The following is a 72,089-nucleotide window of genomic DNA, read 5'->3' as shown; positions in this document are numbered from 1 at the left end:
AGGTGGTTCCCCAGGTTCTCATTGACAATGGGTCTGCTTTGAATATTCTACCCTTAAGATCAATAAAGAGTATTGGCATTAACCTAGAAGAGATGAGGCCATCAAACCAAACCATACGGGCATATGACAATACCAAGTGGAAAATCCCTGGCATCCTCGCCATTGCCATAATGGTTGGTCCAGTGAAGTTTGATATTGCTTTCTAGATCATTGACATACCGGCATCGTTCAACATGCTCTTGGGAAGGCCTTGGTTACATCATGTGAAGGTAGTGTCCTCTAGTCTCCATCAGAAAATGAAATTCATTTATGAAGAGAAGGTGATTACAGTAGCTAGGGATCCCGAAGTGGTGAACACCTTAGCCAATATTGAAAATGGAGAAGAACAAGACCAAGAAGTTCAACTTAGTGGTTTTGAGATAGTGGAAACTTGTGCAGCACTCGCCAAGGAATTGCTAGATGAAAAGATTCTAGCTAACTATGAAGCTATATGAAGCCCTCTGATGAATCAGATGATAAGAAACAGGCAATACTTTCCAGGGATGGGATTAGGGAAGTATCATCAGGGTGTTTCAAAATTACCTACTCCTATGGTTAGCAAAGGAAGGAGTGGTCTTGGGTACATTCCTCGAAACCTTAGAGTAAGGAGCAAGAATGGTAGCAAATGGCAGGAGGTACTAAGGATGACTAGGAAAATCTCTACCTCTTACTACCCCACTCTCAATGGGTACTTTGTAAGGGGAGGAGAGGATTTTTCCTTTTGCGGAAATTTTAAGCCATTTTTTGATGAAGTCGCCACAAAGATGTAACTAGGATTTGAGGTATTCTTTCAAGATGAGTTTGACTGGATAACTCATGAGGTAGAACAATAGCAAATCCTAGCTAAAGAAATGATCCAGATAGTTGCATCACTGGAATAGTGGAAATAGCATTGATTGGAGATGGGTTCTCCTCTAACGACCCCACAACACTGATCCAATCAAAGGAATTGCCAAGTCCCCGAGTACTCTTGAAGAGGGAATGGGAAAAAAGGATAAGACTCATCTGGAGTCTACAACTTCCCACGAATCTGAAAGGTCACATCTGTTCCTTTCTACAAAAGCCACGAGCTCAGGAGTTACATAAGCTCAAGCCTAGGGCTTTCAAAGGAAGAAGCACTTATGCAAAGCTATGGAGAGCACAAAGAATGATGGTCTGCATGCACTGTGCCTGAATCAACTGCAATGTGAAGATCCATGATGGTGGTCAGAAATGTGACCGAGGAGCAAGGATGGCTTCAATCAGTAGGTTTGAGAAATTGGACTTCATAGAAAGAGGATTGAGCAGTCTCCAGCAATCCTCACCCCTCAAGAAGTTCGGCTTTAGAGAATATGAGTTGGATCAACTCATCTTTGTGAAGAAACAAGTATCTGATGTCAGCACCTATGAAGAGATATCAGTGACTTTTCTAGAAGAAAAAGAAGGTCCCTTGCCATATCTGCTCATCCACCGAGCTGTTGACCCACTCCTAAATTGGACAAGCATTGGAGAAGACTTTAAGTTTATTAATGCTACTAAGTCAACCACCCTGAATACCATTGATAAAAGCATCAAGCCAGTTATCGAGTCTGTAGTCGAGTCAATTGTTGAGTCTTCTGTTTATGATTTCGTGTCAGCCTCCCCTCTTGAGGAGAGCCCAGAGTCTGTGTATGTTGAGTTTGTTACTCCTTTCATGAATGAAATTTATGATTCTAAGTATGACTTGCCTCCTTTTTCTGATGATGATCTTAATAAATATCAAGAGTTAATGAAACAATACTAACCAAGGAAAGCCCAACCCATCTGTGAGGATACTCGAGTTCTTAATCTAGGAACCGACCAATGCCTTCAAGAGGTAAAAATTTGCACTACCCTTAATGATGAAGAAGCAGAATAGATGATTAGTCTTCTGAAGGAATTCGTCGAGGTCTTTGCTTGGTCTTATGAGGATTTACCTGGTATCGACCCCAACATTATACAATACCATTTGCTGACCTACCTAAGTCAAAACTAGTAAAGCAGAAGCTCCGAAGATTGTGGCTAGAATGGAGTGAAAATATCAAGGAAGAAGTAGTAAAACAATGGAATACAGGGTTCCTACAAGTGGTAAAATACCCCCAATGGTTGGCCAATATTGTACCGGTACCAAAGAAAGATGGCAAGGTATGGATGTGCATAGACTTTCGGGATCTTAACAAGGTGAGCCCTAAAGATGACTTCCCATTACCTCACATTGATGTATTGGTGGAAAATACAGTGGGCATGCCTTATTATCATTTATGGATGGATTCTCAGGATATAACTAAGGCAAGGTGATGCCTTTACCACTCCATGGGGAACCTATTGCTACAAGGTGATGCCTTTTGGACTGAAGAATGCTAGGGCAACCTATCAGAGAGCAGTTATGGCCATATTACATAACATGATGAACAAAGATGTGGAAGTCTATGATATGATAGTGAAGTCAAAAGATTGGCAAGGGCATATTCCTACACTAAGGCAATTCTTTGAAAGGATCAAGAAGTATCAACTGAAGTGGAACCCTCAGAAGTGTGTATTCGGGGCGACAACAGGAAAGTTGTTAGGGTTTTTGGTGAGTGAAAGAGGCATCGAAGTTGATCCTATGAAGATCAAGGAAATTAAGGAAATGCCTACACCTCATACTAAGAAGCAGATATGAGGATTTTTGTGTCACATTCAGTATATCAGGCGGTTCATAGCTCAGTTGACTACAATCTATGAAGCAATCTTCAAGTTGCTAAAGAAGGATCAGCCCATAGAATGGAATGACCAATGCCAACAGGTTTTTGATGAGATCAAAGGGTATCTTATGAACCCGCTAGTATTAATGCCACCAGTGGACAGAGAATCACTTCTGTTGTACTTATCAGTAGGAGAACATTCTATGGGCTCATTGCTAGCATAAAAGGAGACAAAGAAGGGGGTAAAGCATGTCATATATTACCTTAGCAAGAAATTCTTAGAATATGAGACGTGGTATACATCTTTGGAAAGAACTTATGTGCACTAATCTAGGCAACAAAAAAGCTGTGACACTACATGATAGCTTATCCGACACATTTGATCTCAAGGATGGACCCAATCAAGTACCTCTTTGAGAAACTAGCTCTAACAGAAATGATGGCTCAATAATTGTTGTTGTTATCAGAGTTTGACATCACCTATGTTGCTCAAAAATCTATCAAGGGGCAAACTATAGCCAACCATTTGGCTGCCACCCCACGGAAGATGGAAGAGCCCTAGATGATACCTTTCCCGATGAAGAAATCATAACAATAGAAGAAGAAGACACGGCTAATGAATAGCAGTTATTCTTTGATGGAGCAGCTAATCAAAAGGTGTGTGGTGCAAGACTATTGCTTATCACTCATGACGGTCTTTATTTGCCTTCATCATTTTGCCTCAATTTCCTCTATACCAACAACATTACTGAATATGAAGCTTGTACCTTAGGACTCGAAACTGCCTTGACCATTAGGGTAAAAAGGATCAAGATATACTGTGATTCATCCATTTTCATCTTTCAAACATAGGGGAAGTGGAAGACCAGAGATGAGAAGCTAAAGTCGTATCAAGAACATCTGGAAGAAGTGATCGGACACTTTGAAAAGATCTTGTTTGAATATTTCCAAAGGGATAACAATCGGTTTGCCGATACCCTTGCAATCTTAGCTTCCATGGTAGAATGCAACCCTATGGCTAGAGTCTGACCATTCTTAGTGGAACAAAGAAGCAGACCCATTTATCATAACTCGGTGAACTCTCTCACCATAGATGGTTGGTTTTGGTTCGCTCATATAGTGGATTTCATCAGAGAAAGGAAGTACCCAAATGAAGCAACTGAAAGAGAAAACAAATTTCTGAGAAGATAGGCCACCTAGTTTATCCTTCAAGAAGACTTTTTGTGCAAGAGGTCCTATGATGGAATACAGTTGCTATGTGTGGATGAAGAACAAGCTAAAACATCATGGAGGAAATTCATCGAGGCCTCTGTGGACCCCATATAAATGCCAAGATGCTTTCTAAGAAGATTCTTAGGCTGAGATACTATTTGAACACAATGGAAGCAGACTGCGTGAGTTTTGTCAAGAAATGTCATAAATGCCAGGTAATCTCCAATATCATACATATCCCTCCAATGGAATTGCACTCGCTCAGTTCTCCTTGGCCATTCTCTACTTAGAGCATTGACATCATTGGGAAGATCAACCTCAACGCATCCAATGGCCACGAGTTCATCTTGGTAGCCATTGATTACTTAACCAAGTGGGTGGAATCTCAGTCATATGTAGTCCTCACATCCACTAAGGTCACAAAATTTATCCAAGAAAAGATCATTTTCAGATTTAGAGTACCTTAAGAGTTGATATCGAATCAGGGATCCCATTTCTGGGGCAAAACCGATAAGATCTGCACTAAGTTCGGTATAAAAGGCATCGCTCTACCATTTACAGGCCATAGACCAATGGGGCTGTAGAAGCAGCTAACAAGAATATCAAGGTGATCTTACAGAAAATGGCTGAGACACACAAGGATTGGGCAGATAAGCTACCATTGGCTTTGTGGGCATATTAGACATTTGTACGGTCCTCGACGAGGGTAACCCCTTTTTCTTTAGTATATGGGGTTGAGGTGGTTTTGCCCATAGAATTCCTAGTACCATCCTTAAGGGTGTTTCTTGATAGTCAGTTACCTGAAGGAGAATGGGTGAAGGCCAGACATGATGAGCTCAACTTTCTTGATGAAAGAAGTATGTAAGCCATGGACAACCTAAAGAAATATCAACTAAGAATGGTAAGGGCCTTCAACAAGAATGTGAAGCCTTGACACATAGAAGAGGGTGAACTTGTCCTTTGAGAACAAAGAGCCCTGATTCATGACCCAAGAGAAAAATTTAGGTCCAACTGGAGTGGCCCATTCACTGTCAAAGAGATTCTACTAGGCAAGGCTACGAAACTCTTAGACCACAATGGTGAAGAAATATCTAGATTGGTCAACATGGATCAACTCAATAAATATTATGTCTAATAGGGTGAATAGCCCGAACTACGCTAGACCTGATTCCTCTCAAGGGATACGTAGGCAACTTGACATGTGTAAGGGTGGTCTCAACCATATCAAGGCAATAAATTGGTTCCTAGATTAACAATCAAAGTATCCAAAAGATCATCATAGTTTGTATCCCCCAAGGATCACCATTTGGCATGCAAGGCCATTAGACATCCATCATCCGTCTATGGTCCTCCAGATTTTTATCCAGAAGTCCATCTCCTAAAAGTCACCACCTGACACCAGTATATCAAGGCCAGTTCATTCCCCATCCTTGATTAGTTAAAGAAAAAGATTTTAATGCAATAGTGGTGAAGGTTTGGTTCTGTCAATAGTTAATGAGTGATACTTGGTAAGTCACCGCCTTCCCTTTTGTTTGTGATAGTTGCAAGAAAAGTTATGGACTCATTAGATGAGATGTTGAGAAATGAACCTTGGACATAAACATGAGGGCACAGGACTACTAGAATCCGGGAATATGTCGATGCTCAGTAGGATCAGGTGCGAAAAACTACATCACCATGTACTCCAACAAGTGCCTCAACATTGGGATACCAATCTTCATGTATTTCAGTTTGGATAAGTTGGGATCTGCCTGACTCTCGAAGAATTTCTCGTTTGTATGCTATCTCCACTCAACCATCTTTGAAGAAAGATTACTCAGAGAATATTTAGGATTTCTTCAGATGGAAGGAGGAAGAAGTGAAGCAATTCATTAGAAATGAGAAGATTGACATTTTGAATGTAGCCAATATCTTCCCTAAGTTTCTTTCATTGGGAGGAATCTATCAACAAAGATTACAGGATGCTTATCTACTTTGCATGATAGCTCGCTATGTTCTCCAAATTCCCAAACATGCTGCACCACTTGTTCTAGTAGAAGTGGTAAAGCAATTGAAGAAAGGAGGTGATATCATCCCTACGGTCCTTGTAGAGACACTCAAGGGATTTGATGACATGAGCCATAGCCACAGATTTGGACTTGATCAATATCGAGGAAGCCCTACAATTTTCTAGTTTTAGCTCCTCGACAAACTAAAGTTGACTAGGCCATTAAAAGAATGCCAAGTCGGAGCTCTTTACTACCAGGAAAGGAGGGAGGCCTCATAATGCAAGCTCATTGTTGATTGGAAAGAGTACCTACAATGAAGAACTACAAAGGATATTTCATGGAGATGTCCAGGGAAGTCACAAGAGGATTTTTTGAAGAAGACCCCTAGATACAACTACGTCAAGTTGATGGGATTGACTCACAAGTTTTTTACTTACCTACGTATATCAGCCAACAGTATGGACTAAAAGCAGATGACCCCAAGGAGTTGGTGAATTTTTACCCACCCCAAGAATTGTCTCCCGTTATTGTTACCTATCTATCCCATTTATGATAGGAAAGTTATTTTCTTTTAATTCACTTGGTAGTAATATGAGAAAATATTTGGATTTTTGTATTCTTTCGATTATTCTAATGAAGACTTGAGTTGTGAAATTAATTATGCCTAAACGTTCCAAACCATAAATAAAAGGAAATTTTCTTTGTGCCAAAGATAAGTTTCCATTCATAAGATGCTAAAATAAAAAAAAATGAACAAATAGGGGAGGGAAAAAGAAAAAATATACATGTGTTTATGCTTGAAAGAACTACAGGAATATATCCCTAAGAGTCAAAGTCCTCATCTAAACCATACTCAGGGTCGCCCTCATGGAATGGCGAGGAGTCTGTGGGTGTCAATCCCGAATCCACCAAACTTTGGGTCAGGTTCTGAATCTGTGCTTGCTATTAGGTGTTCTCCTGTTGATAGGAGCTGAATTGGTTCTAAAGCAACAATCCTTCCATCCTGAGGAATATAAGAGATGGTCAAGAAAAGAGTAATAAAAGAAGAAGAAAAAGAGAGAAGGGGAAAGGTACATTGTCAATCACCACCTCACACAAGCCGTGATGAATCCTCCGGATCTCGGTATAGACCTCCAGAGACACCTAAGAAGGAAATTTCAGCCAAGGGAGGTCAAAAGCCAAGCAAATGGAGTATGATTAAATACTCACATAATCATATGGATTAGGCAGCCCGAGAGAAGCATCTATGTCTATTCTCCGGCTCAAAAGATGGGGGATGCTAGGATTGATTGTGTTGAGATATGACCAACCTGGGAAGCCATGGAAGGGAATCATGGCTATCCTAAGGGATCCACCAGCGCTAGTAGAAGGGCCTTCTTGGGATGGACCAGCAGCACTGACATGTGATTGAATGGTAGAAAGGTCTACCCGTCATGTTCTCCCCTGAAAGAACATTGATCAAGGCTAAAAGGAATTGAAGACTAAAGGTGATACTCAAGGAGGGGTAACATACCACTAGGCCGTCAGGACCAAGAGGGGTGCAAACAGTCCCTTCCTCAAGGAAAGTCTTGTAGTCCCTGTCCCGCTCAAGGAATGAATCATCCCATATTCTGATTGGCAGTCTGTCAATTTGGTATGCAGGAATGTACTTTGGAAAATGCATGGTTGGTGGAGGAAGACAAGGAGAGAAGCATGTATCATCATTAGACCATTGGGGTATAACCCTCTCTCCTAAATACCAGGCATGGCCCCATATACCCCTGAGTAGGACTCGATTCTCTGATAAGTATCTAGCCCAAGTAACTTCATCAAAGTCTGGGAATGTAAGAGTATGGAATGGTCTCCAAATGACCTGCAAACTCAAGAAAAAAATAAGTACGACACAGGACATAAGGAAATTTAATGACAAAGCATGCTTACCTTTGTAAAACCATTCAGGAGGGTACGGGCAATGGTCCCTGGAGGATGGTGTCGGCCCTTGCGTACTCGGCTATCTCCCCAGCTCACAGCTATGGGAAAGGGCGATGCTTGAGGGTCCTTCAGTATGGGAACTATAATCTCCAGATTCTTATAGCACAAGGGCTGATTTGAAAAATCCAAGTGAAGAAATGTAACCAAATGAAAAGAAATGAGTACAAGAACAAGGGATCACCTGGAGGATGTAGCCCACTCCCTTGAGACCTCGGTCTCCATATGATAACAGATCCAGAGATCGCAACAAATATGAATAAGCAACCCCGGCCCAATCCCAGGTGTCCATGTCTCGGACATTCTAGAAGAAGGCAACCATGCAAATGTCTACCCCGCCTCAGAGGTCACCAAAGAGACATTAACCCACAATGAACAAAAGGAAAGAATGGGTCCCATGTGCCATGTTACTAGGGTTTACCCCAGGCCGGCCCTCCACCAATGAGCACTGATTATGCCAAGGCAGATATATGTTTGATCACTCTTGATATCTATGCCTGTCAAGTCCGTGAACTCCCTAGCTATCAGAGTCTCGGGAAAGGTCAATGGCCTCCCCCCAAATGATATGCCTGTCAAGGCATAGAAGCACAGGGGCATGATAGTGATCTCACCAGTATGAAGATGGAAGGAGTGAGTACTCGGCCACCACTGCTCCAATCGACTCAGGTACGATGAGTTAACCAACTCCTCCACTCCATGAGGGAGCATCTTGTACGAATCCCGAGCTGTGTTTGGATGCCCATATCTGGGCAAGGTTGGTGGTACTCCCCCATTATGCTTCTAGAATAAAAAATAATAACAAAAAAATATATATATAAAAAAAAAATTGATAATGAATAAAATGCAAGGAGTTATCCATAAGCCCCATACTGAGTTGGAGACATGATTTTGAGTATTGTGAAGTGTCTGTCTGAACTACTAGTCTGCAAGGCCTTCATCCCTTTGAGAAGAGTTGCTACAACCATCCAACTGGACCTCTCCACAAGTCTTTCTCTTTCTTCTCTCAGCCATATTTCTGAAAACCACAAAGAACCCCAAGAAGTTTCATAATTTACAAAGAAGCGCAAAAAGATGTCAAATTCTCCAAATGACTCCTTCCCCAAGAACTATGAATATCTTCAAAAGGAAGATGAAGAACTTCAAGGTAAACTTAAAGATCTTCGGAAAAAATTTGAAGAAACCCGAAAAAATGAAAAAGCTTCGGATCTTCAAGGAAATTCAAAAACCTGAGCTCACTTGCTCACAAATCATTCCCAACTCAGAAAAATTGGAATGGAGAATGAACAGGAGGGGGACCATTCTATGGGTAAAAAATTCATTTTCAAAAAAAAAAAAAAAAAAAAAAAAAAGAAGAGATTCCAATTCCAAGGTGCAAATTAAAAATTCTTACCAAAAATAAGTTCAAAATTATTTCTTGTGGTAGATGAAAATTATATCACATGAAAGTGGATGGGAAAAATCAAGGGGAAGGTAAAATCCAAATTTATGTGGTAGGTGAAAATTAAATCACATGAAAAGGAAAAGGTAAAAGTCAAAATTCCATTGGTAGGTAAAAAATTATGGTAAAAAAAAAATCAAAAGCAAAGAGCAAGATTCCTAATCAAAAAGCTAAAATTCAAGACTCCAATCTCTTGGTTCAAAATCAAGAATCCCAATCAAGTGGTAAAAGAGAAATAAAAAAAAGAAGCAATTTCATTTAGCTAGCCCCAGGTGGCCCAGTTTCATTGACCCCGCCCCAAGTGGCCCAATTTTATTGACCCGACCCCTCCCAGGTGGCCCAGTTTCATTTACCAGGCCCTAGGTGGCCCAATTTTATAGACTTGGCCCCAGGTGGCCTAGGTGGCAAAATCTCATTTTAACCTGGCCCCAGGGGGCACAATCTCTTTGAGCCAGCTCCGAGTGGCCCGATCTCATTAATGAATTCTCTAGGCTGGCACATGGAAGCTCGACTAAGGAAAATTCAGGAATCCAAATATTTTCTTTTACAAGATTGAAAGAGTAGCGAATTTCTTTCTTGTAATCGACGGTCCCAGATAACCCAGATTAGATCGAAAGACCATAGAAGCCTAGCATAGGAAAAGACAAAGATCAAGTACTAACGTCTTTTGTAGGATTGGAAGAGCAGTGAATTTCTTTCCTACAATCAGCAGCGCAAGTAAGATTCTAAAAAACTTCAAAATAGTTAAGAGATATTACCTGTTGCATTTTTCAACTCCGTCATTTATGAGCAAGATAACGCTCCGAGTGACAAAATGTGGTTGTTCTTTTCTTTTCCCTTCCGTTGTTGGCACAGGCTTTGGTCAAAGAGGGCCATTTTGTAAACACCCAATTTTGTCACCCTCCTCCATCTATAATGAATTACAGATTGTGGACATAACCCCTCACTTCCGATTAATAGAGGTGACGATTGACTATGGTAACCCTATCCATTAACACTTCATACCTACCCAAACCAAAAATCCTGTGAGGGAGAAAAGAGGGTCCAATTATGACTTTTATATATAAGAATGAATCTGGTCAGAATGACTATATGGATGGATAGTACTCAAAATTACAATTCCAACGATATATGGTATGTTAAAATCTGACCGTTGGATCGCCCGCAATCGCTCCTGAAAATTTACACCTAGTTGCGCATATCCCTACACAGGACAGCCAACCAGCCAGAAGGCTTGCCCCCCATGCATGCTGCGCACGCTGGCCAGCCAGCCTTAGCATGCTAGTATAGCACCTGCCACACCTATTGCATGCCCTCACGTGCCAGCCAATGTGCCCCCTCGTGCCAGTCCGCCTGCCCCTATGTGCCAACCTGCGTGCCCCCGCGAGCCAGCCTATGAGCCCCTGCGTGCTACCCTACACACCCTTGTATACCAGCCTGCATGCACCCATGAGCCAGCCCATGCACCCCTGTCTACTAGCTGTGCACACCTCCATGCTCCCTCGCTTGCCAACACGCGCACCCTCATGTACAAACCTTCATGCCCCTACGAGCTAGCCCTACGCGCCAGCTGCCTTCCAACCCTGTGCGTGCGCCCAGCCTGCCTTATGCACCCATGCATGCCCCGTACACCCCTGCCCAACCTCGTGTGCCACTGTCAATGGCCAAAATTTGTGTTCCACTGACCCAATGGGTGAAGGAATTTTCTCTTCACCTACTTATGCATTTTACATTACCCCGCTAGCATACCCTACACCGCAACCTCCCATTGGCCCAAAAAGGAATCTTTTTACCTTCTTGGCCAAAAAAATTTTCTTTTTCCCTATTAGTCCAAGAAAATTATCTTCCATCCTATTGGTCTAAATTTTCATATTTTCATCTAATTAGCTTAGAAAAACCACTTTTTTTCCTCTATTGGCCAAGGGAATTCCATTTTCCTCCCCATTGGTACATGAATCCTATAAATACTCCCCTCCCTTTGGTTTTACACAAGACAACACCACAACATCCAAGTCTCCAAGAGAGCATCCTTGGTAGAGAAGCTCTGCCCTCTCTCCTCCCCTTTCCCCCTTTGAGGTTTTTCAATTCTTTGGAGAGATCTTCATAAGATCCGAAATGTTCTTTGGATCTTCGAAGTATTCTTCGGGCCTTTGAAACTCTTCAACGCTTTGCCTTCTTTGAGTGAGATTTTACATAGAAGAAATTTTCCCTTAGTCTCTCATCCCCTCTTAAGGTTCTTCCAGTCTTCGGAGAGACTTCATAAGATCCGAAGTAGTCTTTGGATCTTCAAAGTGTTCTCAGGCTTTCAAAGTTCCTCAATCCCTAGGATTAGCCTATCCCCACTGAAAGTTCTGCCAGAGTGCCACAATAGCCAAAACTCAGAAGTAGCCCATCCCTAGCAAAATCTCTGTGGAATCAATACCACAGTCAAAATTTGAAAGTAACCGTTCTTAGTCAGAACTCTGTCCAAGCCAAGAGAATCCAAAAGACAGTCCATACCAATGCTAATCAGGGGTCCACCCCTCTTGACCCAAAATAGGGGTCAAGCTCAGGTATAATTTCTCAACAGAATTAACACAATGTAGACTTTATATTAACCTTGTTTTAGTGTACATAGTTATTTAAATTCAGTCAATTTATATATGTGTAAAATCTTAGCCATGCATGTGGAATAGGAATAATTACAGAAAATATTCATTCTGAAGCATCTAGTAGGAAGATCAGTTGAGCTGGGTAGATTGGGTGCCTAACACTTTCCCAACTCTACAACCTGACACTTACCCTAAATCTCTGGACCAAACCAATTCTCAAGCCCTTTTCTTAGAAATTGGGCCCACCCTTAGGTCCTAGGCCCATAATCCTAGGTGGTGACTCCAAACCCTTTTACATGATCCCAATCCCCATATTGGACCATCATCAAATCCTTGTCTCAAATGATAAACTTTACACTCCTATAGGCCCCCACATATCTCCAAGTGACGATACGGTGGTGCGGGGCCCGTAGGTAAGCACACATGACACACCCCTTCCTCATGAAAGAGAAAGAGAGGAGAGAGGATGGATTATAGGCAGGTCCTTTTTTCTCCCTTCCCACCGGAAAGGGGGAAGAGAGATCTCATCTTCCTGCCGCTACCCTCACAGAGAGCACAACTAAGAACCTAGAAGAAGAGAGGAAAAGAGGGACACCCCTTTAGGGTTTTGTCGACTCCCTTTTATAGGGAGAGGGGAGGGAGTAGAGGAGGATGCCCAAGGGAGATCCTTATGGATGATTTTGATGACGTGGAGGGGGGATTGGGAGATAAAATAGGAAGTAGGGGATTTTTTTATTTCTTGCCTTTTTTCCTATATTTTTTTCTTCTCTTTTGTGTGCAACCACTTGGCCGATTTGTGTGATGAGGTGGAGGAGAGAGAAGAGAGGGAGAGAGAGAGAGTCATTGGAGAGGAGATCTCCCACGATTTTGGTTTCCTCTGTTTCTATTTTTTTTGTTTTTTTCTCTCTTAAACTTACGCACAAACTCCCCCCTTTGGACAATTTTTCTTGCTTGGATTTGGAATATATTCTATTTTAATAAAAAATTCCATCCATGCCCCTTGCCTTTATGTAAGTGGAAATTAGGAGAGAGAAAATCTTTACAAATCTCCAAAAAAGTAGGAAAGAGAGTGTGTCGAACAAGGTGGAGGAGAGAGAGGAGAAGGATGCCCAAGGTGGGTCCCTCCTACTTTGTTGGCATCTAGACTATTCTTTTGTTCCTTTGGCATAGCTGCATATGGGTTGGTTTTGCATCTTGGTTCAGTTCTGGTCCATTATTCTTTTTCTGGCCTAAAAAGAATAATCACATGTACGGGTGTCAAAACAAATGTGTACTCAACACATCCATCTTGCTCAGAATTTCATCCTCTTCGCAACCTTAAAAAGAAACGGGACCTCTTTATATGTAAAATTGGAGATATGTTGCCCGATAGTCCTTAAAGCCTTGAAAATACAAAACCTGTAAAAAGAGAGTAAAACCCAAGGTAGCTCTATTCTAAATATGTAAAATGCATGCTTTTATACCCTAGATTTCACACATAAATGTGCTCATCAGATACCAACATTTGCCTTAGCTCCTTGAAGCTCTTATCACAAGCAAAGAACCACTCAAATTCACACCCTTATGTGTGAGTCGGATCATTGGTGCAGAAATGTGGGAGAAGTTCTCAATAAACCTCCCATAGTATCCAACCAATCCTAGAAAAATACGAATTTTTACCACATTTTTTGGGGCGTCCACTCTAAACTGACTTTACTTTGCCTGGGTCAACCTCTATCCCCTTATCTGAGATAATGTGGCCTAGGAATGCCACTTGTGAAAGCCAAAACTCACACTTGCAGAATTTGGTGTAGAGTTGCTTTTCTCTCAGACATTGCAATATTAGCCTCAAGTGAATAGCATGTTTCTCTACACTCTTGGAATATACCAAGATGTCATTAATGAACACAATTACAAACTTGTCCAAGACATCCCGAAATGCCCAGTTCATCAAGTCCATAAAAGCAGCCGATGCATTGGTCAGTCCAAATGACATCACCAAGAACTCATAATGTCCATACCGAGATCTAAAAGTTGTTTTACTGACATCACTATCCTTGATTTTGAGCTGGTGGTAGCCTGATCTAAAGTCAATCTTGGAGATTACCTTTGTCACACCCCACTCCCAGTAGACCCAATTTATCATTAGGAATACCGACGGTGTGAGTAAGACACGTACCTGTCTTACAACCTACCAGGATCTCTGATAGCAGTACCTTAACATTTTCACAATCTCACAACACAAGCCAACATAAGAAGTAGAATCAGAGTATAGTAGCGGAGTTATAAATAAAATGGGGAAACATCTAATGGTAATATAATAGCAATAGCCGAATTGTTTTGTTACATTCATCCATGACATATAATATAATCTCAAGAAAATATACAATCCATAACTATATCCAAAAGTATCAAAAGATGATGTACAATCTCATGGTGTAGCATAAGCACAGTGATTACAAGCACAATCCTGATCGTGCTCCTCCGCTTCTGGCATCCACCAGTCACTCACACCATACTTTGACCCAGAAGATACTGGGTGACCCACCATTGGTACCACAATACCTGTATCATCATCTAAAAAGGGGTGTATATGTGGGGTGGGCTTTCCAACTCGCTCAGTAAGGGGTGGGATCAAACACATCCAAGCAAGACGATAGCAGTAATAATTTATGATGCATGATTGTAGAAATTAAACACATAGTCCATGATGCTTGTGATGCAATTCATTTATTTATTATCCACCTAACAATACAAACTAAGTATGGTAAATGCTACTACAAGGCATTAGGTTGTATCCCTCATCTCGGAAACGACATCGACTACGCAGCGATACAAACCCTAGAGGTGATTAGAAGCCTGTCGGTCCCCGTATGCGTCCATGGGTCACCTAGCAGATCCTTGATAAGCCCCTCCTGGCAGTCACGACACCAGTAACACATCGGCCATGCCGGATAGGTTCCCACCTCCAACAACAATCACATCGTACAGTGGGAGTGGGACTTTGGAAAGACACATCAAACATACAACAATGGGTTATCCAACACCTCAACCCCTGTTGGCAAGGGTGCCTAGCATAGGGAGTGATACTCAGCCATATGTATACTATATGCCTTCATAATGATACAATTAGTATGGATTACATGACACCGGAAAGACCTCAGCCACAAAGTGTAATCTATCTCCAAATACAGTCCCGGTACATGATACCAGAGATACCTTGGCCACAAAGTGTAACCCAAGACCGTTTACCTAATCTAGCATACATATCACAGTTGAGTATGGACTATGCAAAACCGGCAAGACCTCAGCCCTGAAGCGTATCCATTTTCAAATGTAGTCCCGGGGAACACAATACCAGCGAGACCTTGGCCACAAAGTGTAACCCGCGACTACAACTAACTCTAATGCACATAATAAATCATGAATGCAACATACATATGGCAATCACGACATTGGTACCACCTCGGCCATATCAAATTCCTTCTCACACACACACACACACACATTCAAACACACGGTGATCATGATACCGGTACCACCTCGGCCACACTGGATCCCATCATACATTTCCATACAATTCATATCAAAATCGTAAAATGACAATATAGCATATCATAATTGTATTTGAATAATTACATTTAAACATATAATTCTAAACATATGAGCAATTTAATGATAATAAAAATTTTAAAAATAAACACAGTCCATCCCTCACCTACTTTATGATCGAGTGTGTTTGGGTTCAAGTACGGCCACTGATCGATCAAATCAATTCTGGCTTCGGGGCACGTGTGCATCATTGTCCTAGACACAAATGGAATCGTACATCAGTGCGCATCGAAAACATCGAGAGGGGCCCACACAGGTCACCCCCAAAGGGTATAGACACAGTTCTTAGGTGACAGTACTGTCACCAGAAACACCCACCAGAAACAGTGCGTTTCCACCAAAAATGTCAGTCCTGTTTCTGGTGGAGGTGATAGAGAGCACTTAAGGCTCCATTCCCACTGGAAATATGCTACCAGAAATAGACCCAGTGGATCTAGTGGGTTGTTTCTGATGCTGATTCAGGGTAATCCAACTATTTTGGGGTTTTTCAGCTCGGGCCCGATTACCGAGATTTATTCCATAGAGTTTGTAGGGGATGTTCCTAGCATCATTCTATGCCAAGAAAATTCTAATTCCACCAAGCCATTTGGGAGATATGTCAATTGAACGATCAAAACCCTAGTTGGTCTTTTGGTATTACATATTGTCGGAGTTCACCGGGCTTGGTTCGAGCTCGACAACAATACCGGGAGGGTAGAACACGCATCCTACAACCTTAACATGGTGTGTACACCAAGATCCTATCCATACCTAGCTTTGTCTAGGTCAAAATGAAGAGAGAGAGAGAGAGGCATGGGAGGTTATACTTACCTCCGACAGTTATTCTGGTAACAAGGTAGTAGCCGGCACCAAGGTAGGCCTCCAACCTTCTCCTTCTTCCTCTTCTTCTTCCTTCTTCTCCTCTTTCTCTCCTCTCCTACATTGGGAACAAGGGAAATGAGGAAATGAATCCTCATTTCCCAACTTATAACTTAAGTGGGCCTTAAGGGTCTATTTGGTTTGGACCTCTTTTGAACCAATCAGGTTAAATTGAAATTTGAGGCATGAGAACCTGTACATTTTGGTCCATAAGGTGCCCACATCAAGAGGAAAATGTGGAGGACAATTTGGGATCATATGGAACCATTTATGATGCGAGTGCCAGGAACCACGGGCATTGGAACCTCAACAGTAGCCTATCAACCCATTGGAAACAGGCACTAGATTCAGGCCCAGGCTACTTCTGGTGGCATGTTTTTGGTGGCCAAGATAACTTGTTATCCTATGGTTGGCCTTGCATGGGTGGCTGCCCTTGGACATACATAAGGCCTTTCGACAATTATGATGCATGTCAGAAATTAAGTGTGGGGAGTCGGGTCACTTAATGCCTGGGATTGGAAGGTATGAATCCCCTCCAGTTAGATAGGCATGTAATGCACGAATATGTGGAGTCATCTATACCCTTTCGGTAATGAGTAGCCGTGAGCCAAAACTCGATTGTACTTTTGATCTCCGATCCGAGGCCTGTCACACAAATTTCAAATTAGATCGGATTAGGGCATAGGTGTAACAACCTTAGTACCCTACAATTGATCAAATAGGTCATCAATCCTTGGTAAAGGATATGGATTCTTGATGGTTAGCTTGTTAAGCTCCCGATAATCAATGCACAATCTCTTGCTTCCGTCCTTCTTCTTGACAAACAATACCATGGCTCCCTATGGAGACACACTAAGTCTAATGAATCCCTTCTTCAGAAGGTCCTAAAGTTGCACCTATAAATCCTTTAGTTCTGTGGGGGCCACGTGGTAAGGAGCCTTTGACACTGGTGTCGAGCCAGGGGAGTAGCTCAATAACAAACTTTGTCTCTCGATCTGGGGGCAATCCTGTTAAATCATCCAAAAATATATTGGGAAATTCCCTTATCAAATCTAGTTTAGTCAATGGTCTGACCTCTATATTAGTATCCATCACAGATGCCAGGTATCCTTGACACCCTTGGTCTAGTAGCTTCTTCATCCGAAGTGCTGACACAATAATCTTCTTGTGTTTCTTTAGCTTATCCCCTACAAAGATAACTTCTCCCTCATCATGGGGTCTGAATACTATCACCTTTGCATATAGCACATTGGCTCTATAAGCGGAGAACCAATCTATCCCTCGAACTACATCAAAATTGATCATATCCAACTCGTTCAAGTGTGCATTCAAGTTATGTCCATTTATGGTCATCGGACATGGTTCGTAAACATAACTCAAACCCACCACACTCCCTGTGGGTGTACTCACTGCCAAGCTCTTGGGTGGAATTCCCATCTTCTTCGTAAATGTCAGTGACACAAATGAATGGGAGGCTCCTGAGTCAAGTAACACATGTGTAAGTAAAAATGATATCAATAATATACCTGTCACCACTCCCGATGTAGCTTCTACATCCACTGTGGTCATAGTAAATACCGTCCCTTGTGGTCTCTGGCCCTGGGATGGTTGGGCTGGCCGGTAGGCTATATAAGCATGCTGGGGCCTAGGTGGTAGGGTATAAGGTACAACAGTTGATCTCTGGTGGGGGCATCTCCGGGCTAGGTGATCTGGCTGGTCACAATGGAAACACCTAGGGCTTGATCCCATAGATTGAGACACACCACTGGAGCGGGAGGACCGGGAGGATTGACTTACTTCTGCCTTCTTGACTGGATTGGAGTTGGTTTGATATAAGGGCCTCTCGAGTGCTTGTTGGCTCCCTTAGAATCAGAGGACACCATGGGCCTCTTCCCCATTCCTTGTTGAGCCATGAAATTGTCCCTATGCCGGTCCTCAATAGATTTGGCCACTTAGACCACCTCAGCATATGTCTGCAATTTCAACCCGACCATAGCAAAACTGATGCTTGGCCTCAACCCCTTTTCAAACTTCCTTGCCTTGGACCTATCATTTTGAATGTGGTCGAGAGAAAATTAGTATAGCTCCTCATACCTCTGTTGGTACTCTAGCATGGATCGGGATCTTCTAATCATATTGGAGAACTCACTCTCTCTCCTATCTTGAAAGCTCTCGGGGAAGTAGTTCCCAAAGAAGGTCTCCTTGAAGTCTTCCCAAGTGGGAGTGGGATTGGTTGCTTTCATAATGGGCTCAATATCCCTCCACAAAGCATCAGCCTCATTTTGCAATCGCTAATTGGCACATAATATTTTCTACTCATCACTGCAGCCCATCAACTTGAAGACTTTCTCCATACCCCGAGTGTTCAATTCAATTCTGGCCTCAGGGTATGTGCACGTCTCTGTCCTAGACACAAAGGTAATCAGATGTTAATGGGTGTCAGAAACACCAGAGGGGAACCCACAAGGTCTATCTCCAAGGGTACAAGCACTATCAAATTTGACAATATTGGGAGGGTCACCGGATTCAGTCACCGAAAATAGGTTTAGAACCCATCGGATTCATCAGATGTGAATTCGGTGGCCCTGGAAGAGAGCTCCTAAAGCTTAGACACTTCACCAGAAACAGCCATCGGATCCTATCCCCATGTTTTTGATGGGGTGTTTTCGGTGGAAACATAGAAACTGCCTGTGGGTTTTGAGGCTTTCCAGCTCGGGTCCAATCGCTGGGATTTATTTCATGGAGTTTGTATGGGGTGTTCCTAGCATCATTTTAAGCTAAAAAAATCTCGATTCCATCAGGATATTTAGGAGATACATCGATTGAATGATTGAAACCTTAGATGGTCATTTGGTCATAAGCGTTGAGGGAGCTCACCGGAGTTGGTATGAGCTTGGTATTCACACCGGGGAGGTGGAATATGCACTCCCCAAGCTTGGGGTGTGTGAAGGTCAAGGTTCATGTCCATACACACCCTAACCTAGCTCAAAATGAAGAGAGAGATTGGTAGGAGAGGTGGCTCTTACCTCCGGCAGGGATTTCGGCAACTAGGCAAGCAACTGGCACCAAGGTGAGCTTCCTTCCCCCTTCTTCCGCTTCTTGTTCTTCATTTCTCTTCCCTTTTCTCCTCTTCTTTCCCTCTCCACGTTCTTGTAAAATGAGAAATGAGGAAATGATTCCTCATTTCCACTTATATAGTAAGTTAAGTCCTTAGGGCCTGTTTGGCTGGTCCTAGTCTGGTCTAAGTATGTTAATCTGACTTTTGGGACATGGGCCGGTCTCCTTGGACTCACAAGAAACACAAGTCATGGGGAAATGTGTGGGAGGGTGCGTGTGTTCATCCGTGGATGCTCCTAATGCGGGAGGTGGTGTCCACGGGTATTAAAACTAGTTCAGCAGCACAGATGATGACCAGATTCAGCCCATCGAACTCAAGCCCATGTGCTTTCGGTGGCATATTTTTGGTGGTCAAGACAGTTTGTTGTCTTGACTGCTTGCTATCCACCAGGTGGTCTCACACAGGTAGTTACCCTAGGCAGTGCTCATTATCTTTCGACAGTTTTGGTGCATGTCAGGATTTGGGTGCAGGGTGTCGGGTCACTTACGGTCTATGATCAGAAGGTTTGAATCCCCTCTAGTTGGATTAGCAAGCAATACATAAGCATATGGGGTCATCTCTCCCCTTCTGTAATGGGCAGCTGCGAGCTAAAAACCCACCGGTCCGAGACCTATCACAACAATTCAAATTAGGTCGAGTCAGGGCATAGGTGTAACAGTTAAGACTCACAATCCTTGGTGCTACACTCCTTGCCAGTAGGGGTTAGGTATTGGCTAATCCCAAAGGGGGGTATGTTATTGAGAGTACGACGTACTGTACTCCGAGATGGAAATAGCACGGGTGACCAATGTGTAGGATTCTGAGACTATAGTAGTCACAGCATGGGTGACCAATGTGTAGGATTCTAGGACCTGCAGACTTTTTCTTGCAACAAGCTTGTATTCCAGTGGCTAATATACAGGGTAGGGAATGCCACATACATTGCATAGCACCTATACCATTAGATGGACCTAGTAATGGAAATAAGAAAATAAATAAATGGATTCATTTGTATCATATGGAACTTACATTGCATCTTATGTTGTGTGTGCTTGCTCTTAATGGATTCATATGCATCATATGTTTGTGTGGCACTTACACTGCATCTTATATTGTGTGTGCTTACTCTTAATGGATTCATATGCATCATATGTCTATGTGGAACCAACATTGCATCTTATGTGTTGTGTACTTGCTCTTAATGGATTCATATGTATCATATGTCTATGTAGATTTTACACTGCATCTTATGTTGTGTGTACTTGCTTGCCTCCATCCCTCACTGAGCATTCCTGTGCTCACCCCTCTCCTTTATCCTTCCAAATGCTGAGGTAGAATGAATTCTAGTAGCGGATGTGAGGTTTGTATCTATGAGACACCATGATGCTGATGGACATCACTCCTACTATTTCATTTATTCCTCTTGATGTAAATATTGATGAAATATGTAAGATATAAATATTACACCTATGGGTTGTTAACAGATAAATCTTGTATATATGTAATTTATCACTTTAGTACATCACCAGTGATATTTGTATGAATTATTTAGCATACTCTAATTTTAGTTGTGGTCTTGATGGCATTTTTAAAATTAAGATACTGCATCTGTGATTCTAGAGGGTTAGGTTGACTGGATGTGGGTATCCAGTGCCGCATACCTTGGCCAATTTTGGCAGGGTATGAGATCTTGCTCATCATAATGTATCTACTCCAGGAGTGTTTCCACCACCTCCCCCAAGGACTATGGGGACTACTGTTGCTTCTTCCTCTAGGGGCTCAAGATGTTATAACTGAACAATATGATGGCTCATATGGATGCCACCAATAATATTTTGAGGATGGATAAACGTCTGGAGAGTATGGACCAAAGCTATTGTCTCCTAGATGGTCGGGTTGCAAGAGTGGAGAAGCAGATAAAAGAGATGGTCCTATACTTTGGGGTTCTTATGCCAAGGTCTAGAGCACAGGATCAGAACCAGAACCAGAACCAGAACCAGAGCCAAGACCAGTACTAGACATATCAGTAGCAGTAATGGCATCAACATGCCTCCAGTAGTCTTTAGGATTTCCCTTCTATGCTTTCTGGCACAGCCGGCTTTATATTCTAGTTGAAATGTTTTAGACTTAGTGATGCACTTTTATTTCTTGTTCTGCTTATGTCAGTTATGAGTTCCTAGAGATTTAAGCTAGATTATGATTTCCTGCTTTTAGTACCTTTTGTTTAGAATATTGGTGTAAGCTTATGTATTCACATTATTTATGCAATGAAATGGATTTTACACCTATATTTGTCTCCAAAGTTATGTATTGCTATTTTTTATTATTTTGAGATTTTTATTTTAAGTCCTAATCCCCAAAAATTAAAGGTTCGGTTAGACTGTGAATTAATGCAAAACATCTCACTCTGATACCTAGCTATCACACCCCACTCCCCGTACTTAGATACCAGTGGTGTGTGTAAGACACTTACCCATTTTACACCTCTACTAGGATCTTTGATAGCAGTACCTTAACATTCGCAATCACACAACACTAAATCACAAGAATAATTGCAGCAGAATCAGAGTATCATATAGCAGAACATATCTTAAATGGGGTAACATCTAGTGATAACATATAATCATAACCATGTTATTAAATTACATTTGTTGAATGACTTACACATAATAAGCTCAGAAGAATACCAATCTATAATTCGGTAAAGATGACCAAGTCTCTCAAGGCACTAAGTAGGGATAGGTGTCACAAGCACAATCCGGGTTATGCTTCTCAACCTCTAGCATCCAGCAGTCACTAACTCCGTACTCAGGTTTGGAGGAAGTAAATTCATAGCCCAACGACACTATAGTACCTTCATCTTCATCTAAAAAGCAACATATAAGTGGGGTGAGCTCCAACTAGCTCAGTGAAGGTGGGGTTCATCACACACATACACATATATATTTCATGATGTCATGAGTATAGAAATAAACACATATAGTCCCTGATGCGAATGATGCAATCCATTTATTATTAAACCACCTAATATACAACTACGTTGGGTTCATGCTACTACAACATATTAGGTTGTATCCTTGGTCCAGAAACTCACATATTTGTCACCTAGCGATACAAACCCTAGTCGTGATTAGGAGCTTGTCGGTCCCATAATGCAACCATTAATCACCCACCAAACCTTGATAAACCCCTCCTGGTAGTCACGACACTGGAATTACCATCGGCCACACCAGACTATTTCTCACCTCTGGCAACAATCATATAGTACCACGATAGTGGCATTCCAAAAAGGTTCATCGAAGATACCACAATTAGGTTATCTAACACCTTACCCTCTGTTGGCAAGGGGACGTAGCATAGGGAATGTCACCTAACCACAATATAGTACATGCCTTGCATAATGATACAGTTAGTATGGAATATGATACCGGATTCAACCATCGACTACATCACATATGGTGTTTTCAGTGGAAATACAACAAGTGCCACAAGGTGCGATACTAGAATTACCATCGGCCACAAAGCGTACCCATTTGCAAGTATAGTCTCTGAGTTCATGATACCGGAATCACCATCGGCCACAAGGTGCAATCCACAATTATATCTAAATCTAATGCACATACTCAATTCATGAATGCAACATCCACACAACAATCATGGTACTAGAACCACCTCGGCAACACCGGATCCCGTAACATATCTCAACATACATCACATCATAATTTCCAATTTCATAAACATAATGATTCAACGTATATAACATGGCATGAGATCAATATAATCATTTCAACAATTAAATATTCATTTGAAATTTCTATATAATCATTTCAATAATTAAATATTCATTTGAAATTTCTAATACATGTGAGCAATTTATAAATATCAAACACTCCCAAAAATAAAAGTCAACCATCCCTCACCTTGGTTGTACTTGGATAGATGTAGTTCCAAGTGCGTCAGCCAGTTATCCACTCACGTTCAATCTCATTATATGTGATTGACTTTGTCTTATGTACAAGGGTAATATGGTGTTAACGAGTGTTAGAAACACCAAAGAGGCACCCACATGGGCTACCCCGAAGACTAAAACTTTTGCCAAATTTAGGATAGACCAGTGAGGTCACCGAAAATATGCCACCAAAAATATAAAAATTCCACCAGAAATATCAGTGGTGTTTCTGGTGGCCTTGGCAGAGGCTTCCCAAAGGCTAGGACTTCACCAAAAATATGCCACCAATCCAACCTAGGTGTTTTCGTTGGAAATACAGCAAGTGCCCACCCAATTTGGGTTTCTCCAACTCGGGCCCGATTGCCAAGATTTGTTCTATGGAGTTTGTAAGGGGTCTTCCCACCTCCTTTTTAAGCCCAAGAAGTTTCAATTCCATTGAGCCATTTGGGAGATATAGAAATCGAACGGTTGAAACCCTACCTACACATTTGGTCAAAAGTGGTGCAAGAGCTCACCCGGCCTGATTTGAGCTTGGAAAACACACAAGAGAGTGAAATGCACACTCACTTGACCTTCAAGAGGTTCTAGAGTCAAGGCTTACCTCTCCAACCCTATGGTTCACTCCCTTGCTCAAAGGCACAAGTTCAAAATGAAGAAAAGAGGCAGTAGGGGAGGATGGCACCTACCTCTAATAAGAATCCGGCAACAAGGTGCAAGGCCGAGAGCTAGGTCGAGCTCCTTTCTTATCCTTCTTCTTCTTCTCCTTCCTTTTCTTTCTTTCTTTCTCTCCTCTTTTCTCTCCTTCATATGTTTTGGACAAGTGAGAAGTGCGAAATGATCTCATTTCTCCTATTTATAGTCGGTGGAATACTTAGGGTCTATTTGGTTGGCCCTTGACCGATTCAAGTAGGTTAATCCACCATTCGGGACATGCAGGTCCAACTCCTTAGACTCATAGGGTGTACAAGTCATGGGGAAGGTGTGGGAGATTGTGTGAGGTCATTCGGGGCTAGCCACGATGTGGGTGGTGGGGCCGATGGGCATCGAGACCCATCCAACAACACACTAGGCCACCCACTTCAGGGTCACCGAATCCAACCCAAGTATTTTCGGTGGCCTTGTTTTGGGTGGTCAAGGTAGTGCTCTGCCTTGACAGCTTGCTGTCCTCATTTACTCATCCCATAGGGGTTTGCAATAGGCTATGGACATGGGCCTCCAACAACTTTAGTGTGTGTCGAGACTCAGGTGTAGGAGTGAGAATTCACATACCATCTGGGGTCAAAAAGTTTGAATCCCCTCCAGTTGGACTAGCATGAAATGCACAAGCAAGTGGGATCATCCTTTCCCCTTTTACAATAAGCTTCCGCAAGACAAACCCCATTAGTGCTTTGTATCTCTGGTCTAAGATCTATAACAAAAGTCCAAATTTGACTGAGTTAGGGCACGGGTGTAACACATGATAGTGGAGTCTATGGATTGGTAAGGGCATGTCTTTGCCTTTAGAAGATTCTTTGAGAGGATAAAGAAGTATCAGCTAAGGTTACAGAAATGTGTATTTGTTGCAACGACCGAAAAGCTACTGGGATTCCTGCTAAGTGAAAGAGTCATTGAAGTTGACCCTATTAAGATCAAGGCAATCAATGACATGCCGGCACCTCGGACAGAGAAGGAAATATGAGGATTCCTCCGTCACATCCAGTACATCAGTCGGTTCATATCTCAGCTGACTACTATATGTGAACCAATCTTTAAGTTGTTAAAGAAAGCCCAACCCAAGGAGTGGAATGATCAATGTCAGCAGGCAATCGATAAAATAAAAGAGAATCCACTAGTGTCGGTCCCACCATTGTTGGAGAACCTCTCTTGTTATACTTATCAGTTGGAGTAAATTTCATGAGGTCATTATTGGCTCAAAAGGAGAAAGAAAACGGAGCAAAGCAATCTATCTATTATTTGAGAAAAAAGCTCCTGGAATATGAGATGTGATACACACCTCTGGAGAAGATTGGTATCGCACTAGTCTGGGCAAGGAGAAGGATGAGGCATTATATGGTGGCATGTTCAAGGATGGATCCGATCAAGTAGCTCTTTGAGAAGCTGACTTTGACAAGGATGGCTCAATGGTTATTGTTGTTGTCTGAGTTTGACATCACTTATATCACTCAAAAGTCCATTAAGGGGTGGGCGGTAGTAGATCACTTGGCTGCTCAACCCACAGAAGATGAAAGAGTTTTAGATGATGCTTTTTCAGACGAAGAATTACCACTTCTGAAGAAGAAGCAGTCAATGAATAGCAATTATATTTTGATGGGGCATCCAATAAAAAGGATGCGGTGCAAGGATACTCTTGGTGACTCCCGATGGGCTATACTTGTCCTCATCCTTCTGCTTTGACTGGCCCTGCACCAACAACATTGTTGAGTATGAGGTATTTGCATTAGGACTGGAAATAGCATTAACCATTGGGGTAAAGAAGATCAAGGTATATGGTGACTCAGCAATTTCTATTTACCAAAGTCAGGGAAAGTGGAAAACTAAATATGAAAAGTTGAAGCCATACCAGGAACACTTGGAGGAAGTGGTCAAACATTTTGAGAAGATCTATTTTAAATATTTTTAAAGAGATAATAACCAGTTTGTAGATGCCCTCGCCACATTGGTGTCCATGGTGGAGTGCAATCCCGTGGCAAGAGTCTAACCATTCATGGTAGAAGGAAGAAATAAGCCCATATATCACGATGCTGTGAATGTCCTTACTATAGATGGAAGGTCATGGTTTGCACCCATAATTGACTATGTTAGGGAACGAAAGTACTTGGATGAAGCCACAGAAGGGGAAAAGAAGTTCTTGAGCAAATATGCTACCAAATCATTCTGTAAAGATATTTCCTATACAAGAGATCGTATGATAGGATACAATTGCTCTATGTAGATGAAGAACAGGCAAGAACCATCATGGAAGAAATTCTTCAAGGCCTTTGTGGACCCCACATGAATGGAAGGATGTTAGCAAAGAAGATTCTGAGATTGGGGTATTATTGGGACATAATGGAGGAAGACTGTGTGGATTTCATCAAGTGCCACAAATGCCAAATCTTTACCAATGTTATACACATCCCGCCAATGGAGGTACACTCGCTCAGCTCTCCTTAGCCATTTTCTACTTGAGGCATCGATGTTATAGGAAAAATCCACCCCAGGGCATCCAATGGGCATGAGTTCATCCTGGTAGCAATTGACTACTTCACCAAATGCGTAGAAGCGCAATCATATTCAGTACTTATAGCCGTCAAAGTAGTGAAATTCATCTGGGAAAGCATCATTTGCTGATATGGAGTACCATAAGAGCTGATATTAGATCAAGGGTCACATTTTAGGGTAAGGCCGACAAGATTTGTGCAAAATTCAGCATTAGAAGGCAAAGGTCCACTACTTATAGAACATAGACCAATGGCAGTTGAGGCGGCCAACAAGAAGATAAAGTTGATCATTTAGAAGATGGTAGAAACCCATAAGGACTGGGCAGACAAGCTGACGTACACCCTATGGGTATATCGGACCTCCATAAGATCCTCAATAAGGGCAACTCCATTCTCATTGGTGCATGGAATGGAAGTAATGTTACCTATAAAGTCTAGGTGCCATCGCTTAGAGTACTCCTTAATGTTAGTTTCTTGAAGAAGAATGGGTAAGAGCCCGACATGATGGGCGTAATTTCCTAGATGAGAAGCGGATGAAAGCCATGGACAACTTGAAGAAGTATCAGTAGAGGTTGGCTAGGGCCTTCAAAAAACATACGAAGCCTTGCCACATAGAGAAGGGTGAATGTTCTCTGAGAACAAAGGGCACCTATTCATGACCCAAGAGGGAAGTTTAGGCCAAATTGGAGTTGCCCATTCACAGTAAAAAAGATATTATCTGGGAAGGCTATAATACTCAATGATCTTAATGGAGAAGAAGTGCTATGACTGGTCAATATGGACCAACTTAAGAAATATCATGTTTAGGGTGATGCACTTGAACTACATCAGACCTGATTCCTCACAAGGGATATGTAGGCAACTCAATATATGCGACTATGGTCTCAATAACTTAAAAAAAAAAAAGAGAAAAAAGAGAAGGGGCGATTGATTCCTGAATTAATGGCCAGAGTATATATAAGATCATCTTTGCTTCAGTCCCCTAAGAATCACCATCTGACAATTGATAATCAGAACACTTTCTTCCACCTATAATCCTTCAAATCCACTCCTGATTTCAACGTTGTTAAGAATCGTCACCCGGCATCAATTATCAAGGCCAACTCATTTCACCCTTGATTAGATAGTCTCAGTGCAATAAATGAAGTGACGAAAGTCTAGTTGAGTCTTGGATGTGTGAGTATTGCTAAAGTTGTTTCTAACCCTTTGGGAAAATTGCAGAAAAAATTAACATGGGCTCCCTGGATGAGACATTGTGGAAGTGGACTTTGAAGATAGATAGTGAAGAGCCAGATCTAAAATAGTCTATAAATATGCATGTGTTGAGTAGAGTCCGATGTATGAAGTTACACTACGGATTGCTGCGACAGATACCATAGTTTAGGATACAAAGCTTTATATATTTAGGTTTGGCACGGTAGAGGTGTGCCCCACCATATAGGAGTTAAGGGCTTGCCTACTTTCCCCTCCAGCAGGAAGGTTATTCTGGCCCTCACTAAAGACAGACCACTTGAAGGGAATCCAAGAATTTTTGGATGGAGCAAGTAAGAGATGGTACAGTTTGTGAGTTATGGAATGGTCGACATTCTAAAGGTGTCAAGACATAACCCCACGACAACATGGAGTTCACAGCTAGCATTGGGTCATTGCTTATCCTTTCTGCATGATAGCACGGTACCTCTTACGCACACCTAGGTAAGGGGCACGTCCTGTCATTATGAAAGTTATGAAGCAGTTGAAGGAAGGATGTGACTTAGTAGTCCCTATGATCTAGGCAGAACTCTTCCAGGGATTTGATGAGTTGATCTATAAAGGCAAGTTTGGGTTAGATTATTACATGGGATGTCTAGCTATATTCCAGCTTTGGTTGATGGAGCGCTTGCATCTATTGAAGGCCTTGTGAAGTGATCGACTAAAGGTGATGCACTACCAAGACAAAAGAGAAATTTTGGGGTATGAAGACATTACTAATTGGGCAAAGTACCTATATGGAAAGACCAAGGAAACCATAAATTGGAATTTTTGCTGGTGGCCACAAGCCAACTTTTTGATGAAGACCCCTGGTTGCAGCAATATCAGATTGATGGGTCTATCCCACACCTCATTATATCTCCCTTCATACATTATATAGCAGTATCAGCTTCTCCAAGGAGAACCTGAGAAGATTAAGAATTTCTACCTACCGCAGGAGTTGAGGTCACACCCTGCCCTCCATATGGCCCAAGTATGCGGCACTGAAATTTCCAATCCAGTCAGCCTACAAATTCCCAGGATCCTGGATGCAGTATATAGTAAACAAACCCACCTTTCAACTAAATAACTAAATTAGAGTATGCATATAAGATTATAAGAATCATAGAGTATGAGTGGTGACCTTCTAAGAATGATATATGTAATATTACCGGCCCACATGAATGAATCCACATTTTACAATAAATATAAGATAGATTTGACATTCAATTTTGTAATACATAACTTACAGTGTAAATTAACTGTAAATTAATGAATCTTCCCTTGCAAGTGTCCAACAATTACGTCTTTGCACCTGAACAAGTCACCAGCTTATCATAGCTCCAACTCCAACATCTGAGAATGGATATCAATGGGGGGGTGAGCACATCATGCTCAATGAGCGGTGGAGGCATGCAAGCACATGCACACAAGTCATGAATGATAACACCATCTCATATACATGCTTCAGATGTAACATTCACATGATTCATTTAATTATCTATATCCATCCTAATTACTAAGTCTTAGTCTATGGGCATAACTGCTATAAGCAACGTAGGTGGCATTCTCTACCCTATACGTTGGGTCTCAGGAATATAAGCTCATTGCAGGCAGGAGCCAGCTAGTCTCGATCAGAGCCTCGGTCCCCTGGCTAACCCCTAAATAGTAACCCCTAACATTATGGTCCCGGTCAGAGCTTCAGTCCCCCCATGTGTCTGACAGTCATTCGTACAGTACATCATACTATGCTGTGCACTCTCAAGATACAGTACGTTATATCTGGGTGTAGTAGTCCTACACGAAATACCACTGTAGACACCCAATTTTGTCACCCTCCCTTAACTATGATGACTTACAGATCTTGGACGTGACCTCTCACTTCCAATCGACAGAGATGACAATTGGCTGAGGTAACCCAACCCAGAAACATTCCATACTCCCCAAAATTCTTAGAAATCCCATATGGGAGAAAAGAATGGTCCAAATATGTCTTGCCCTTTATAAATAAATCTAGTCCAAAGTGATCATATAGATGGATAGTACTCGGAATCACGATTCTAGCGATATATGGTACGACGAAGTCGGACCATCGGATCTCCCATAATTATTCCCAAAATTTATTCCATGAGTGTCCAAACCTCTGCCATACAAGCCCCGACACCTTCCCTTGAGTGCCCAAACCCTGCCCATGTAAGCCCCCACACCTTGCCTTGAGTGCCCAAACCCCACCCACACATGCACCAACGTTGCACGTCCCTGCACACCTTTCGACTTTGCAAGTCCCAACACCCTCTCCTGAGCACTGGCTCCCCCTTTCTCAAAACCCTATATACATGGTCCTGATGCCCCTTGCTAGAGCCCTGGCACCCCCACTGAGCCTCGGTGGGGACCTGGCACCCCCGTCAAAGCCCCGACAGCCCTGTCGGTGATCAAATCCTCATTCCGAAGACTAGATTCTTGAAGAGATTCCTTCTTCACCCGATTATGTACTCCGTATTGCCTTGCTAGTGTACCCTACACCATGACCTCCCATTGGCCTAAAAATGCATGTTTTCATCTCATTGGCCCAATAAAGTATCTCTATACCTCATTGGCCAAAGAAATTCCCTCTGTCGGAGTGCCACCTCAGCCTAGCCCTCCCATAGCCTATTCCTAGCGGAACCTCTGCTGGAGTGCCACCTCTGCTTAGCCCTCCTGTAGCCTATCCCAAATAAAAGCTCTATCAGACTGCTACCTTAGCCAAAATCCTAAAGTAACCCATCCCTAGTGGAAGCTTTGGCGAATTGACACCTCAGTCTAAGCCCAAAAGAAACCATTCCTAGCCAGAACTCTGTTTGAATATTACCACAGTAACCATCTCTCAAAAAAGGAAGTTGGAGATCAAGACCATCTTCCCCTGAGCTGGGAGAATTCACAAGAAAGTTTGTACTGGCACTAATCGAGGCTCCACCCCTCTTGACTCGAAATAGGGATCAAATTAAGGTATAATTTCTCACCTGAATCAACGTAATGTAGACTTTATATTGATCTTGTTTTATTGTACATAATTATTTAAATTCAGTCCATGTATATATATATGTTATAACTTATCCATGCGTGCAAAATAGTAATAATTGTGAAAATTGTTCGTTCTTAAGCATCTTGTAGAAAGACCGGTTGAACAGCGTAGATTGGGTGCCTAACACCTTACCAACTCTATAACTTGACATGTACCCTAAATCTCTAGACCAGACTAACTTTCGGGCCCTTTTCTCAGGAATTTAGCCCACCCCTGGGTCCTATAATCCTAGGTGTTGACTCCAAACCCTTTTGTATGATTCCAATCCCCCATATTGGAACATCATCAAATTCCCATCTCAATAATGACCTTTACACTCCCGTAAAATAGGCCTCCACGTATCTTTGAGCGGTGATACAGTGGTGTGGAGCCTGCAGTTAAGTACATGCGACACACCCCTCCCTAAGAAAGAAAGAAAGGAGAGAGGGCCAAATGCAAGTCTTTTTCCCCCCCAAGGGAAGAGAATCTCTGGCTGCTACCCTCACAGTGGAGACTCTGCTGGGGACATATCAAGCTTCCGATACTAGATGCTACCATTAAATGTAAGAACATTTTTCACCACATCTATTTGAAAACATATTGGGCTAACCCCATGTATGTAATTGTATTCACTAACCACATCATGCATCGTACTGGAAGTGAAACCATTTGGCGAGGGACACCCTGTCATCCCCATACCCTCAGGGAAGTCAATGCATGCCATGGAGAGTACTCTGAGAGCAAATAGTAGTTGCTTCATGTACAAGTGTGTGGGGTAATGTTAAACAGCGAGGATATTCATATTTGTGCCAGCACCCTTAGGGAGGTCTGCACACTTTATGACATTCTGAGATCGAATAATGATATTCTCACATTACACTTTTTCACACAATCACTTACGGTCCCACCACCTCGTGACCAGTTGCTTAACCTCGTGTGTAGTCACGAGTAATGGGCAAGGAAGTCACCCCCTTAATCTCGTACCTTTGGGTGTATCAAAAGGATCACATACCTTACGTATATAGATCCTTTCAAGGAAGCCTTGTAGATCCTATTGCATTCACTACATACTCACATGATGTAGGAAATAGATGGAGAACGCTAGGAACGCCACAAGTTGATCTGTAGAATTTGTTTGAGGTCTTGAAAGGAATCTTCCTATGATGCATTCTAGTCATAAAGAAATGCTCTCCTAAGTGGGTTTCAGATAAAAGGTGTCATTTCTCCTTAGAAATTAGATATATATGACTTGGTATATACGATTTTGAGGTGATTCCCATCAATGCCCCGTAGAATACCAAATTATCTAAAAGACCCGAGGAAACTAGGAGAAAGGTCACCTGGTGGGATAAGATTAAGGAAATCATGCATTTATTGGTAAAGAATGTCTTAATAGGAGTATTCTGATCAAGTCATTTGTGAGTACCTCCCACTTATGACATTGAGTGGACAAAGGGCATCAACCCTATCCACTTCTTATTATGGAGTGGACTAACTTTGGATGAATCATTGATTGCCAATTGAATAGATGAATGAACAAAGGGTTGGGAATACAAGAATCCTAAAATAAGCCACTTTAGTTTAGGCACAATTTCACACCTCAAGTATTCTTCGTAGTCCATTTTTCATCTCATCGTCGTCATCATCATCCTCTTCTTTGTTGATTTCTCCTTTACTTAGTTCTTCATCAGATCCCTCCTACCCATCAAATTCTCCCGTATCCAAACGTTCATAATATTCAGAGTGTATGGACTGGAAGATTTCTATAGGGCCAGACTTGACCTCATTGGCTCGAAGATGGATTAGACTAGACTCATCATCTTCTGTATCACTCCCGATGTGGATTAGGAAGGTGCGTTTTTTTATTTGTTCCCCTATTTCCAATGTTGTTACTACTCTAATAAGGTCATCTATAATCTCTACAATTATCTCCAGATTGTCCTCTAGAGATATGGTTGTTTGAATTAAGGAAGTGGGATCAACATCTTGATTTTCTCCTAAGACATTCATTGAACCTGTTGATGAGGACATCTTTGGAGAATTTGGCAAGATAAGCATATCTTTCCAACTATATCTGCCAATCCATCCTTCCTTTGGGTTATCTATCGATCCTTGAGAGTGGGACTGATATGAAAGTGATGAGGGATGTGAAGCGAGGTGGTATGAAAGTGATGTGATGTGAGAGGTAGGATCTGATGGTTGGGGGTGATAAGATGAGGAAGTTCCTTCTCCTTGATGGGGGTGGTGAAGGTTGGTGATATAGAGGAGGTTGATGGTATGACAAATATTAATGGTGTGGTAAAGGTTGGTAATATGGCAGAGGTTGAAGGCATGGTACAGTGGATCCCCTTATTGATGTGGAAGGAGGAATGGCAAATGTTTGATCTTTTGATTCTTCTTCTAATGACTCTTCTCTTTTGGGAGCCTTCATGGCCTTGGCCCTTTGACTCATGACCTTCTTATAAGTGCAAGCATTCATGTGATTCTTCCATGCTCTAGGTGTGATAAGTTGAGTGGGGTCACTCTCTATTGACTCTTCGTTTAATTATTCACATGATCATAGAACGTGGGATGAGAAAAGTGCTTATCTGACTGATATATGTAAACGGCCCTTTGGAAGGAGTCACACTCCTTTTGACAAGCATCCTTAATGAAACCATTGATTCGCCTTACTAACTCCGAAGGAAGGGACAATCTCTGCACAAGCAGGAACTTCTTTCTCCACTCATCATGCCTTTCCTCATGGTACTTCTTAGAATCTCTAATAAAATGCGTTGGATCGAAGAATCGAGGATCCCAACTCTGCCAATCATCCATTGTTGCTATTATGTTGACAGTTCCATGGTCTGGGAGTGGATTGGTATTGACATTAGGAGATTGCTTAACCTTGACTTCAATAGTCCCATTGTCTGCCAAATCCTGGATTGCATGTTGTAGACCCAAGCATCTTTTAGTGTTGTGCCCCTTCTAAGTGTGGTGAGCACAATATTCATGGTCCCTAAACCAAGCTGGAGGAGGGTTGCTGATTACTCTTGGAGCCACTGTCCCTAGTAATCCCTATTTCTTTAGCTTTCCATACACTATTTTCATGGGCATTCCCAAATCAGTGAACTGTCTCCTTGGGCGAGAAGCCTTCTAAGCAGGGGCATCTACTTGTATCACAAATGGTGATGAAGAGGTGACGGGTGAGATTGACTGTTGGACCACGCCTACCACATTGGTCTCGGGATAGTTTTTGCATCCAACTCTAGTGTTCTTTCCTACATATTGGGAGGATCTTTGATATTGGGCCTCTCTTAGGATTCAGTTCTCCACACGTATACCAATGGCTATCAAGGCATCAAAAGTTTACAAATGTTGGTAGTAAATAACATCATAATAAGGTTTAGACAAGTTTTCAATCAAAATTTCTACTTGCTCTGCTTTTGAAGGCCAATTTGCCATCTTGGCAGCCTTATCCCTAAATCTCATCAAGAAGATGGTGAATCCTTCTTTGGGCTGTTGTCTCAACGTCTCAATCTTCCGACGCTTTACATCTACTTCGGTGATATATGAATACTGTTTGGTGAAGGCTTTCACCACTGTTGTCCAATTCTGGGTTTAGGATGACTCCAATTGTGTGAGCCACCTTAGTGCTAGTCCTGATAAGGTTAACATAAAGGCCTATCTCATCTGGTTTTCTGTAAGTTTCCATGATTTGGCGATGCTAGGAAGGACTTTAAGATGAGCCTTATGGTCTCTTGGCCCATTAAATCTATCAGTCTACCATTTGAACTGCTCGGGAATCCTTACCCCGGAAAAGAAACTCATTTCATCAAAATCCACTATTTGACTTTTCGAACTCTTTCCCATTCGGAGCATATTTTCCAACTTTCCCCAACTGTGATTTTTCTTTCTCTCTCCATCTCTAGAGGTTCCATTCGGACATGCGGTGCAAACTCCTCTTCCTTATCTTCAATCACTACCCTAGGAGGAGGGACTATGGAATAGGCCTCCCGTTGACCATTTAGATGGGTAGGTGAAACTCCTCTCTGACTAGTTGGCCAAACTTGTTCTGGTTCTCCTAAGTCAACTTGGGAAGAATTCCCCTGATGACCTGTAGGTCCGTTCTGATCCATGGATCCTGTAGCTTGTGCTGGTTCAGCCCTGGGAGGGTTTCAGAGTGTGTGTAATATCTGAGCTAAACCACTCTTGACCTCAGCCATCTCTATCTGCAAGGTCCCTACAGGGTGGACCCAGGCTTGCTCGGGTGATTCAGAGTCAGGTGGATCCATGTGAACTGAGTCGTAATCACTTGGTGGTAGACAATCTTAGAGAGACGATGGAGGTGACACTAGACTTAAGTAAGTCAACCAATTACCTTGACGTGTCCAAATGGACTGCGGGGACTACTTGAGATGTGGAATTGTGCCTGAACCAAAAGTGACTTATTTTAGGATTCTTGTATTCCCAAACCTTTGTTCATTCATCCAATCAATTATCAACCAATGATCCATCCAAAGTTAGTCCACTTAATGATAGGGAGTGGGTAGGAGTTGATGCCCCTAGTCCACTTAATGTCATAAGTGGGAGATTCACACAAATGGCTTGACCAGAATATTCCTATTAAGACATTCTTTGTCGATCAAGTCATGCTTTCCTCAATCTTACCCCACTAGGTGACCTTCCTCCTAGTTTCCTAAGGTTTTTTAGATAATTTGACATTTTGTGGGACTTTCACGTGTATCACCCCGAAGTTGTGCATACCAAAATATCCATATTTCATTTCTAAGGAAGGACACATTTTATCCAAAACCCACTTAGGAGAGCATATCTTTATGACTAGAATGTATTATAGAAAAATTCATTTTCAAGACCGCAAACAAATTCTACAGATCAGCTTGTGGCATTCCTAGCGTTCTTTATCTATTTCCTACATAATGCGAGCATCCGGTGGATGCAATATGACCAACAAGGCTTCTTTGACAGGATCTATATACACAAGTTTTGTGATCCTTTTGATATACCCAGAGGTACTAGATCAAGGGGTTGACTTCCTTGCCCATTACTCATGACTACACACGAGGTTAAGCAACTAGCCACAGGGTGGTGGAACCGTTAGTGCTTTTGTGCAAAAGTGTAATACAGAAATATCACTATTCGATCTCAGAATGTCATAAGGTGCATGGACCTCCCCAAGGGTGCTAGCACAATTATAAACATCCTCGCCATTTAACAATACCCCACACCCTTCTATAAGAAGTGGCTACCATTTGCTCTTAAAGTACTCTCCATGACATGCACTGACCTCCCTGAGAGTGCGGGCATGACAGGGAGTACCTCACCAAATGATTTCACTTCAAGCATGATGCATAATGCGGTTAGCGAGTACAATTACAAACATGGGGTTAGGCAAACATGTTTTCAAACAAATGTGGTGGAAAATGTTCTTGCATTTAATAGTAGCATCTAATGTAGGAAGCTTGACAGTCCCCAGTGGAGTCACCACTATGAGGGTAGCAGTCGGAGAAAGACCTTGTTCCCCTTTTGGGGGGGAAAAGACTTTAAGCATTCAGCCCTCTCTCCTCTCTTTCTCTTTCTCTTTCTTGGGGATGGGTGTGTCGTGTGTGCTTACCTGCGGGCCCCGTACCGCTGTACCGCCACTCAGAGATACTTGGAGGCCTATTTCACAGGAGTGTAAAGGTCATCATTGAGGCAGAGGTTTAATGATGGTCCAATACAGGGGATTGGGATCATACAAAAGGGTTTGGAGGCACCACCTAGGATTATGGGCCTAGGACTCCAGGGTGGGTCCGATTCCTGAGAAAAGGACCCGAAAGTTGGTTTGGTCTAGAGATTTAGGGTACGTGTCAGGTTACAGGATTGGGAAGGTGTTAGGCACCCAATCTACTCGGTTCAACCGGCCTTCCTACTCGATACTTAAGAACGAACATTTTTCATGCTTATTCCTATTCCACATGTATGGCTAAATTATCACACATATATACATTAACTGAATCTAAATGATTATGGACACTACAATAAGGTCAATATAAAGTCTACATTATGCTAATTTGGGTGAGAAATTATACCTGAGCTTGACCCCTGTTTTGGGTCAGGAGGGGTGGGACCCATTTAATGCCGGCAGGAACTGTCTTTTGGATTCTCCTAGCTTAGGGGAAGATGGTCTTGACCTCTAACTTCTTTTTTTGAGAGATGATGATTGCGGTAATGTTCGGACAGAGTTTTGACTAAGAACAATTACTTTTGGATTTTGACTACGGTATTGATTTAGCAAAGCTTCTACTAGGGATTGGCTATTATTGGATTTTGGCTGAGGTGGCACTCTGACAGAGCTTCCGCTGGGGATATATTATGGGAGGGCTAGGCTGAGGTGGTACTCCGGCAGAGCTTCTGTTAGGAATAGGATATGGGAGGTCTAGGCTGAGGTGGCACTCTGACAGAGCTTCCACTGGGAATAGGCTATGGGAGGGCTAGGCTGAGGTGGCACTCCGATAGAGCTTCCTCTGACTCCGATAGAGCTTCCACTGGGAATAGGCTATGGGAGGGCTAGGTTGAGGTGGCACTCTTACAGAGCTTCCACTGGGAATGAACTGAGACCTAAATGGTTGAAGGACTTCAAAGGCTTGAAGAACACGTCGAATCTTATAAAGATCTCTCAAACATTTGAAGAACCTCAAGAGGGGGTGGGAGACTAAGAGTAAACTTTTCCTACACAAAATCTCATTTAAAGAAGGGAAAGGAATGAAGAATTTCGAAGGCCTGAAGAACACTTCGGATCTTATGAAGATCTCTCCGAAGACTTAAAAAACCTCAAGGGGAGAAGAGGATGAGAGAGGGTAGAGTTTCCCTACTAAGGATGCTCCTAGGAGACTTGAGTGTTTATAGTGTGATAAACCAAAGAGAGGGCGTATTTATAGAAGTTTTGAGCCAATGGGGAGGAAAGGGGAATTTTCATAGACAATGGGCTTAAAAAGTGATTTTTCTAAACCAATGAGGTGAAAATATGAATTTTTGGACCAATGGGGTGGAGGGTATATTTCTTTTGCTAATAATGGGTGAAAAGTAATTTTTTTAGGCTAATGAGGTAAAAAGATGCCTTTTTTGGCCAATAGGAGCTCACGGTGTAAGGTACACTAGTGTAACAGTGTAGAGTGCAAAAGCAGGTGAAGAGAAAATCTCTTCAGCAATCTGATCATGGAAACACAAATTTTGGTCATCGATGGTGAAAAATGAGGTTGGGCACGGGTGCAAGGAGGCTGGCATAGGCGTTGGAGGTTGGCATGGGCGTTGGAGGCTTGCAGGGGCATTAGAGGTTGGCATGGATGCTGGAGGTTGGCATGGATGCTAGAGGCTGGCAAGGGTGCTGGAGGTTGGCATGGATGTTGGAGGCTGGCAGGGGTGTGGGAGATTGGTAGGGGTATGGGAAAGGTAGGCCATGGTCATGCGAGGCGGGCAGCATGCATGCTAGCCAAACCATGGGCCCACGGGGTAGGCGGGGTACGTACGAGGCAGGCCATGAGCACATAGGGTAGGTGGGGTGTGTGTGAGGTAAGCCATGGGCAAGTGAGGCAGGTGGGGTGCATGCGAGGCAAGCCATGGGCGTACAGGGCAGGTGGGGTGTGTGCAAGGCAAGCCATGGGTGTGCAAGGTAGGTGGGGTGATTGCGAGGCAAGCCATTGGCACGCGGGGTAAGTGAGGTGCATGGGAGGCAAGCCATGGGCACGCGGGGCAAGCTTGGTGCCTGCGTCTAGGATGTAATTTTCTAGGAGTGTTTGCAGGAGATCCGACGGTCCGATTTTGACGCACCATATATCGTTAGAATCATAATTTTGAGTACTATACATTCGTATGGTCACCCAAGACTTAATTCCTTCGTATATAGAATGTCATAATTGGACCCTTCCTTTCTCTCACATAGGGTTTTTGGGATTTTTGGTGGGTATGGAATGTTTTCAGGATGGATTACCTTAATCAATTATCATCTCTGTCGATCGGGGAGTAAAAAGTTGTGTCCAAAATCCGTAGCTCATCATAGCCGAAGGAGGGTGACAAAATTGGGTGTCTATAAGACTATGGGAGTGCTAGGCTGAGGTGGCACTCCAGCAGAGCTTCCACTAGGAATAGGCTATAGGAGGGTTATGCTAAGGCCTGAAGAAATCGAATGATTGAAGAACTTCGTAGCCCCGAAAAATACTTCAAAGATTCGAAGAACACATCGAATCTATGAAGACCGCTTCAAAGACTTGAAGAACCTCAAAAGGGGGGGAATGAAGGCAAAGTTTCTCCTACAAGGGATACTCACTTGGAAAATTTTTTATGATTGAAGAACTTCGAAGGCCCGAAGAATACTTCGAATCTTATGAAGATCTCTTTGAAGACTTGTAGAACTTCAAAGGGGGGAGGAGAGAGGGCAGAGCTTCTCTACAAAGGGTACTCACTTGGTGGCTTGAGTGTGAAAAACCAAAGAGAGGGGGATATTTATAGATTTTTGGGCCAATGGGGTGTAAATGGGGATTTCCTGAGCCAATGGGGTAAAAAAGTAGATTATCTTTGCCAATGGGGTAAATAAGTAGGTGGCTTGAGTGTGAAAAACCAAAGGGAGGGGTATTTGTAAATTTTTTGGCCAATGGGGTGTAAATGGGGTAAAAAAGTAGATTTCTTTACTAATGGGGTAAATAAATTGATTTTTAGGCGGATGGGGAGAAAGATGAATTTCCTTAGCCAATTGGTGAAAAAGATGATTTTTTGGCCAATAGAGTGAAAATGATGCTTTTTTTGGCCAATGGGAGGTCGTGGTATAGGGTATGATAGTGGGGGAGTGCGGAGTACACAAGCAAGTGAAGAGGGAATCTCATCCAAAATCTAGTCATTGGAGTGACGGAGTCGGTTGTCGGAGGGAATGCAAGGGTGAGTGTGGCGCCACATGCGGGATAGGCAGGGGTGCCTACCTGTGGCCTGTCACACCCTACCAAAATTTGGCCAAGGTATGAGGCATTGGACACCCATATCCAGATAGCCAAACCCTCCAAGATCACAGATGTAGTATCTTAATTTCACAAATTCCCATAAGACCACAATTAAAATCAGAATTATGCTAATAAAATCTCATAAATATCAATGGTGATGTACTAAAGTGATAAATTACATTATACAATTTGCATGTCTGAAAACAACCACATACTACTTACTACACATCCATAAATATATACATCAAGAAGAAGGAACTGAAAAATAGTGAAGCCCATCAAAATCTCGACATCTCACCGACATAAGCTTCACAACCACTGCTAAGTCTAGTCCCGCCTCCGCACCTGTTTCTATCATCTGAAAATAGTATGCCACAGGATGTGGCCTCGACATCTAGAAATGAAAATATGAGGGGTGAGCATGGATATGCTCACTGAGGGGCGGAGGCAGGCAAACACACACAAACAAATAATGCAAGCACAAGCTGATGAATAATGCAGGCACAAGCTGATGAAAAATGCCATGCATACTCAAGCAACTAGAATAAATGCAACAATACATGCTCAACCATTCATATAATGCTCATGATCCAGTTTTATTATACATTACCTAGTAACAATTACTAAGTCCAAGGTACTGTTGCTATATAGCAACGTAGATCGAATCAATGGTCCCAACAATCCCATTGGTCACCTCGCAAACCCCTAATGAGCAATCCCAGCCCTACAACCTCAGTCTTCGAAATCCCATCGGCCACTCACATTATGAAGGTATGTAGCTACGGTCCCAGAAAACCCATTGGTCACCCGCACTGCATCACCCCTTGGGATTAGCCAGTACCTAACCACCTACTAGCAAGGGTGTAGCACCAGGGTCTATGAATCCTAACCATGCATTCTACATGCATCCAATCATACATTAGTGGCCATCACTGTAATACCAATTTCTAAAGCCACGGTTGGCCAAGCCGTGTCTCAGACTGTCAATGTTACAATCATTACCACCCATCATACATCACACATCCTCTGACCTCTAGGCCCACAGTACCGGAATCACACCTTGGCCACCTGTGCCCTAGACCGTCAATATCATAATTACAACTATGAATCTTATCCATAAAACCACAATCACATAATCGCAATGGAATACCTCACTTACCTCTGTAGTCCAGAAACCTGTCCATAGTCTTACCAATCCATATTCACAAGGTAACAGATACTAATAGCAATAACATGCATAACAGCAACATAACAAATCATGCATACACATAATTCATGCAAAAATAGAAAATAAGGTAAAACACTCAGTAAAATAAAGTCAAGTACCCCTCACCTTTGTAGTCAAGGTCAGACAAGTCACTTCTCTGAGTGGGGTAAATCTCCTCACTGCAATTCAGTTTCCTTATTCCATAACATACTTAGGTTATCAGATATATAACTAAATTCCTTTCGTTAATATAATTTAATTGGTTGTCCCATTCCCTTTATAAATTTTCTATTCAAGTAGGAATCCTATTCAATTTCATAATTTTTAAGACTGAAGCCCATTGATAAACCATCAATTAAGGGCCATATTGTTCTTATTTCATGTCTGTAGTAGGTTTAGTAGGGTATAGGGCAATACAGTGGCCTTTCTAGCCTCTGAAAGCTCAATCGGATGGAGACCCTGGACCAATTCTACCAAGTCCTCTCTTGTTCCAACTGCATTTTAACTTGGGGTCCTTCTAGCTCCTAACATCCGAAGTCCACCGGGAAGGTATATTTTCCAATTCTTTCTTCAATTGACCATTTAAACTAGATTTTTGGAATCTCATAAATTTTGTTTACATGGGTAAACTCCAATTTTCAGCCGAATTACAAAAGAGGAATGAAATAACTTCTATGTCACTCTTAAACTTTCAAATTTCTGTTCAAGGGTTTCAGAACTTCCATTAATCTTTGCAATATAGCAATAGGGAACTTTAATTACAACTATAAATAAATTAGAAAGGAAAATACCCTTCTCTTGGTTAGGGTTTTTATGAAATTCTGCTCATGCAACGGTTTCCCATTTGTATTTTAACCAAACCAGCAGGTACCTAGACCAATTCAGCCAATTAGGTCTTCATCCAAGTTAGGATTTATGAAAAACTTAGGTCCTCTAATACTACTGGCCATGCATGGTACATGAAGCCCTAATTACTCCCATTTGATAAAAGCCCCTTCTTCTTCTCATGTAAATTTATCCTTTCTAACCCTATCATTGTAAGAAAACTGAACAACTACTATAATTAATTACTTCATTAGAGATGGGATACCAAGGTTTGACCTACTAAGTTGGTGTTCCATCTCCAATTCATCTTGCATGCATCAAAACTAATTTTGTCTACCCAGCCCTATTTTAATTTTTCTGCTATACTAACATTGATTCTAGCAGTAATTGAAGATTGCACATACCTGTGGGTACACTCAATCCAAGGTATGTTAACTCTCTTCCTTAATTTTTCTTTCTTCTTTTTCTCCCCTTCTTCTCCTCCTCTTCTTGCTGGGTTTTTAAGATGGCATTCGGTCTCTTCTCTTTTCTCCTCTTTTTTCTTTCTCTTCTTTTCTTCCTCTTCATCGTATTATCTTCTTCTTCTTTCTTTTCTTCCTTCTTTTCTTTTCTGGTTTCGTTATGTTCTCAGCAGTGAAGAGAAAGGCTGAACTGACCTTCCCTCTATTTATATCCCCTCCACTAACTTGACTATTAGTGAATATATATATATATATATATGCTACAATAGGTTATTTTGAATCCTTTCTTACATTTAGTCCTTACTATAATATTATTAAAGTGTAATAATAATAGGCATACAACAGGGAAATGTGTGGGGCCCACAATAGAAAACCATTTTCTAGGCATTCTGTTACCCAAATAGGCAGGCTGGTTGGGCAGAGACTCTCCCACTGGTTTGCTCATTTTTGGTCCTCTACTGTCCAGTCTTCTGGCCAAGTTTTACCCACTTTATGTAGGACCCTTTTTATCATTATGGGCACTCCCAAGCCCCTTCAAAACTATCATTTAGATCCCCAACTCATTATCGTTCACCTATATTATAAATTTTAATTTCTTTCCACTAAGTACCCTTCTCTTACAAAATTCCATTTCTATGACTGGGGGATATGAAATCAGGCTATTACAGCACCTGCCTATGGGCTGGGACGCTTGCTTGCCGATGGGGATGTACACAAGTGGATCGGGCTGTGTGGGCAGGGCTACAGGATGTGAGGCACGTATGAGCGGGGTTTGGTTGCTCATGGCAAGTTGTGGGTGTTTGCATGGGCAGGGTTTGGGTGCTCATGACAAGGTGTGAGCGCTTGCATGGGTGGGGTTTGGGTGCTTGTATGGGCGGGGTTTGGGTGCTTATGGTAAGGTGTGGGTGTGCCTGGTGTATCTTCTGGGAATGACTGGAGGAGATCTGACGGTCCGATTTTGACTCACCATATATCGTTGGAATCATGATTCTAAGTACTATCCATCTGTATGACCACTTTGGATAAGACTCCTTTGTATATGAGAAGTCATAATTGGACCCGTCTTTTCTCTCGTACTGGATTTCTAGGATTTTTGGGTGAGTATGGAATGCTTCTAGGTTGGGTTACCTCAGTCAGTTGTCATCTCTATCGATCAAAAGCTAGAGGTCACGTCCATGATCCGTAAGTCATCATAGCCTAGGGAGGGTGACAAAATTAGGTGTCTACAGTTAGACATGACCGACTTCGACGAGATTTTAAGAATGGACTAGTTGTCCTCTTACAGAGCCAGTGTGCTATGTGCAGAGAAGGTGATAATGTTCAAACCATGTAATAAGGAAGAATTCACCTTCAAGGGAGATAAACCCATGTAACCCAATAAGGTTATTATATCAACCCTCTAGATAAAGAAACTATTGGATCAAGGATGCCATGGCTACTTATCATCTGTGATGGATACTAAGGTGGAGATCAATCCATTGACCGAATTGGATGTTGTAAGGGAATTTTTTGAATTTTTTTTGGATGATTTGATGAGATTGCCACCGGACTGAGAGACGGAGTTTGTGATAGACTTACTCCTAGGGTTGGCACCCATGTCAAAGGCTCCTTACTGCATGGCCCCCACAAAATTAAGGGAATTACAAGTATAGCTTCAAGATCTTTTAAAGAAGGGATTCATTAGACCTAGTGTGTCTTCGTGGGGATTACCGGTACTATTCGTAAAAAAGGATTGATGTATGAGATTGAGCATTGATTACCGAGAGCTTAATAAGATAACAATCAAGAACCGGTATCCTTTGCCAAGAATTGAAAATCTATTTGATCAACTGTAGGGTGCTAAGGTATTTTTCAAGATTGACCTAAGATCGGGCTACCACCAGCTCAGGATCAAGGATAGTGATGTCAGCAAAATAGCTTTTAGATCATGGTATGGACATTTCGAGTTCTTTTGTTGTCATTTGGGTTGACTAACACGTTGGCTACATTTATGGATTTAATGAACTGGGTATTCCAAGATGTTTTAGATAAGTTTGTCTTTGTGTTCATCGATGACATCTTGGTATACTTCTAGAGTGCAAAAGAACATGTTGTCCACCTATGATTCGTACTGCAATATCTGAGACAGAAGCAACTCTATGCCAAGTTCAGCAAGTGTGAGTTCTGGCTTTCTTAAGTGGCATTCCTTGGCCACATTGTCTCAGATAAGAGTATAGAGGTTGACCCAGGAAAGGTGAAGGACATTTTAGAGTGGGATACTCCCAAAAATGTGGTAAACAATCGTAGTTTTCTGGGATTAGCTGGATACTATAGGAGATTTACTGAGAACTCCTCCCGTATTTCTGCACTAATGACCCGACTCACACGTAGGGGTGTGAAATTTGAGTGGTCCGATGCTTGTGAGAAGAGCTTCAGAGAACTAAGGCAAAAGTTGCTATCAGCTATGGTATTGACTATTCCAGTCGGTACGGGTGGTATGGTTGTGTACAGTGATGCTTCAAAGCTAAGATTGGGCTATGTATTGATGCAGCATGGGGAGGTCATTGCCTATCACACCACACTTCTAGTAAATCCAAATTCTCATTTGGGAATACTAGTGGTGTGAGTAAGACGCTTACCCATCTTACCAACCTACCAAGTTCTCTGATAGAAGTATTTTAATATACACAATCTCATAACACAAACTAAACTAATTGTAGTGGAATCAGAGTACAATAGCGGATCATAAATTACAATGGGAAAATTATCTAATGATATTACATAATAATAACCAAGTTTATCCCATTCACACATATTCACAACTTATACATAATAAGCCCAAAAGAATACCAGTGAATAGTTCGGTATCAAGATCACCAAAAATATGTTGTGCCACTCAAGGTGCCGTGTATGCACAGTGATCACAAGCATAGTTCTGGTCGTGCTCCTTAGCTTCTGGTATCCACAAACCACTTGCTCCGTACTCGAGTCCGAAGGGGAGAGAGTCACATCCCATTGGCACTACTGTACCTGCATCATCATCTAAAAGGGGGCATATACGGGGAGTGATCTTTCAACTGACTCAATGAGGGGTGGGGTTCTTGTGCAACCAAGCACAAGCATTCACAATATAATATTCCATGATGACATTAATACAGAAATTAAACACATTGTCCATGATGTGAATGAGGCAATCCATTTAATTATTAAATCACCTAACAATACAACTAAGTCGGGTAATGCTACTATAGCACATTAGGCTATATCCTTGGTCTCGGAACTCGCACATCAACTACAAAGTGATACAAGCCCTAGCTGTGATTAGGAGCTTGCCGATCTCGGGATGCATCCATCGGTCACCCAGCAAATCCTTAATAACCTCCTCCTTGCAGTGATGGTACTAGGATTACCATCGGCCACATCGGACTAGTTCCCAGCTCTGGCAACAATCACATTCTACCACAAGTGTGGCATTTCAAAAAAGTTGTTCATTGAAAGACCACCATTAGGTTATCCAAAACCTTCCTCCTATTGGCAAGGGAACATAGCATGGGGAGTGTCATCTAACCACAATTCCTACATGCCTTGCATAATGATACAGTTAGTATGGACCACGCGACACCAGGATTACGATCGGCCACAAAGTGTAACCCACGAATATATGCCTATTCTGCCATAAAAAATAGTTGAGTATGGACTATGTAGCACCGGGATTACCATCGGCCACGAAGCATATCCATTTCCAAATGCAATCCTAGTGTACACGGTACCGGGACTACCATCAGCCACAAAGTGTAACCCGTGAATACATCTAATCTAATGCATATAATTAATGCATGAATGCAACAAACATACGACAATCATGGTACCAGAACCACCTCGGCCACACCAGATTCCGTATCACAACATACATCTCATATCAATATCCATGTTCCAACAACAATATACTATAAAGTAATATAACATGGTATGAAGCAACATAATCATGTCAACAATTAACTAACCATTTAAATTTCCTAACACATGTGAGCAGTTCTAAATAATTAAACAATCTGAAAACAAAACGCCAGCCATCCCTCACCTTAGTTATGTTTTATCAAATTGGTTCGAAATGTGTCAACCAGTTGTTCAACTCACTATCGACCTTAGGGTACATGTGCATCTTTGTCCTAGGCACAAAGGTAACCAAACATCAATGCTTGTTGGGAATATCGAAAGGGGCCCACAGGGGTTACCCCCAAAGGGTAAATGTACGGTCAAACTTTGACAGTCCAAGGTGTTACCGGATTCACTTCATCGAAAATAGGTGAATTCCACTGAATTCATCAGATGTGAATCCGGTGGCACTGGTAGAGAGCTCATAAGAGCTACCTATTCACCGAAAACAACCCACTAGATTCAGGCCCAGGTGTTTCCAATGGAAACACAGAAAGTGCCCATATCATTTGGAGCTTCTCGGCTTGGGTCCGATCATCAGGATTTGTTCCATAGAGTTTGTAGAGGGTGTTCCTAACTTTATTTTAAGGTAAAAAAATCCCAATTCCATTGGGCCATTTGGAAGATACATCTATCGAGAGATCAAAATGCTAGATGGTCATTTGGTCACAAGTGTTGCCACAGCTCACTAGACTTGGTTTGAACTCGACAATCACACCGGGGAGGTGAAATGATCATTCCACGAGCTCCGAGACTTGTCGGGTTCATGACTCACCTCTTGCCCAACTTAGTTAGGTTAAAATGAAGAGAACGAGAGTGGTAGGAGATGTAGGACCTACCTCAGGAAAGATTCCGGCAAGAGTGCGCAAAGCCTGGAGTAAAGGTGAGCGTCCCTCTTCTTCTTCTTCTTCTTCTTCTCCTCCCTTTCCTTTCTTTCTCTCCTCTCTTTTCCCTCTCCCATGATTTGGACAATGAGATGTGAGAAATGAAACTCATTTCTCACTTATATAGTAAGTCACTCACTATAGTCCATTTGGTTGGTCCCTATTCGGTCAAAGTGAGTTTAAACCAGTATTCAGAGCATGCGAGCCCACCTCCTTAGACTTATATGGAGTACAAGTCACGAGGAAGGTGTGGGAGAGTATACAGGATCATTTGGGATTGTTCACAGTGCAGGTGGTGGGACCCATGGGCATTGGAGCCTATTGGATAGTATAAGTGGCCACTATATCCTTGCCCAGGTGTTTTCGGTGGTCAAGGCAGTTAGGTGTCTTGACTGCTTGTTGTCCTCTAGTTGGTCTCCCTTAGGTGGTTGCCCTAGGTGTTAAGTATTGTCTTCTCGTAGTTTTGGTGGGTGCTAGGATTTAAGTGTAGGAGTGTCGGGTCACTTACCATCTGGGATCAAAGGTTTTGAATCCCCTCCAGTTGGATAAGTAGGAGATGCATTGGTAAGTGGGGTTATCCTTCCCCCTTTGGCAATGAGCTGCCATGAGCCAAAACTCGGTGGTGCTTTCCACTCCTGGTCCAAGACCTATCACAACAGTTCAATTTGGACTGGGTTGGGGCATGGGTGTAACATTTCCCCCACCTTACAAGAATTTCATCCTCAAAATTGGACGTACATGGTAAGTCGAATAATCTGGGGTACTGTTTCTTCATTTCATCTTCCTGCTCCCAGGATGCTTCCTATTTTAGGTGATTCATCCATTTCACCTTGACGAAGGAAACTGTACGGTTGCGGAGAACATGGTCCTTTCGGTCAAAAATCTTCTCTAGATACTCCACGTAGGCAAGATTCTCATCCTACTCATGTGGTATGTAAGTCAAGATGTAAGTGGGGTTGGGAATGTACTTCCTCAGCTGGATACATGGAAGACATCATGTGTACCCTCAAACTCTGGTGGTAAATCTATCATGTAGGCCGCCAGTCCAATACTCCTTTGACTGGGGAGATCTATAAGAGCATCTTGTCTCCTACCCCAAATTCCAGATGCTTCCTTCTGACATCTGCATAACCCTTTTGTCTAGACTGAGCTATCTTGATCCTTTCTTTGATCACATTCACCTTCTTACTAGTGGCCTATATCAAGTCCAGACACAAAGGAGTCTGTCATTTCTTACCATATTGTGCCTCGAAGGAGACATGCCGATGGTGGCCTGGTAACTGTTGTTGTAGGAGAACTCAATAAGAGAGATGTGCTCATCCCAATTGTAACTCTTATCCAAGGCACGTGCTCGAAGTAGGTCCTCCAAGGTTTGGATAGTCCTCTCCGACTATCCATCTATCTGTGGGTGAAATGTCATGTTAAAGTTCAATTGTGTGTCCATAGCTTTCTACAACATGTCTAGAACTTGGAAGTGAATCTGGGATCTCGATCGAGATGATGCTAATGGGTACACCATGCAACCAAATGATGTTGTCAATATACAGCTTGATTAACTTATCCATGAAGAAAGTGACCATCATTGGGATGAAGTGAGGAACCTTGGTCAAGCGGTCCATAACTACCCAAATGACATCCATACTCTTGTTGGTGCGGGGTAACCTCATGGCAAAGTCCATGGTAATATTCTCTCATTTTCACTCTGGAATAGGTAGTGACTGTAGTAGACCACGGGGCCTTTGTCTTCCAGCCTTGACCTGCTGGCATTTGAGGCACCTTGCCACATGTGCGGCCACATTATTCTTCATTCCCTTCCACAAGTAGGAACCCTTTAGGTCCTTATACATTTTAGTGCTGCCAGGGTGAATGGAATATGGGGAGTTGTGTGCAACCTTTAAAACAGTATCTCTTAAGTCACTATCACTAGGCACGTAGAACCATCCCTTGAACTTAAGAATTCCCCTATCAGTCAAGGAGAAATTCGGGTCCTTTTGGTTTCCCTCCTTACAGCCCACTATCAATTTTGTTAATTCTGCATCAGTATCCTTAGCTGCAGTAATTCTATCCACTAGATTAGGTTGTACCACCATTGCCGATAGTGACAAGGTGACACCTTCCACTAGTAGCCCAAATTCAGTTTCCTGGCCTCTTCTTTGAGATGCTCATTGGTGGTCAGTGATGTAAGAGTAAGTGACTGAGATTTTTGGCTAAGTGCATTAACTACCACATTGGCCTTCCATGTGTGGTAGTGGATAGTATAGTCACAATCCTTCATCAATTCTAGCCAATGCCTCTATCTTATGTTGAGCTCCTTTTGGGTGAAGAAATACTTGAGGCTCTTGTGGTCACTATATATCTCACTCTTCTCACCATACAAGTAAAGCCTCCAGATTTTCAAAGTAAAAATCACCGCTACCAATTCCAAGTCATAGATGGGGTACTTCTTCTCATAGTCTTTCAACTGACAGGATGCATATGCAATGACCTTCCCATGCTGCATCAACACATAGCCCAATCCCAGCTTGGAAGCATCACTATACACAACCATACCACTTGTACCGGTCAGAATAGTCAAGACCTAAGCTGATACCAACTTTTGCCTTAGCTCCTTAAAACTCTTCTCATAAGCATCGAACCACTCAAATTTCAAACCCTTAAATGTGAGTTGAGTCATTAGTGCAGAAATGTGGGAGAAGTCCTTAATAAACCTCCTGTAGTATTCGGCCAATCCTAGAAAACTATGAATATCGGCCACATTCATGGGGGTGTCCTGCTCTAGAACTACCTTCGCCTTGCCTGGGTTAACCTCTATACCCTTATCTGAGACAATGTGGCCTAAAAATGCTACTTGTGAAAGCTAGAACTCACACTTGCTGAATTTAGCATAGAGTTGCTTCTCTCTTAGACATTGCAGTACTAGACTCAGGAGAATAGCATCTTCTTTTACACTCTTAGAGTACACCAAGATGTCATCAATGAAGACAATCACAAACTTGTCTAACACATCCTGAAATACCCGATTCATCACATCCATGAATGCTGCCAGTGCATTGGTCAGTCCAAATGGCATCACTAAGAACTCGTAATGTCTATACAGAGATCTGAAAGTTGTTTTGCTGACATCACTATCCTTGATTCTGAGCTGGTGGTAGCCCGGTCTAAGGTCAATCTTGGAGTATACCTTAGCACCTTGTAGTTGATCGAACAAGTCATCAATCCTTGGCAAAGGATACCGGTTCTTGATGTTAGCTTGTTAAGCTCCCAATAATCAATGCACAACCTCATGCTTCCATCCTTCTTTTTTAGGAATAGTACCAGTGCTCCCCATGAAGACACATTAGGTCTAATGAATCCCATCTTCAGAAAGTCCTAAAGTTGCACTTGTAATTCCTTCAATTCTATGGGGGCCATGTAGTAAGGAGCCTTTGACACTGGTGTCGAGCCAGGGAGTAGGTCTATAACAAACTCTGTCTCTCGGTTCGGGGGCAATCTTTTCAAATCATCCAAAAATACATAAAAAAATTCCCTTACCACATCCAGTTCATTCAATAGTCTAACCCCTATCTCAGTATCTATCACAGATGCCAAGTAACCTTGACGTCCCTGGTCGAGTAGCTTCTTCATCCGAAGTGCTAACACAATAATCCTCTTGTGTTTCTTTGGCTAACCCCTACAAAGGTAAATTCTCTCTCATCATGGGGTCTAAATACTATCACCTTCTCTGCACATAGCACACTGGCTCTGTAGGCGAACAACCAATCCATCCCTAAATCACATCAAAATCGGTTATATCCAACTCAATTAAGTGTGCATTCAAGTTATATCCATTTATGGTCACCAGACATGGTTCATACTCATAATTCAATCCAACCACACTTCTTGTGGGCGTACTAACAGCCAACCACTGAGTTAAGCTCTTGGTTGGGATTCCCATCTTCTTCGCAAATGTTAGTGACACAAATGAATGCCATCTTTTGAGTCAAATAACATATGTGCAGGTAAAAGTGATATCAATAATGTACTTGTCACCACACTTGATGTAGCTTCTGCATCCTCTATGGTCATAGTAAACACCATTCCTTGTGGTTTCTAGCCCTGTGATAGTTGTGCCAACCGATTGGCTGCATAAGTCTGCTAGGGCCTAGGTGGTAGGGTATAAGGTGCATCACCTGGCTTCCGGTGGGGTAATATCTAGGCTAGGTGACTTAGCTAGTCACAATGGAAGGACCTAGGGTTTGAACCCACAGATTGAGACATACGACTAGAGTGGGAGGACTGGGAGGCTTGACTTGCTTCTGGCTTTCTTGACTGGACTAGAGTTGGGTTGACATAAGGGCCTCTTGAGAGCTTGTTGGATCCCTTGGAATCAAAGGACACCATGGGCCTCTTCCCCATTCCTTAGTTGGTCAAGAAATTGTCCCTGTGCCGGTCTTCAATGGACTTGGCTAATTGGACTACTTCAGCATATGTCTGCAGCTTCATAGTAGAATTAATGCTTGGCCTCAACCCTTTTTTGAACTTCCTGACCTTGGCCCTATCATTTTTAATGTGCCCAGGAGCAAAGTAGTATAGCTCCTCGCACCTCTGTTGGTACTGTAGCACTGATCGGGACCCCAGTACCAAATTGGAGAACTCACTCTCTCTCCTATTCCAAAAGCTCTTAGGGAAGTAATTCCCAAAGAAGATCTCCTTGAAGTCTTCCCAAGTGGGGGTGAGGTTGGTTACCCTCATAATGGGATCAGTAGCCATCCCCAAGCATCGGCTTCATTTTGTAATTGGTAGCCAGCACACAGTATTTTTTGCTCATCATTGCAGCCCATCAACTTAAAGACTTTCTCCATACCCCCAATCCATCTTGAGGGAAGCAACTGATCATGGCTTACATTGGAGAAGTATGGGGGCCTTAGCCTTTGGAACTTTTCCATCATCTTGGTTAGGGCTGTCCAACCCTCTACATGCACTTGGCCTTGCCCTCGCACTTGTCCAGGTACTTGTCCTTGAAATTGCCCTTGTACCTATCCTTGCACCTTTCTGTGCATTTGCCCTTGCATCCCATTGGATGTTTGAAGGGTGGCTGAGCCAGGTGGCACTGGGGCTGGTGCCGGTGGAGTAAGAGGTGTGGGAGGTGCATTCTGGGCCTCAATAACAACCTGGATCCGGGTATTGATCCCGGCCATAAATTGAGTTTGCCTCTCTTCTACCTCACGTATCATGTTGCCCATTATGTTGGCAACACCTTATGCTGTGAGAATGGGTGGGATCGGTGTCACATTACATGGTATACCCCAATTCCACTTAGGGGAAGCAGGAGGTGACACATTAAATTATGATCGGGTATTCCTGCACCACATGATTCCTGTTAAGGAGTCTCATTACTCTCACATGCATGTTCATAGTGCATGTTATACTTACACATGCATCATGGGCCCCACATGCATACATAAGGAGTATTTTAGGATTGGAGTATGCATAGGTGGGGTCCACATGGTATTAAAATCCGATCACATACATATTGAGGAGGAAATCCTCTAAACAAGGAAGCAAATTATAAAATTTAAAATAAAATAAAAATAAAATTTTGTACCCAAATTAGTCCAACGGAAACAGGGTATAAAGTCATAGGAAACAAGGCTATATCCACTAGATTCATCAAGTTTGTTTCAAGTGGCCTTGGCAGAAAGCAGTTTCAAAATTTTTCTTCATCAAAAATAGCTCACTGGATCTAGGTCCAGTGTTTCTAGTGGGGTGTTTTTAGTGGGCATTTTGGGTGTAATAAATAGGCTCGAGTTTGGTGTTTTCTTCAGAAAACCCTAACCTACTTGTTGGAGAAAGAGAGGAACTGACAAAGGAAGGTCTCCCCAGCCTCTCCCTACCTTTTACTCATGATTTTGTGCCCGATTACCGCCGTTCATGCATCCATGGTGAGTTATTCTTCTTCTCTGACCTAGATTTTGAAATCTTCTCTGTGGTTTTTGGTATTCTCTCCTAACTTAGGTTTGTTCTTCCCAAACCTAGGTACCTTTGTTGCAACCATGTCAGGTTGCTATATTCATCCCCACCGTGTTGCCACCCATCAACAACTGGCTATTCCCGCTAAGGAATAGTCTGATCATCAATTGTTTCGCTATGTGGAGGAGCAAGATCGCTGGGAGAAATTTGAGTATATGAATGTTGATCTTGGAAAGTATGTGAGGACAAGGGACTTTCGACAGTTCTGCCTCCATCAATGCTTCGAAGCCCTAGGGTGGTATTGTATCTTAAAGCCGAACATGAAGTATTACCCTCGGCTCATGAGGTTTTTCTACTACAATCTACAATGTGAGAACTGCAACACTGAGGAGATAAGGATCACCCTGTGGTGAAGGGGGTCAACATCTCCTTTGGTATGATCGAGTTAACCAACATATTGATGATCTCCAATAAGGGAGAGCTGGCCTACTGCCCTCTCAGGACTCTCTCTTATGAGTTCTAGAACTTTGATGTCCAGGCAGAGATGGACAACATGGTCACAAAGGAGGCTTCTGGATGGCACCTAATTGCCAATTATCGGGCTACACCAAAGGTGGTGTGCCAAATTAATCAACTGAATGTCCTTCCCAACAGTGGCCACTTTGATGAGGTGTCCATTCTACATGCCTATGTCACTTGCTATGTCTACATAGAGCTGTCGGTTTGCCTCCCTTATGATGTGGACTATGGTGACAAGGTTTGAGGGAGGGGCACATGAGGCTAGAAACCTCTACTACGGATGGATCCTAATTGAGGTCTTCCTATGCTTTGATGTGGAATTGGAGGATGAGGAAAGCTTGGGGGATGATGTCTTAGACTTCAACAAAGACTCACTGAAAAAGATGTAGCTAAACATGGATGTGATCACTGAGGATGAGGCTGAGGGGGAACAACCAATGGAGGTAGAGGATTAGCTGGTAGGTTGTGACGGGGATGGTCATGACGGTGACCATGAGGGTCATGGAGGTTCCGATCCTATTTACCCTCCACATATGCCTCCTGCTAAGGTGGTTCCACCACCTAACCCATAAACTATGGGCACTACTATTGCCTCCTCCTCTAGGGGCTCTAGAGGTTTGAAGCCCTATCGACTCAACGACGTGATGGCCCACCTAGATACCACCACCAATCTACCGAGGAGGATGGATAATCAGCTGGAGAGTATGGGCAGGAGCGACTACCTTTTGGACAACCGAGTGGCCTCACTAGAGACACATTTGTAGGCAATGGTCTTCCACCTTGCCATTCCAGTGTCGGGTCCAAGAGCATAGAGTCAGGCTCAGAACCAGGGTCAGGTCCAAGAGCAAGATCCCAACAACCCTTAAGAGTACCAATACATGGGTGCCTTAATAGTTTAGGATTTACTTGTTTTATGCTTTCTAGCACAACCAGCCTCGTTTCAGTTTTAATTTTTTAGTTGTTAGTTGCATTCTATTTCCTATCATTTTCCTTTTTTATTTGAAAGAATAGGAGTTAGGCTAGTTAGGATTTCCTGCTTCATTAATTTTTTTCTTTTAAAACTTTGGTGTAAGTCAATGTATTCAAGTTCTTTATTATAATGAAACAGCTTTAACACCTATATTTGTCTCTTATTTGTGTATTTCTAAAAATTATTGTGTTTGAGATTCATATTTAAATCCTAATCCCTAACTCATGGTTCTGTTGAGATTATGAGTTAAGGCAGAGCATCGCACTCTAATACTAGTGGTGTGAGTAATCCCCAACTCATGGTTCGGTTCTGTTACACCCATGCCCTGATCCGATCTAATTTGAAACTATTGTGATAGGCCTCGGATCAAAGATCGAAAGTACGATCAGGTTTTGGCTTGTGGTTGTGCATTGCCGAAGGGGTAGAGATGACCCCACATGTTCGTGCATTGCATACCTATCTAACTGGAGGGGATTCATACCTTCCAATCCCAGACGGTAAGTGACCCAACTCCCCACACTTGATTTCCAGCACACATCATAATTACCGAAAAGCCTTGGTTATGTCCAAGGGAAACCACCCATGTGAGACCAACCCCGGGATAGCAAGCTGTGGGCATGAATCCAGTGCTTGTTTCCAATGGGTCCACAGGCTGTTATGGAGGTTTTGATGCCTGTGGGTCCCACTACTCGCATCGTAAATGGTTATGAATGATCCCAAATCATCCTCCATAGCTTCCTCTTGATGTGAACACCTTATGGACCTAAATGTGCGGGTCTTCATGCCCCAAAACTCATTTTAACTCAATTAGTTCAAAAGAGGCCCAAACCAAATAGACCCTCAGGCCCAACTTAAGTTATAAGTTGGGAAATGAGGATTCATTTCCTTATTTCCCTTGTGTCCAACGTAGGAGAGGAGGGAAAGTGGGGAGGAAGGAAGAAGAAGAGGAAGAAGGAGGGAATTGAAGGCCTACCTTAGTGCCAACTGTCACCTTATTGTCGGAATCTCCGCCGAAGGTAAGTGCAACCTCCCATACCACTCTCTCTCTTCAATTTGACCTAGAAAAAGCTAGGTATGGATGGGATCTTGGTGTACACACTATGTTATGGCTGTAGGATGGGTGTTCTACCCTCCCGATGTTGTTGTCGAGCTTGAACCAAGCCCAGTGAGCTCTGCCAACATGTAATGTCAAAAGACCAACTAGGGTTTCTATCGTTCGATTGATGTATCTCCCAAATGGCTCAATGGGAAGGGAATTTTATTGGCTTAGAATGATGCTAGAGGAATCCCTTACAAACTCCATGGAACAAATCCCGATAATCGGGCCTGAGCCAAAAAGCCTCAAATTATTAGATTGCCCTATACCTCCACTGTAATTAGTCCACCAGATCCACTAGGTTTGTTTTCAATGACATATTTCCAGTAGACTTGGAGCCTTATGTGCTCTCTGTCACCTCCACCAGAAACAGGTCTGATATTTCCAGTGGAAATGCCCTGTTTTTAGTGGTTGTTTCTAGTGATAGTACTGTCACTTTGGAACAGTGTCTGTACATTTTGGGGGGTGACCTATGTGGGTCCCTCTCAATGTTTTGATGTGTACTGATGTACGATCCCCTCGTGTCTAGGATAGTGACGTGCACATGCCCCGAAGCCAGAATTGAATTGATCGATCGGTGGCCGTACTTGAACCTGAACATGATCGATTGTAAAATAGGTGAGGGATGGACTGTGTTTATTTTTTTTTAATTTTTATTAATTATTTAATTGTTCACATTCTTAAAATTATATGTTTAATTGAAATTATCATTTTACAATCATGATATGAATTGTATGGAAATGTATGACGAGATCCGATGTGGCTGAGGTGGTACCGGTACCATGATCTCCGTGTGTTTGGGTGGGTGTGTGTGTGGGATGGAATCCGACATGGCTGAGGTGGTATCAGTGCCATGATTTCTGTATGCATGTTGCATTCATGCATTGATTATGTGCATTAAAGTTAGTTGTAGTCACGGGTTACACTTTGTGGCCAAGATCTCACTGGTATCGTGTACCCTGGGACTACATTTGGAAATGGATAGTCCATACTCAATTGTTATTGCATGCTGATTAGGTAAACGGTCTCGGGTTTCACTTTGTGACCAAGGTCTCTCTGGTATCGTGTACCCAGGATTGTATTTGGATATGGGTTACACTTTATGGCTAAGGTCTCTCTAGTATTGTGTAATCCATACTAACTGCATCATTATGAAGGCATGTAGTATATATGTAGTTTGGTATCACTCCCTATGCTACGCACCCTTGCCAACAGGGGTTGAGGTGTTTGAAAACCCATTGTGGTATGTTTGATGAGCCTTCCCGAAGTGCCACTCCCGCAGTACAATGTGATTGTTGCCAGTGGTGGGAACCTATCCGGCATGGCCGATGTGTTACTAGTGCCGTGACTGCCAGGAGGGGGTTATCAGGGGTTTGCTGGGTGACCCATGGATGCATACGGGGACCGGCAGGCTTCTAATCATAGCTAGAGTTTGTATCACTGATTAGTCAATATCATTTTTGAGACGAGAGATACAGCTTAATGCGTCGTAGTAGCATTTACCAGACTTAGTTTGTATTGTTAGGTGGATAATAAATAAATAAACTACATCACGAGCATCATGGACTATGTGTTTAATTTCCGCAATCATGCATCATAAATATTACTATTATTGACTTTCTTGTATGTGCTTGACCCCACCCCTCACTGAGTGAGTTAGAAAGCTCACTCCATGTATATACTCCTTTTTAGATGATGATGTAGGTATTGTGGTACCGATGGTGGGTGATCCAGTATCTTCTGGGTCGGAGTATGGTGTGAGCGACTGGTGGATGTCAGAAGTGGGGGGCAGAAGTAAAGGAGCACGATCAAGACTGTGCTTGCAACCACTGTGCTTACGCTGCACTGTGAGATTGTACATCATATTATGATACTTTTAGATATAGTTGTGGATTGTATATTTTCTTGAGATTATAGTATATGTCATGGATGAATGTAACAGAATAACTCGGTTATTGCTATTATATTACCATTAGATGTTTCTCCATTTTATTTATAAATTCCATTAGTATACTCTGATTCCGCTGCTTATATTGTTTTGTGATGTGAGACTGTGAAAATGTTAAGGTACTGCTATCAGAAATCCTAGTAGTTCTGTAAGATAGGTACGTGTCTTACTCACACCGCCGATATTCCTAATAGTAAGTTGGGTCTACCTGGAGTGGGGTGTGACAACTATGGTATCAAAGCGCAATACTCTGCCTTAACTCACAATCTCAACCAAACCATGATTTTGAGAAAACTAGGATTAAATAAAAATCTCAAGACAACAATAATAGAAATTGTACAATTAGGAGACAAGCCTAGGTGTTAAAACCATTTCATTATAATAAAGAACTTGAATACACAGCTTATACTTTTTATAAAATTAAAGTACGGAAAGTAGGAAATCCTAACTAGCCTAAGACTAGGAAATTAAACAACTGAAGCAAATGACATAATGTAAAAATTCAACTAAACCTAAAAAATTCAAACTCAAATAAAAATAAGAAAGTGGAAATCCTAAAGGCTATAGTGGCATATGTGCCACTACTCTTGCTGCTACTACTGCTGGTTCTGTTCTTGGCCCTGAGCCTGGTTTGGACCATACGTTCCTAGAGGAGGCACCAGAATACCGAGATGGAAGACCATCGCTTGCATCTATACCTCCAGGGAGGCCACTTTATTGTCCATAAGTCAAAAGGTCCTATCCATGCTCTCGAGGTGGCCATTTATGCTCCTCATCAGTGACAAAATGGTGCCCAGGTGGGCCATAACATCATTGAGACCATAAGGCCTTGCACCCCTAGTGCTCTGAGATGTAGAACCCACTATAGAACCTATAGCCTAGGGATCAGATGGTGAAGCCCCACCCACTCCAGCAGCTTCTCCTCCTGCAACAACAACACTGGCACTGCCACCCTCTACCTCCATAGGCTATTGAACCTCTCCTGGGATAGGTGTCATCTCCCTCAAATCTATGGTCATCTTCCTCAGTTAGTCTTGATTGAAGTCTGTGACATCTTCACCTAAGCATGCCTCACCCTCCAAGTCCACCCCAAAGTGGTAGAAGATGTCAGTCAATATCGTTCCATAACGTTCCCTACTCGGTGATCCTATCCCTCATAGTGAATTACCATGGTCCACATTAGGAGGTAAGGCAGACGTATCTGCACCCCCATGTACATGCAATATGTCACATAGACTTGAAGGGCAGATACCTCGTTATAAGGGAGGAAATTCAGCTGAATCGCATGACAGACAACCTTTGGAGTACCAACATAGTTGACTAAATAGTTCCATCCCTTTGCTTCCTTAGTCAACATGCCATTGATCTCTTGAAAGGTATCGGGACTCTGAAACTCATATGTCCGAGTCTGAGGTGGGCAATACACTAGGTCATCAGCATTGCTAACCATCAGAATGCTGGCCAACTACTCTATGTCGAAGGAGATCTCCACCCCCTTCACATAGGAGGTGATCCACATCTCTTCGGTGCCCCGGTTCACGCATTCCATATTAGAGTAGAATAGCCTAACCAATGTGGGGTAGTAGTATCTATTGGGTTTCAGGATGTGGTACCACCTGATCTCCTCAAATCGTTGATGAAGATGAAATGCATGGAAGTCATTGGTCCTCACATAGACTCCTGGGTTGATGTTATGGCACTCAAAGAACTCCCAACGGTCTTGCTCAACTACATAGCAGAACAGGATTGGGTTGAACTACTCAGCGGCATCTTGCTCTTCTTGTCTAAGAGCACATCGGGTACGTACACGGTGTCCAAAAATTGTTGCAAGATGATTCCTAAGGATTTTGACTAGAAAACCTAGTTAAAAGGCTGAATGTAAAACTCACAAAGAAGAAAATCACAAAAAAATACTAGGTTATAGAGAGTGAAAACATACCTTGGATGAGAATGCGGCTCCAATCGATCATGAAATAGTGCAAGGAAGGTAGGGAATGGGTAGAAAAAAACTCCTTGGCCATTTCCACACCTTTCTCCCAAGAGTAAATAGGGCTTTGTGTGAATAAGCCAAGACCCAAGCCTATTTAAAGACGATTTGGAGCCACCGAAAACAAGCCATCGGAAACACTGGGCATGCTTTCGGTGCCTGTTTCTGATGAAATGAAAAGTTGAAATTTGGCCTCTATTTTACTCACCAAAAATACCACTGATATTTCTGGTGGATTAAACCATATTTTCGATGATTTGACCCCTATTTCCGATGGACGCTTTTGAAAATAAGTCATTTTATTTTTCAAATCGAAGGTTTTATTTCGGTTCCTTTAATGGTGTGTCTCTTTGAGATATGTGCATGCTCGGGTTTTGATATGTGTGGACCCAACTTATGGATGCCCTAACCCTAATTTTGCCAATTGTGTACATGTGGGACCCACTATGTATGCGTGTATTCCAATTACATGCAACCTTATTTATGCATGTGTACTAATCGGATTCCTTCATAGGAATCATGTCACGTCAGAACACCTGATCCCGATTCCAATCACACCCGTCACCTCCCGCTTCCCCTACAAAGAATCAGGGTAGACCCCGCAATACACCACCGGCCCCACCTGTACTTATGGCCCAGGATGTGGCATCCATCATGAATAATATGATGCGGGAAGTAGAAGAAAGACAAAATCAATTTATGGTCGAGATTGATAATAGAATCCAAGCAGCAATAAAAGCCCGCAATGCACCACCCGCAACTCCTACTCCACTGGCACCCTTTCCAATACCCACTGGATCAACTACCCTTCAAACATCTGGTGGTGCACAAGTGCATGGGCATGTGCAAGACCCGATGCTGGAACAAGCTCAAGCCCATGTAGAGGGCTGGACAGACTTGACAAAAATGATGGAGAAGTTTTAACGGCTTAGGCCTCCATGTTTCTCCAAGGTGTGACAAGACCCATTGTATCCATCAAGATGGATTGGTGGAATGGAGAAGGTTTTTAGACTGATGGGCTGCACCGATGAGCAAAAAATTTTATGTGCGGGCTATCAGTTATAGAATAAAGTAGATGATTGGTGGAGTACCACCGAGCCTACTTTGAGGGCTAGTAACCCGAACCCCACTTGGGCAGACTTCATAAGGGCCTTCTTCGAGAACTATTTTCTAGAATGCTTTCAAGATAGGAGAGAGAGTGAGTTCTCTTAGTTGGTTCAAGGTTCCCAGATTGTGCTCGAGTATCAGCAACGCTTCAAGGAGCTATTCCATTTTACTCCTGAGCATCTCAGAGGTGATAGGGCAGAAGCGAAGAAGTTTGAGAAAGAGTTGAGGTCAGGTATTGGGTCAACCATTGTGGGGTTGAAACTGCAAACCTATGCTGAGGTGGTCCAAGTGGCCAACTCTATTGAAGACCGGTATAGGAATAACTATATGGCTCAGCAAGGAACAGGAAAGAGGCCAATGGGATCTACTAATTCTAGGGGAGGTAGCAAACCCTTCCGAGTGCCCTAGGCCAACCCAACTCCAGTGTAGTTTAGGAGGCCCAATGCTAGTCAGACTTCCTAGTCCTCCCGATCTAGTGCTGTATCTCAGTCTTCAGGATTGGACCCGAGATGTTTTCATTGTGATCAACCGGGCCACATAGCGAGGACATGCCCCACCGAAGGCCAGGCGATGCACCCTACACTATGCCACCTAGGCCTCAGCAGACATATTCAGCCCTAGGCTAGCACAGCCCCTATAGGGCTAGAGACCATAGGGCAAAGTGTTTTCTATGACTACAGAAGATGTGCCCCTAGCATAGGTACATTGTGGATATCATTATTGCTTGCACATGTGTTATTTGACTCAGGAGCCTTACATTCGTTCGTGTCACCGACATTTGCGAAGAAGATGAGAATTCCACCTAAGTGATTGACTCAATGTTTGGTTGTGAGCACCCCTATAGGAAGTTGGTGGGTTTGAACTATGTTTATGAGCCTTGTCCAGTGACCATAGGAGACCATGAGTTGAATGCTCACTTGATCAAGTTGGATATGACCGACTTCGACGTGATTTTAGGAATGGACTGGTTATCTGCATACAGGGCCAGTATGCTATTTGCAAGGAAGGCTATCATTTTCAGACCTCGTGATGATAATGAGTTTGTGTTCCAAGGGGATAAGCCTAAAAAACCCCAAGAAATTTATCATATCTGCACTCTAGATCAAGAAGCTATTGAAAAGGGATGTCAAGGCTACTTAGCATCTATGATGGATACTGAGATAGAGATTAGGCCATTGACCGAGCTAGATGTGGTGAGGGAATTTCCTGATGTATTCCCAGATGACTTGACAGGTTTGTCCCCGGATCGAGAGATAGAATTTGCTATAGACTTACTCCCCGGTTCGGCACCAGTGTCAAAGGCCCCTTACTGCATGGCCCCCACAGAGTTGAAGGAATTACAGGTGCAACTTCAATACCTTCTGAAGAAAGGATTTATTAGACCTAGTATGTCTCCATGGGAGTCCGGTGTTGTTTGTCAAGAAGAAAGATGGAAGTATGAGATTGTTCATTGATTACTGGGAGCTTAATAAGCTAACCATCACGAACCAGTATCCTTTGCCAAGGATAGATGATTTATTTGATCAGTTGCAGGGTGCCAAGGTGTTCTCCATGATCGACCTTAGATCGGGCTACCACCAACTTAGGATCAAGGATAGTGATGTCAAGAAGACAGCCTTCAGATCAAGGTATGGACATTATGAGGTCTTGGTAATGTCATTTGGGTTGACCAAAGCACCGTCTACGTTTATGGATTTGATGAATCGGGTATTCCAGGATGTCTTAGATAAGTTTGTGATAGTATTCATTGATGACATTTTGGTCTACTCCAAGAGTGCAGAGGAACATGCCGTTCACCTGAGGTTAATACTACAATGGCTGAGAGAGAAGCAACTCTATGCCAAATTCAGCAAGTGTGAGTTTTGGTTGTCACAAGTGGCAGTCCTAGGCCATATTGTTTCAGTCAAGGGTATAGAGGTTGACCCAGGCAAAGTGAAGGCAGTTCTAGAATGAGAGACTCCCAAGAGTGTAGCAGATATATGTAGTTTTCTGGGATTGGCCTGATATTATAGGAGGTTTATCGAGAACTTCTCTCGCATTGCTACTCCGATGACCCAACTCACAAGGAATGGTATAAAATTTGAGTGGTCAGATGCTTGTGAGAGAAGCTTCAAGGGGCTAAGGCAAAAGATGGTATCAGCTCTTGTTTTGGCTATTCCGATCGATACAGGTGGTATAGTTGGCCCACATGAGTAGAATTATATGTTTAATTGAAATTATCATTTTACAATCATGATATGAATTGTATGGAAATGTATGACGGGATCCGATGTGGCTAAGGTGGTATCCGTACAGTGATCTCCATGTGTTTGGATGGATGTGTGTGTGAGATAGAATCTAGCATGGTCGAGGTGGTACCGGTGCTGTGATTGCCGTATGCGTATTACATTCATGCGTTGATTATGTGCATTAGAGTTAGTTATAGTTGTGGGTAACACTTTGTGGCCAATGTCTCATTGGTATCGTGTACCTCGAGACTACATTTGAAAATGGATACGCTTCATGGCCAAGGTCTTGCTGGTATTGCGTAGTCCATACTTAACTATTATTGCATGCTAGATTAGGTAAACGGTCTCGGGTTTCACTTTATGGCTAAGGTCTCTCTAGTATCGTGTACCCAGGACTGTATTTTGATATGGGTTACATTTTGTGGCCGAGGTCTCTCCGATATTGTGTAATCCATACTAACTATATCATTATAAAGGCATGTAGTATATATGTGGTTAGGTATCACTCCCTATGCTACCCGCCCTTGCCAATAGGGGTTGACATTTTGGATAACCCATTGTGGTATGTTTGATGAGCCTTCCCAAAGTACCACTCCTGCGGTACGATGTGATTATTGCCTAAGGCGATAACCTATTTGGCGTGGCTGATGTGTTACTGGTGTTGTGATTACCAGGAGGGGGTTATCAGGGGTTGGCTGGGTGACCCACGGATGCATACGGGGACTGGCAGGCTTCTAATCACGGCTAAGGTTTGTATTGTTGTGTAGTCGATGTCGTTTCTGAGACGAGGGATACAGCTCAATGAGCCATAGTAGCATTTACTAGACTTAGTTTGTATTGTTAGGTGGATAATAAATAAATGAACTGCGTCACGAGCATCATGGATTATGTGTTTAATGGCTGCAATCATGCATCATAAATATTACTACTATTGACTTGCTTGGATGTGCTTGACCCCACCCCCTCACTGAGCGAGTTGGAAAGCTCACCCCATGTATACACCCCTTTTTAGATGATGATGTAGGTATTGTGGTGCCGATGGCGGGTGATCTAGTATCTTCTGGGTCGAAGTATGGTGTGAGCAACTGGTGGATGCCAGAAATAGAGGAGCATGATGAGGACTATACTTACGACCACTGTACTTACACCGCACCATGAGATTGTACATCATATTGTGATACTTTTGGATATAGTTGTGGATTGTATATTTTCTTGAGATTATAGTCTATGTCATGGATGAATATAATAGAATAACTCAGTTATTGCTATTATATTACCATTAGATGTTTCCCCATTTTATTTATAAATTCTACTACTATACTCTGATTCCACTGCTTATACTGGTTTATGATGCAAGACTGTGAAAATGTTAAGGTACTGCTATCAGAGATCTTGGCAGGATTGTAAGACAGGTACGTGTCTTACTCACACCGCCGGTATTCCTAATGGTAAGTTCGGTCTATTGGGAGTGGGGTGTGATAGGTTGAGACTATGAGTTAAGGCAAAGCATCGTGCTCTGATACCAAACTGTCACAGCCCACTTCTAGTAAACACAAATTCCTATTTGAGAATACCAGTGGTGTGAGTAAGACGCTTACCCGTCTTACCAACCTACCAAGACCTCTTATAGTAGTACCTTAACATACATAATCTCACAACACAAACCAAACCAATTGTAGTGGAATCAGAGTATAATAGCGGATCATAAATTACAATGGGAAAATTTTCTAATGATATTACATAATAAATACCAAGTTTATCCCATTCACAATTATTCATGACTTATACATAATAAACCTAAAAGAATACCAGCGAATAGTTCGGTATCAAGATCACCAAAAATACTCTGTGCCACTTAAGGTGCTGCGTATGTATAGTGATCACAAGCACAGTCTTGGTCGTGCTCCTCAGCTTCTGGCATCTAGCAGTCACTTGCTCTATACTCAGGTTTGGAGGGGAGAGAGTCACATCCCATCAGCACTACTGTGTCTGCATCATCATCTAAAAGGGGGCATATGCATGGGGTGAGCATCAAACTTTCTCAGTAAGGGGTGGGGTTCATGCACAACCAATCACAAGCATTCACCAATATAATATTCTGTGATAACACAAATACAGAAATTAAACACATAGTCCATGATGCGAATGATGCAATCCATTTAATTATAAACCACCTAACAATACAACTAAGTCGGGTAATGCTACTATAGCACATTAGGTTGTATCCCTGGTCTTGGAACTTGCATATCGACTACACAGTGATACAAGCCCTAGCCATGATTAGGAGCCTTCCAGTCCTGGGATGCATTAATCGGTCACCCAACAAATCCCTAATAACCTCCTCATGACAGTCACAGCATCGGGATTACCATCGACCATGCCAGACTAGTTCTCACCTCCGATAACATTCACATCGTACCATGGGTGTGGCATTCCAAAAAGGTTCATCGAACATACCACCATTGGGTTATCCAATACCTTACCACCTATTGGCAAGGGGATGTAGCGTGGGGAATGTAACCTAACCACAATATCCTACATGCCTTAGATAATGACACAGTTAGTATGGACCACGCAACACTGGGATTACCATCAGCCACGAAGTGGGTCCATTTCCAAGTATAGTCCCCGGATACACGATACTGGGATTACCATCGGCCATTAAGTGTAACCCATGACTATATGCCTATTCTAGCATACAAAACAGTTGAGTATGGACTACAGAACACCAGGATTACCATCGGCCATGAAGCGTATCCATTTTCAAATGCAGTCCCAGAATACACGATACCAGAATTACCATTGGCCATAAAGTGTAATCGTGGACTACATCTAATCTAATGAACATAATCAATGCATGACTGCAACAAACATACGGTAATCACGGTACCAAAATCACCTTGGCCACACTAGATTCCTTCTCAAATCATAATAAATGCAACATCTATAATGCAAGCACAGTATCGAAACCACCTCGGCCACACCGGAATCCATCTCATAATATATATCTCATATTCAGTATCCATGTTCCAACAACAATATATTATAAAGTAATATAACATGTTATGGAGCAACATAATCATGTGAACAGATCTAAATAATTGAACAATTTGTAAATAAAAAGTCAACCATCCCTCACCTTAGTTGTGTTTTGTCAAATTGGATATAAGTGTGTCAATCGGTTGTTCAACTCACTACCATCCTTGGGGTACGTGCACGTCTCTATCCTAGGCACAAAGGTAACTAAACACCAATGCATGTTGGAACATCAGAAGGGGCCCACAGGGGTTACCCCCAAAGGGTAAATGTACTGTCAATCTTTGACAGTCCAGAGTGTCATCGGATTCACTTCACTAAAAATAGGTGAATTCCACTAGATTCATCATATGTAAATCTAGTGGCACTGGCAGAGAGCTCACATGAGCTGCTTGTTCACCGAAAACAACCCACTGGATTCAGGCCCAGGTGTTCCGGCGGAAACACAGAAAGTGCCCATATCATTTGGGGCTTCCCAGCTCGGGTCCGATCACTAGGATTTGTTCCATGGAGTTTGTAGAGGGCGTTTGTAACTTCATTTTAAGCTAAATAAATCCCGATTCCATCAGGCCATTTGGGAGATACATCGATCAAGAGATCAAAATCCTAGAAGGTCATTTGGTCACAAGTGTTGTCAGAGCTCACCGGACTTGGTTTGAGCTCGACAATCACACTAGGGAGGTGAAATGATCATTCTCCAAGCTCCGGGAGGTGCCAGATTCATAAATCACCTCTTTCCCAACTTCGTTAGGTCAAAATGAAGAGAAAGAGATTGGTAGGAGATTAGGACCTACCTCCGGTAAGATTCTAGCAAGGGTGCACGTAGCTGGGAGCAAAGGTGAGCCTCCCTCTTCTTCTTCTTCTTCTTCTCCTCCCTTTCCTTCCTTTCTCTCCTCTCTTTTCCCTGTCCCACGATTTGGATGATGAGAAGTGAGAAATGAAACTCACTTCTCACTTATATAGTAAGTCACTCACTAAGGTCCGTTTGGTTGCCCCTTATTCAGTCAAAGTGAGTTTAAACTAGCATTCGGGGCATACAAACCCACCTCCTTAGACTCATATGGAGTAAAATTCACAAGGAAGGTGTGGCAGAGTATACGGGATCATCCAAGATTGTTTATGGTGTGGGTGGTGGGACCCACAGGCATCGGAGCCTATTAGACAGCATAAGTGGCCATCGGATTCAGCCCATCGGATCTAGGCCTAGATGTTTCCGATGGCCTATTTTTGATGGTCAAGATAGTTAGGTGTATTGACTGCTTGCTGTCCTCTGGTTGGTCTCCCATAGGTGGTTGTACTAGGTGTTAAGTATGGTCTTCTGGCAGTTTTGGTGGGTGCCAGGATTTAAGTGTTGGAGTGTTGGGTCACTTACCATCTGGAATCGAAGGCTTTGAATCCCCTCCAGTTGGATAAGCAAGAGATGCACTGGCAAGTGGGATCATCCTTCCCCCTTTGGCAATGAGCTACCGTGAACCAAAACTTAGTTGTGCTTTCACTCTTAGTCCGAGACCTATCACAACAGCTCAATTTAGACCTAGTTAGGGCACAGGTCTAACATTGCCTATGTATCCCGCCAACTGAAGGAGTATGAAAAGAACTACTCTACCCATGACTTAGAGTTGGCAATTGTGATATTTTCCTTAAAGATTTGGTGGCATTACTTGTATGTTGAGTAGAGTAAGATATACAATGACCACAAGAGCCTTAAGTATTTCTTCACCCAGAAGGAACTCAACATAAGACAGAGGTGTTGGTTAGAATTGATGAAGGATTATGATTGTACTATCACTACCATCGAGGAAAGGCCAATGTGGCAGCCGATACACTTAGTTGGAAATCTCAGGCACTAACTCTTGCTTCACTGACCACCAATGAGCATCTTATAGAGGAGGCCAGGAAACTATATTTGGAGCTACTAGTGGAAGGTGTCACCTTATCATTATCGGCATTGGTGGTGTAACCTAGCCTAGTGGATAGAATTATTGTAGCTTAGGTTACTGATGCCGAGTTGCAGAAAATGATAGAAAACTTCAAGGAAGGGAAACTAAAGGACCCGGATTTCTCCTTAACTGAAGGGTGACTTCCTAAATTCAAGGGAATGTTATGCGTGTCTAGTGATGGTGACTTGAGAGAGACTATTTTGAGAGAGGCACACAACTCTTTGTAGTCCATTCACCCTGGCAGCACCAAAATGTACAAGAACCTAAAAGATTCCTATTGGCGGAAAGGAATGAAGAACGATGTGGCCACACATGTGTTGAGGTGCCTCACTTGCCAACAAGTCAAGGCAGAGAGACAGAGACCCCATGGTTTACTACAGTCACTATCTATTCTAGAGTGGAAATGGAGAATATTACCATGGAGTTCATCGCAGGATTACCCTGCACCAGCAAGGGTACCAGTTAGCATCATCTTGCTCACTTCATCCAAACTAAAGTCACATTCTCCATGGATAAGTTGGCCAAGTTGTACATTGATAACATCATCCAGCTATATGGTGTACCAGTTAGCATCATCTCTGATCGAGATCCCATATTTACTTCTAAATTTTGGACATGTGTGTATGGGTACATAGCTGAATTTTAGTATGGCATTTCATCCACAGATTGATGGTTAGTAAGAGAGGACTATCTAGACCTTGAAGGACCTTCTTCGAGCATATGCCCTATTGAGTTCTCATACAACAATAACTATTAAGCCACCATTGGTATGTCCCCATTCGAAGCACAGTATGGTAATAAATGCTAGACTCCTCTCTATTGGGACGAAGTTGGTGAACAACACATCTTAGGTCCAAACTTTATACATGCCACTAGTGAGAAAGTGGGTGCAATTAGAGAGAGAATCAAGGTAGTTCAGTCCAGACAAAAGAGTTATGTGGATGTTAGAAGAAAGCATCTGGAGTTTGATGTGGGAGACAAGGTATTCTTACGGATCTCCCCAGTCAAAGGGGTAATGCGGTTTGGTAAGATGGGAAAGTTGAGTCCTAGGCATATGGGACCATATGACATATTGGAGAGAATAGGACTAGTGGCATACCGGATAGCCATACCACCAGAGTTGGAGGGCACCCATAATGTCTTCCTGTATCCATTCTGAGGAAGTACATACCTGACCCAACTCATGTCTTGATATACATACCCTGTTAGTTGGATGAGGATTATGCCTACATAGAGTGTTCGGAGAAGATTGTTGATTAGAAGGACCACACCATCTGCAATCGTAATATCTCATTTGTCAAAGTGAAGTGGATGAACCACCCAGAGCAAGAAGACTCATGGGAGTGAGAATATAAAATGAAGTAGTACTTTGGTTCACTTGATTTACCAGAAATGTTCAATTTCGAGGATGAAATCTTGTAAGGTGGGGGGATGTTACACCTTGTGAGGATAGCGGCAGGAGAAGAATGGACTATGCATCCACATCCTCTCTCCTCTCTCTCTCTCTTCACCTTCATGTGAGGGGGAGGGGTTTGAGTCGTGTGTGCTTCGCTTGTGGGCCCCGCACCACCGTATCACTGCTTGGAGATACGTGGAGACCTATTTCGTAAGAGTGTAAAATTTATCATTTGAGATGGGGGTTTTGATGATGGTCCAATTTGGGGATCAGGATCATGCAAATGGGGTTTGGAGTCACCACCTAGGGTTATGGGCCTATGACCCGAGGGTGGGCCCAATTCCTAAGAAAAGGGCCCGAAATTTGGTCTAGTCTAGAGATTTGGGGTAAGTGTCAAGTTACAGAGTTGGGAAGGTGTTAAGCACCCAATCTTCCCGATTCAATCGGTCTTCTTGCTAGATGCTTGAATTCAGTCTACTATATACACTAAAACAAGGTCTGTTTAAAGTTTACATTATGACAAGTTGGTTAGGAAATTATACCTGAACTTAACCCCTGTTTCGGGTCAAGAGGGGAGGGCCCCTGATCAGTACCGACTCGGATTGTTTTTTGGATTCTACTGGCTTAAGGAAAAATGGTCTTGACCTCCAACTTCCTTTCTTGAGAGATGCTAATTGTGATGGTATCCGGATAGAGTTTCGGCTAGGAATGGTCACTTTCAGATTTGGATTCGGACAGAGCTATGGCTAGTGAAGGATATTTCCAGATTTGGATTAGGACAGATCTTCGGCTAGAGAAGGCTATTTTCAGGCTTGGGATGAGGTGGCACTCTAACAGAGCTTCCGCTAGGGATAGGCTTAGGGAGGGCTAGGCTGAGGTGGCACTTCGATAGAGCTTCTGCTGGGAATGGCTACTTTTAGAAATATTTTAGGGACACTTCGATAGAGGTTCAGCTGGGAAAGGCTATTTTTGGGCTTAGGATAAGGTGGCACTCCGGTAGAGCTTCCGCTGGGGATAGGCTAAGGTAGGGCTAGGCTGAGGTGGCACTTCGGCAGAGCTTCCACTAGGACTAGCTATGTCTGAAAATATTCCAGGGACACTCAGACAGAGGTTCAGCTAGGAAAGGCTATTTTTGAAAAGAAACAGGCTGAACTAAAAATGAATTGAAGAACTCTAAAGTCCCAAAGAATACTTTGAAGTTCCGAATAGAGTTTCAGATCTTAACAAAGATCTCTTCATAGACCCGAAGAACCTCAAAAGGGGGGGTTTCTATCTCAAGAACACTCAAGGGAGGTGGCTCAAGAACATACTATTTTTGGCTAAAAACTAGATCTAACTAAGAATTTGGATTGAAGATCTTCAAGATCCCAAAGAACACTTCGAAGATCCGAATGAGTTTTTGGATCTTGATGAAGATAGCTCTGAAGATCAGAAGAAAATCAAGAGAGGAGAGGAAAATTTCACTCTGAAAGGGGATTCTGGTATGTTGGTGTCTTTTTTTCTAAGGGAGGGGGGTATTTATAGTTTTTTCCAACCAAATAAGAGAGGTGGAATCCCTTTATCCCGTGGAAGAAAGGAGGGCTCGTGACTAAAGTGAAGAGATAGGATTTTTTTCGAATGGGTAACGTGGGGGTTAAAGGAAAAAATGGGTGGGGAGTGCTTTTGTCCAATGGGTAAAAAGGAGGTTTTCAAAAAAAATAGGAGAGAGAAATTTTAGCTGAAAAAGGTGATTTTTGAAAAAATGAGAGGACAGATTTTAAAAAAGTGAGAGGAGAGAGAAAGTTTAGCCAGAAAATGTGATTTTTGAAAAAGTGGGAGGAGAGAGAAAGTTTAGCAGAAAAAGGTAATTTTTAGAAAGCGGGAAGAGAGAGAAGGTTTAACCGAAAAAAGGTAGTTTTTAGAAAAGTGAGAGGAGAGAGAAAGTTTAGGTGATGTCACAGGTGCTCGAACGCATGGGGGTGCTAGCAATGTGCACAGCGAGTGTATGCACGCACAGGTATGCGGACAATGTGCATGGTGTGTGGGCCACCTACGTATGGTGCAAGCATAGTATGCACGGCCATGCAGTCAAGGTGTACACAACATGCGGTAGGGGCATGCACAGCATACGGTGGGGGCGCACACAATGTTCGACGGGGGCATGCATGTGTGTGGCGGGGGCACCCACAGTGTGCAACGGGGGCGCGCATGGGTGTGCAGGGGTGTGCATGGTATGGCTACGTGCATGTTCTGTAGACCGTGGGCAGCAAGCAAGCGCGCGGGCTAGCCTATTGGCCAGAGCGCATAACGCATACGTGAATATGGGTTTTTTCAATGATGATTACGGGAGATCCGTCTGTCTGATTTTGGTGTATCATATATCGTCGGAATCATATTTTTGAGCACTATTCATCTGTACAGTCATCTTAACTGGATTCCTTCATATATAAAAAGCCAAAATTGGACCCCTTCCCTCCCGTATGGGGATTTCTATGGTTTCAGGCCTGGGAGTGTTTCGGGGTTATCTGGGTATGTAGGAGATGAATTTTAGGGTGTTTGGGTTAGGTGAGGGATTATTCCAGGTTTCCAACGGGACTGTTCATGTGGGTGGCATATGTGTGGGAAGGAGTGATTTTCTGGGGATGATTACCGAAGATCCATCGGTTTGATTTTGGCGTATCATATATCATCGGAATCGTATTTTCGAGCACTATGCATCTGTATAGTCATTTTGATCATATTCCTTCATATATAAAAAGTCAAAATTAGACCTTCCTCTCTCCTACGCGGG

This window comes from Macadamia integrifolia, unplaced genomic scaffold (assembly GCF_013358625.1).
Source record: "Macadamia integrifolia cultivar HAES 741 unplaced genomic scaffold, SCU_Mint_v3 scaffold1016, whole genome shotgun sequence".
Classification (NCBI taxonomy): domain Eukaryota; kingdom Viridiplantae; phylum Streptophyta; class Magnoliopsida; order Proteales; family Proteaceae; genus Macadamia; species Macadamia integrifolia.
The sequence above is the reverse complement of the archived record's forward strand: the minus strand, read 5'-3'. Positions refer to the sequence as shown.